The following is a 72,089-nucleotide window of genomic DNA, read 5'->3' as shown; positions in this document are numbered from 1 at the left end:
ATTTATTTTTTGTAAATGAACTCTGAAATGTTCAACTAATTATTTGGAGATGTAACATCACCAATGTTATATCAAACACACAGTTGAGCAATCAAAGCTTTGTGGTGAGTTGATATGATAAATTATATGTCCCTGTTAATGAAATTTAAAAAGCCCATGAACATCACAGGGTTAAAATAAATTTAAAAATGTAAAGGTTAAAATTCTGATGTATTAAGAGCAGATGAGGCAAAGTTCTGCTTGAAAAACTCCCCGCAGAAAACAACCCTCTTGGCTGCTTATCTCTTTTAGTCTTGATTCCATCATTAGCCAATTATGTATTCACAGATAACGAGAAGGTTTGCGAGCGGGTCTTCAGCTACCCACAACTGGTTAGGCACAGAGAGATGACAGCCTCTTAAAGACACACACACACACACACACACACACACACAGACAGACACACACACACACACAAAAGTAACAGGACATTATGAAAATACCGGTATTATTTTTTAAGACAACCCTAAGCCGATTTAACACTCCCTGGATATGGACATTTCGGACAGTGAACAATGTCGCGGTTCTGCCGCCTACATTACCCTCTTTAGATCAGGAATATAAAACATAGGAGCAAATTAAATGTTATATAAATTTGCCCGGCCTCAGCTGATTGGCTGATTCTGACAGGCATGGTTGGTGTTGTGAAATCTGAAATGCTTCACCCTTTGTGACCCTTGTCACATCATTTTGCACCCACTTATCCTCATATATGGTTCTGCATCTCACCATATATGAGGCAATAATGAGGTTTATGGACCAATGACACTCATCATTGTATTCCTTACCAACTGCCAATTTATTCATAGCCACCCTCCTCAGATTGTTACAGAATAAAAGTAGTAGGCAGTGGTGGTTCCCCTCCTTCAGCTTCACAGCACACAGCAATTGTGAACTGTGTGGGACTGATAGGATATTCTGTAACTCTAAAGATATTTTCCCACTGTGTGAAACTGTGTAATGACTGTACATTGGGTGTAAAATCAAAAAATCCTTAGCATCCAAGTGCGCAATCAGCTGAGTCACATCTTAGGTTGCTGTTAACTAAATGCTGATTGGCAGTTAACATAAAGCTTCCTGGTTGGCACCTGAGGATATTGTGTAATTCCTCTCTGTCATTACATGATCTTGATATGACTCAGAAGTGTTGATGTTAGTCAGATAGTTGTGCCCTTGCCACAGCTCAACGAGGTTCTCCTCCATGGACCAGCTCCAAATGCTGTGCAGCACAACCGCCAATCTCCTCATCGTTCTTGCTCATTTTCATCAGTGTGACATGTTTCTTTTGATTCTAGGGAGAGCTAGCAATAAAATTCCATAATAATAAAGAAAGGGGTTCTGGGTTCGATTCCTGGCCGGAATCTCCCCATGTTTGTGTGGGTTTTCCACCGGGCACTCCGGTTTCCTCTCACAGCAAAAGACATGCATGCCAGTTTAGGTGTACTTCTGCCATTGCCCTTCACCAAGGCTCCGCTCTCAGATCTGGAGTTGGTCCCCAGGTGCTGCACTGTGACTGTTCACTGATCCTGAGGAACCAGGATGGGTCAAATGGTGAGGACAAAAAACCCCACCGGGTTCAATAAAATGCGTCTTATCCTTTATTTGAATGAATTAATTCTGGAACTTTATCACTTCATTCGCTTGTGATAAGTGTGAATTGACCATGAATCTGACTAACTGAAGATAGATTTTAAAAAGAACAGTTTTTTGGTTCTAACATTTTTGTTACAGTTTGTTTCTTTTTCTGTTTTTCAGCTATGAATCAGACCTTCTGTAAGATAAGGCTTTTGGAAGAGAGTAAAAGGCATAAGAAAATTAATCGTGACTGATTTTCTGTTAAGTGATTACATGTCAGGTGGTCATACACAGGCCAGTTCTAACGTCACCCAAATCTGCACATACTCATCAATCACCAACCACCAAACCTAATGATTTTATCCAATTTGGAAATCTGCAATAGCAAAAAAAATATTATTTCTCATAAGCCTAAATAGCTTTAATATGCAACAGAAAAAAACATTTAAAAAAAAAATTTTAAACACAGAAATAATAGGCTAGTTTCAAACCAAATGGTATTTTTTATTATTCAATATTTATTTTTGAAAATCTGACACATTTATCCTGGAGCTGCAGTCTCTCTGTGTGGAAGATGATCTAGCCATAGTCAGACCCATCGGCGTCACAGCGGCCACAGGAAGATCGTCATCCCAGAGAAATATCTCAGGTGGACATACTGACCTTGCAAGTAATGACACTTGACTGCCATGGCCGTCTCTGGTAATGAGTTAAATCAATCCGAATGGATTGTTACCACAATGCGATATTGTTTTGTGGCACGCACCAAACAATTGACACTGACCTTTGACATTCATTTCCTCTGCATTGCAGAAGCCTGCTTTGTGGCAAGGAAGTCCTTGCACAGGATAGCATGATGTGTTTTGGGTCTCCATTGTTCCAGCTCACACACTTCTGGTGGTGAATTGTTGTTCATCATGCAGTCATATTTGGTAGCACTGGATAGTCACAGATTTTGTGTCCTCTTTTGTACAATATTTTAGAATTTTATATCATATTTTAGACTTTTTAATAGTCATTCAAGTTCATTGTATTCGTCCTGTTCCATGTATCACTAGTATTTATTGCACGTATATGTTTGAGCCGCTTGCATTTCTGAACAGATTGACAGCTGGAAAATCAGCTTTATTTAGTCGTTCTGAGAAAACCACCCAAAATGTTCATAATATGCAACAAAATAATACCATTGGTTAAGTTCCATTAGTTGCCACTCCTGTAGTTGTTCCTTTTATGTTTTGCGTGTTATCGGACTGAAATGAGTGAATGAGGCAGTAATGTACTCTATCTTGTGCAAAGAGGTAGTAATAGCATTGCAATGAAGCTTTCACCACACTCAGAGTGAGTAGATTGAGTCCGTCAGCAGACTTCAGCCCAACATGATGCTACAGCTCTATACAGATAGACACAGACATTGACAACAGTGCCTCTGTGGGCACATTACCATCCACTGTCTATGTTCAGTTTCCCAAAACTACTGTTCACTGCTGGAACACTTGCTAATGGTTTGCTCATATTAATCAATGTTTTTATATGGCATTAAGATTAATAAGGATTAATCAAAACGATGCAATGATGTCTGTCACACTCTATTGAACTGAGCACTATGATTCATATGGGAAAAGACATATCTCACATGACTCCCACATCAATGGCAGATGAGGGAGCTGAATCCTGATGGACTATCATGGAGTATAATTACCTTTTTACAGATTTAAAAATACCTATTCCCTTCTGGCCACTGTAATTTCACAGGATGTCATAGAAACACGGTTTCAGTCAGATCAGTTTCAGAGAGACATTGACAGGGAACAAAGCCAATAAACCCAGATTGAGTTTCTAAATGGCCCAAGAGGAACAGTAACCCCAAACAAGGTCTAAACTTCTGTACCCTCACAAGCTAACTTGTCTATCCAGCTTACATATATTATTAGTTATGTGTGTAAATATTGGGTAAACAACAGGCAGCATTACTACCTCTCAAACTAGATACCTATGTTAGCTAAAATAACCCACTCCTCAACAACTCATCTCCTGAATTTGGATTACTGGTAGTTGCATGTTTTCCAGTCATGGAAATGTAAATAGATGTCCCTTTATCAGTGTTGCTAAGGAAATATAACTCTCCATAACTTAGTTTGAATTCTCACATGATAGTCTACAGAACAGGGTTTGAATAATTACATATTCAGTAAACTGCTGTATTGTAGAATTTTGTTGTGCTCTTCAAGTCACGTATTATTCCTATAAAAAACTATTTTCATTTTTGTTTGCTAAAGAGACCCAGCTGAGATTTTTGTTTATATACTGTACTTTTTCTTTTACCAAGTGCTTTCAAAGACCAAAATCTTGTCTCTCTTGACATTTAAGTTTGTAAGGTAAAACTTCTCCCAAAGCAAACCAAAAACCTGTGTGTTTAAATCCGTAAAATACTGGGAAGGAAATTAAATGTATGATAAAGCAGGAAGCAAGATGAGACAATGAGATAAAAGAATAAGCAAAGCTCACATTTTTGCACAGGTTTTACTGGTTGACATTGATGTTTACATAGACATACAATTATCCAAACTCAGACTGTGGCCCTGTTGTTGGTATTACTGAGGGCATATAAGCTGAAAAGAAAATGAATGCACAGTGCAAGTAGTGTGGCATGCAGTGTTGTTTGTGACCTTGTTGTTGTTATTATGACTAATACCCCAACCAACCGTAGCCAAGTTCTGTCCAGACACCTTTCACTGTTCTAGTCACACAAGCTGCATGCTGCACATCCCATGCCAGAAGGCACTGAAGAGGATACAATTTTTAAAGAGTCCAGTTAATCAAAATGAATAAAGTTAGCTACAGCACCTGAGGAAATAAAATAACCCACACAGGGTCACCCGCATATGTGTGTGCACATTTCTCTCCATATATGTGTGTGTATGTGTATGTGTGTGTGTATATCTGTGTGCACATTTCTCTCAGTGTATGTGTGTGTGTGTGTGTGTGTGTGTATCAATGTGCACATTTCTCTCAGTTTATGTGTGTGCGTATGCATGTCACACGCACATACACACACATACACAGAGAGAAATGTGCACACAGATATGCACACACACATTTACACACATACACACACACATGTTCGTGCAAACATACACACACTCACACACATGTGCGCACACACACACACACATATTTTCAATGTAAATTTTTTTAAAGAATAAAATCTAATTTTAACACTTTCTTTCCTGATAAATAGCACATCAAACTATGTATATGATTTAGTAGCTATGTTTAGGTACATATTTGTGAGCTACGAGTTATTGAGTGTTGATAACAGCACAAATATTTTAAGAAGTGTGACGTTTTTATGTTTTAATGTACCAATAATATCAGAATTTAGAGGTCAGATAATGTTTACCTGTCCCATTTTCCAAGCAGTAAAATATGAATACTTTGCTAAAGGGTAAGCACCACGTAACAACATCCCCCAAAGATTTAGACCAATTATTTTTATTCTCGAGGTTTTTCATTAAATTAAGCTTAAATTCTTGGCTTTAAATTTTACGAATTAATCACTGCTGATGGGAACACCCTGAGTCATCCTGGAAAATTACTTCTTTGCTCCGTGACATCACAGGTGGAACACAGCTCTGCTTTAATAATAATGGGACAATAATGGCACAGCCCAATGTGGTTCATTCATTACACATACCATTCCCCTTGTTCTGGGTTATAAGCGCCCTTACACACTGGCTGCTTCCAGCTTGGATCAAGATTTCTAACTTTGAATCCAACTAAACTGAAGTTGGATTGGCTAGCTAACACGTAACTGACAGCACTAGACAACATAACAAAAATGTTAAATTTGGTCTATGCAACATATCTAATTTACTACAATTTCTTTGTTTTTCATTAAAATGGGGTGGTCTCTTCCAATAAAACATTTTCCTTCGCAGCCGGGAGACAAGATCGAACAATGCTTATTTGGCAGTGTCTCACTTCATTCACCTTCAACGTCACAGAATATGACAGATAATCATTCCAATGATTGGTGAAAAAGGGAGGCGGGGCGAAATTATTAAGTGATTAGATCTTTTATGGCTTATTTCTTGCCTTTATTTTAATAAAATGTGTTTTATTTTTAACATTGTGAACCTTCTTCCATTTGGCTGTTGTATTTGATTTTTAAAAATAATATATAGCGCTTACCCTTTAACCACAGAAGGCCAGTGTTAGAAAAAACACAACAAACAAAAAAATAAATTATAAAATTAAATGAAACATTTAATTTAGTATTTCAATTAAATGTTCAAACTATTTGGAGAGCTCACATTCATCCATTATTGTTGTGAACATCTATCTAAAGTAGTCATGAAGTATTTGGTTCACAAAGACAGAAAGCCGAGGCATGCCAGTAACACTAACATTATTGGATTGAGCACTGATGGTGGGGTATAATAGTTACATAAGCTTTTGTGTTTCCAAAGCAGCCAGATTCCAATTACTTTCAGCCACTGTTTTCAGATTCATGCCCAAGCAACTGGCAGAAAAAGTGAAGAAAATGTTGTTGAAATTTTAATCTTATTTCCCGAAACAAAGATGTGCTTTAATGGCTCAGCTATCGCCTCTCCTACTGTTTGTCCTGACACTAGTCGATACTGTGCGAGTCCAACTTCACTTATTTAAAAAGATCCAAAATGGCTTCACACTGAGGGCTTAAAGCAGTTTGTTGACACAAATCCTTTCTGTGCTGCCATAAGAGGGCAGACACTGGCGCAGGAGATGAATGGCAATTGACAAAAAAAAGAAAAACATGTTCTGTACCCTCATGATAGTGTTAGTGCAGAAACAGCACCAAGAGAATGGATATCTCTTTCAGAAAGGAAAACATTTTTTACATTTTGCATCTCATTGTATCTGACTTAAATATGCTTTTCATACATAAATGTATAATCCTGCACTGTCCTGTGGAAATCCAACTGATGTGGAAAGTAGATTAAAATTCAGGCAAATATTAAATATGCAAATGAAAAAATAATATTGCTAATGGAATCAGCATTCACTGAGCACATCTGTACTCCCATAGGAGGACCAGTCATTATGAAGCATATATATGAGATGTAAATTATTTAACTTTGAAATAGAGAAGGGATTAAGCAATTGGGCTTTTTTATAAGCTCTAATTGCTCTGCTTGACAAAGAAAAAAAGTACATATTATCACCATCACCATTAAAGATTTTACATAAGCAATGTAGTTTATTATAACACTTATCTATGTATTACAATAGTATTTATGACTATTGCCTTACATGGTCTGAAAAATGCATGTATTGAAAACAACACAGGAAAGGCATAATTTTGTGAGAGCTTGCTTTTGAAGAGCAGAAGCAATTTCAAGCCATTGCTTCCTGCTAATTTTTTGTATGTTTGGAGCCCAGTGACCTTTTCATAGCTGACACAAGGAATGCCAATACAAATCGACATATTAGTCTGTACATGAAGAAAGCAATTCGATTCCAAATAATTCACACATGCCCCCTGCCAGTGTCTTTATCTGTTTTTGTTACCCCAGCCCCCGCTGCACGCCATGCAGGCCAAGTTTGAGTGGATTGTTCACAAAAGCGAGGATGCCATCTCCGGACTTCCCGCTTCAGGTTAGCGGCAGGAGTTTGCCGGCCCCCTCCTAAACACAAGCCATTTGTAAAGGGTTTCTCTCATTTTTCCTTTGGTTCCTCACCGCCTGGGGCTATTGACTGCCCACGAACTCAGGCACTCCAGCTGTAACAGATCTGAGCACGGGAAAGAGCAGAGTGCTGTTGGGAGGATGGCACAGCGCTTGTTTTAAAGGGCAGAAGCAATACAATCATGGCTTCTCCGACCTCTTTTATTGCTCTGCCTCAGAGGCCAAAGGGAAGATCATAGGACTGCGGGTCCAATGGAATCCTTTCTCCCAGACTCTGAACGTGGGACATCTTACGTTAGGAGTGTCCAATCTTATCAGAAAAGGGTGCAGATTTTTTGTTTTAGTTAAGCACTAAAATACCTGATTCTACTTATCAAAATCTTGATTGAAGACCAGGATTAGTATGGGGTAGGATTGGACACCCCTACTTTTCTCAATGCAGAGAGCAATGAGGCAGGGTGGGCAGCTGGTTCATTCTCCACAGGAGACATGCTATTCCTCAGCTTAGTCTCGTGGATTATACACAGCTCTAATTACAACTACATGCTCTAAAGCATGTTAGGTAAGATTCTGATTTAATCAGTTTCAGGTACAATTTAGGGTGTGGCAGGTTTGAATCCAGCTCCATCTACTACTAAGTATTCCCCCATCGGTTCCCCCATCAGTAAGATAACCCAAGGGAACAAGCAGCAGAAGACTCCTAAATGTCATGCATGTATAAAAATATTAGATGATGGATAGGAATTATTATTATCAGAAATAATACCTACAATTTAAATCTCAATTTAAATAAAATTCATTCAGTCAAACCACAGGAATCAACCAATAGATCAAATCCAGCTCTACATTAGGTTTATGATTAAATAAGGTCATTAAATAAGCAAGCAATACTTTATCGGACAGTTAGAAAAATGGATAGAAGTCATACAGCCAATGTACACTGACTCTTAATAATTGAGAGAGAGAGAAAGAGAGAGAATCCTTATTGACACCTCCAGTATCAGCATGACAAGAACGGGAAAGAAGACAAAGTAGAAAGCTAAGGTGCAACAAACAAAGAACAAAGGAGGAACCAACAAAAACAGAAGAAGAAAAAGGCTCCTTCTCTCCGAGAGAAAAATTCCAGCTATAAATGATCACAGCTAACCCCTCAGCTGTCAAAAATATTTCAACCAGCAGGACTGAGGATGTTGACCCTGATGAAATGATGTGAAGTTGAAGTGAGGTTGGGTTTATTTAAAAAAGTACTGGTTTTGTAACAGAGCTAAGTACCACAATATTATTATGAAAAGCTTTTTAAGGAGACCAAACATGAATGAGTTAGGAGGTAACCAACAAACCTTTAATAAACATAACTGAGTTACTGATCTCAACAATAAAGATAATGCCTGTAAACAACATTTGTTAAGTATGCTCAGTTATGAAATCAGGCAAAAAATATCACGGCCATGTTACAAGGCCAGTTATACAATGCAGACCTCCACTATGCTCTGCTGAAACTTTTAATCCAAAAGGCAATAATATCCTTGTGATTTGGAGTGGTAATAAAGCCCCCCCAGGAGAGGAGATATAAGGAAACTCAAGATTTGTGTAATATTTCATAACCAAGGAATTCCCTCAGATTATTATGAAGGGGAGTGAGAAGCTTTATGGTCTGGTAAAGCAGAGAAGGCCACTTTGTGACAATGTAAAATGGATTATGAACAAATTAGAGTGAGAGCACTTATTATGTACCACCCTGAGGGGGGGGGGGGGGGATAGTATCAACCACCTGAAACGCTAACATATTTATTCACGAAGAATGAATGCTGTTACCTATTAAAATGAGCACGCTGGTTGCATGCGCAATAGCAAATAGTTCCAACTTAAAATAATATGTTTTCTTTTTTATTTTAGAAATTTAAAGAAGTCATACAAAAACGTGGGTCAATCAAAAACACTGACTGAAAAAATGTACAAATCTCCCGAATGTGACACACACACACACATATATTCAATGCCCTTGTCATTTTCTTTCCTGAGATTTAATTAATAATTGATACTTTCAGATGCATGCAATGCCATTTGTATTATGCTGGCTTTACACGCTGTATGACATTACTGCTACAGAGCCTTTTTCCAATTATTCTCAATTGATTTTTATTGTTTACAATTTGTAAATGTTAGGTTATTCAGAATTCTGCATATATGTGTAATGTTTTTAAAACAGTATTTTGTGATGGTCTAATTTAAAAAAAACATAGCAATAAATCTGCATATTGCTAGATGCACATTCCCATCACATTGCAAAATTGTACTTTTGTACACAACCAATAAACATTAAAAATGATTCATTTCCTCTTTCATGCTTTTACTGAGTAACCATTAGATTTGGCTAAATGTTGGTTTTTAATTTGTTTACTTGCAGTCTCATTAAAATTTCATACAGATGCAAAGAACATAATGCCCTTCTGAGTGTTTGTCGTTCTGAAAGAATAAACTTATTCATTTTCCTGATTGCAATTTTGGAACTATGTTTGCAATAAATGACCAGTTGCAGATATTTTTCCCATAATAAAGAGAACAAAACTAACATAAGTAAAGCCATTTCAACTGTTTTTCATAAAAATAAACTGTATGAGTGGAGCAGAAGAGCAGAACAAAAGTAAAGAGCATTTATAAACTGGCTATAAAAGCACACCATGATGTTCCCAGTGCCATGATACACACTCGACAAAGCATTAACCCAATACATCACTCCAATTCAGATGAGAAAAAAATCATTTCTGTATCTTTGAGCAGATAAAATTCTCCCCTTATAATAACCCGGCACGACGGTTATAAATCCTAAAAATAGGATTTATTTCTGCAGACACAGTCCGGCACTTACAGACAGCAAGCCTGAACTGGAGAAAACAGGGGCAGCCCCTGCTTTTTACAAGAAAATAGTATTTTACCAGTAAGTTACATAATTCTATATCGGATTGTTACATGGTTAATACATAAGCATATAGTAAGTAAATGATTGGTTGTGTCTAATCATACAGCATCAATGCTGAATGAGTGCACAATGACCTATTAGCCTTCAACGTTACAAAAACAAATCAGGAATAATTATTTAGTCTTTATCAAGCAGTTGCTTTCAAAGACCCAGGCAGCATGATGTCATAGTCGGTTCCTTCCTGGTAAGATGGCAAGGGGAGGATAAGGGAAAGGCCAGGCTCACCAGTTTGGACTTCTAGAAATGTATAAGAGACAGAGAGACAGAAAACACACACAGACATGTACATGGAACATTTCTAACTTCTTGTATTCCTTGAGAGGTTTGGTGCCTGGAGACGGAGGGGCACTGCTGCAAGGCCTAAGAATTTAGTGTTGCACAGACTTCTAGTTTATGGTAGAGAACACTCTCCTCCCTTCAGTATGTAAGTTTTATTGTGCATGAAGTAATGATGCAAAGACACACAGCTGGTCAGCCAATTGTCCATTGCATTTTTCCTCCCCTAAAATCGGGGACTATGTACAAAAAGGGTTGTAATTCCTACATGGATGACCCGATATGGATGTAAATATCCTCAAATTAAAGCTAACAGTCTGTACTTGAACCTCATATTCATTCTTTAATTTAAAATTCAGTAGGCTGACATATACAGCCAAAACAACAAAATGGTGTTACTGTCCAAATAATTAACTGATAAAGCGCTTTGTGACCAAAACATTGTATGGTTAACTCAATAAATTCTTGGGAGCTTTTCATTTTTGTGTGCAGATATGTTTTCCTTTTTGGAGTTTACCTTTTTATTCTGCACTTAACCCCAACTTGAGTTAATATATCGGTGCATATTATCTTAGCTCTGTTGTTTATTTACTTTAACATACAATCAAGGATCAAGGTTTACCTGCTTAACCAATCGATCCCCCTAAAACATGTACAGAACTGTGGGAACCGAACAGGTAATCTCCCAAAGGGAAGGTTAAATCTGATACTCTCATTCTCGTGGTAGACTGGTCAGATTAAAAACCTGTCATTGGTCCTGAGAGCTATTTCTTCTGTGCAAAGTAAACAACTCCAGAACACTTTAATGGCTTGTCTGTTCTGGCTTGTCTATCCTGTACCTGTGCTACCTGAGGGGCAACCTTCCTCCGAATGTTTCCAGAAATGAGGTACGTCGGTATAGGTGGTGGCATGACCTAAACCGAAAATGAAAACCTGTGCACCTGGCTTCTCAAGGCAGGCGGATGGAGTCATCCAATCTAACCGCTGTGGCCTTTTGTCCTCGACTTTGAGCGGTGAAGTGTGTCACTTTTTCCTAGTTCTGACGCATCACCTGCTGATCCCAGTCACTCCCAAACTGGTGATGATGCACCACTCTAAAAACGCATGTCACTTATTGGATAAAATGCCTTAAAAAGCATAGCGCCTCAATGCTGACCTCACTCGCTGATGATGATGGTTTTCAGAGACGAAGACAGCTTGAAATGCTGAGATTAGGCTTTTTGCCTGCTCAAGGTCTTCTGTATCCTGTAATGAAAGGCAGGCATCTCTGAGGGTGACGTGCTTCAGTAAAACCACTAATTACCAAAGGCCATTTCAGACGTGTTCAACTGCCCGAGACATGACCAAACACGTTCTAAGCAATCAGATCATGATGAACGATCATGGAATTGTGAGCTCGTCAAATCGTTTTTTGTGATCGTTTTTTTTTTTTCTTTCATACTGTCATTAAAATGTTGGTATCATCTTTCTAGCAAATACAATGGATAGCATCGTGCCCGCAGTAAAAAAAAAAAAAAAGAAGCAGTACTTGTATAACTGCATTGAAAGTAAGTCTTGGTAAGTATAGTTTGTAAGTATAGTCTTCGCTATAGTTAATTTGATCAAGACCATTTTTGTTTCCACTTTGTGTCACAAATTGAAACGTTTCATTGCCTGAAGACAGCTTGAAATGCATCACATATCCTGCAGGTGTACCCATTCTGTTTTGTTTTCTTTTTTTGTGTGTGTGTTTTATTCAATTGTATTAAATTGCTCCTTAAAAATAACAAATGTTGCTCTCTTACCCACTTTTATTTGGTCTGCTTCTTATACAAGTATACGAGTGTCCCTGAATGCTGCTGTGATGTTTTTAAAAGGGAAAAAAGTGACATTTGCATTAATTAAACCTGTTGGCAGTGTGTACTTTTTCCTCTTTAACAATGTTTGAGATGTAATTTACTCCACATCAAATGTAATTAGTCCCTGTGCAGCCTTGAGCAGCATCTGAAGGTTGATTATTATTTTATCATTAAAGTACCAGTGTCATAACACAGTGCTCATGCAAAGCATGTCAATGGTTTGGGAGACTATATAATTTCCATGGCTGCTCTGGCTCCTCCTGTTATCAAAGCTTGCTTCATGTTGATTCAAAAATGTTTCTTGTTGTTACTTCCAGTGTGTCAAAGCGTGACCCATTCACCGTCTTCACCTCTGGTCTGACATTCAAGATACATGCATCTTTGGGGATAGACCAGAATGCCACGTAAGGGAGACTTAATAATGATCCTTCCATCAGATCAATTGCTCAAACTATTTCTGTGCATTTTTAAATGGGAATTCACCTTTTTATTTAGCTAATAATGCACAAGGAATGCAGATTCAATGTAATAAGCCAAAGGAAAAATCTTGGCAATAGTGGGATGAGAGATTAACATTTTAGAGATTCACAGAATTTTAGCAGGTATGTATGGCAGGAGAGAACAGAAATACTCAGGTGGTGAGCAGGGATAGATGTACATCCCTAAAATGAATGCACACTATTAAGGACAGGGCCATGGATTGAAGCTTTTATTCTTGAGTTGAGTCATGAAACAGGGAAGATGGTAAAATGCACTATGTTTTGCATATGAATGCACTCACAGCCAAAACTGATAGGCATCCCATGAAACATTGAATATAAGCTCATCATTTGGATATAATTCAATTGAAACATTTTCTTGGATATTTTAATTACAAGACAACAAAGGCAAGAGGGATTTTACATTTGCTAAGGCTCCCATCTGTTCCAATTATTATTAGGATTCTGTTGGGCCTCGTCCATGAGTCATAGAATAAATGGTGGTTTGTTATGTCCTGTTAATTATGAATGATAAGTGATGAATGTTTGTATAGTGTATGCCAAAGTCCACATAATGCACTGTCTCAGGAGAGGGTGAAGGACATATTGAAGTGGGATTTTCTCAAAGCTCAGTGCAATCAAGGAGTGTCATTTAAACAAGATTGTGTATGTAACCGAGAAAGGTTTCCAGAAGACATAAGGATTATGTCAGTAAAGAAAGACTGACATCGATATGGTGATTCATGTTGCATTAAAAAGTATTGAAATGCATCAAGCTTTGTCTTGCTTTTGTAATGCCATAATTATTATTTGCCTTTAGAGGGGACTGTTTTCAATACAAATGGTAAATGGACTGCATTTATATAGCGCTTTTATCCAAAGCACTTTACAATTGATGCCTCTCATTCACCGATTCACACACACACACTCACACACCAACAGTGAAAGGGTTGCCTTGCCATGCAAGGTACCAATCAGTTCGTTGGGAGCAATTAGGGGTTAGGTGTCTTGCTCAGGGGCACTTCGACAGGCCCAGGGTGAGGGATCGAACCGGCAACCCTCCAACTACAAGACAACCGCTCTTATCTCCTGACCTATATCGCCCCCAATACAGACTGAATCAGGATTGGTGCAGTTTTCCCAGTGAGCTTACTGCTTAGTTCCCAAGTGCATCCCTGCGATGGGCTTTTCCTTGAAGGACAGCTACAGTACAATGTACTCACAAACTTGTTGATCGATGAAGGACAGTGTGGTAACAGGAAGTAGCTTTATATAAAATACAAATGTATTGAGTGTTTAACTCTAAAGCATGGATCCTCAATCTTATCCAGAAAGGGCCGGTGTGGGTGCTGGCATTCCCAAGTAGTAACACACCTGATTCTATTAATCAATGTCCTTAGCAAAGACTAGCAGTTTATTAGTAGAATCAGGTATGTTACTACTTGGTTTGAATGAAAGACTGCACCCACGCAAACCCTTTCTGGATAAGACTTGGGTACACTTGCCATAAAGTTATATGTACAAATATTGACTACAGGTACTGTACATCTAAAATGATGTAAACAGTAAATACCGTTTCTTCAGTACAGAGTTACCTCATTTGCATTTTTAGTTATGTATGTTAATCTAATGTTTTCTGCTTGGGACTATTACCCATGGTGTAGGTGATTGGGTGTCTTGTACATTTTTTTTGGTGGAGGTGAGTCTCATCCACCCGACAAATGCAATTCTTTATCATCATTATCACTTTAAATGCCCATATTATTCATTAACTTTAAACTAGAATTCTGTTCAAACTGTATTTCCCAATGCGGCCCAATGTCACACGTACCTAAGTGTTGCCCAGTTTCCATGGAAACTAGTTATTGCTTACCAAGAAAATAAATAGATTCTCCAAGGACAAGCGTAGACATCGACAGGCTCCATTCTTTTACTCCTTACAACGATTTCTGTAGGAAAACAAAGCGAACGGAGTTGTGATTTAGAGAGTCAATTCAAAGCAAACACCTCTTTTATTTGGCAGGAATAAAACCTATAAAACCACAGTGTCCGATTCAGCAGGCAGTGGCCTTACCTACTGTGTTTCTACAGCTCCTTGGGTTTTCACACATTCCATTTTCTATGGCTGCATTTTCTCGGGTTGACTACATACCAAAGTCACAATGGCATGCATATCTTCCTCTATGCAACCTGGTCTTGAAAAGATTCACATTTTTCTAACTCAAGTTTTTCATGGCCCTGCTGACTGTGATATGGCGAAGGGTACTTTGCACAAAACCATCTGCTGTATATTAATGTATTTATAAATATTGGGAGCTGACAGAGCTTTGTACATGCCATCACAATATAGATTGGCTTAAACACACGTCATACTGTTCTTTTTGTTTTCTTTCATACTACTCCACCTTACGTGACAACGTGGCAGGGTAGGGGCAACTCATTGTTCCAGCTTGTCGCCACCAGATAAGTATTTTCTAAACGTACATTCCTGTTTTAAAAATAGCTCTGTTTTTACTGTGAAGTATCCAGATTGACGAACAACAAGATGAATATGCATTAGAGACGCTTCAAAGGAGAAGCCACATCACACGTTAGATTGTGAAACAAGTATTGCTGTTTGTTACTTTGTAATCTTGAAGAAGTGTTTTCCTTTCTACACTATACTATTTCAGCTAATGATGGTGAGTATGACGTTTTTTTGAGTGTGAGTTTTTCTGGACTCATTAAGTGAGAGAGAGAACTGCCCTGTCTATAGCATTTAGAACCCAGCTAACACAAAACTTTCTCATGATGACCACAATAGGAAAAATGAAATGCCTCAGGCATTGTCCTTGTTGATCCTAATAATTTTTGTTCAGCATTGCGCTGCACACCTGAATGAAACCCACAATATGCTTTATTCATCACTCAGCACTTGAGATAATAAGCACTGAGTGATAAAACATTTATTTGCCTTATATTCTACGGGCAGATGTTTAAAGTGGGTGTGTCTATACTGACACTATTCTTAATTAGCATGATTCTAGTGGGTGGAGAGTAGGCATGCCTGACATACATTGCTTCCTTCTGGCACAAGTGGGTGTGGTTTTGTTGCTGGCAACACGCCCACTTCTGATTTTGGAAGCAAGAGAATGTTGTGATGCTCCAAAAATCTAACCCCTGGAAAATGTAACACTTTTTTTTACAGAAGGATGATATGAGAGTTAGTTTTCTAACAGTAGGAATTAGATCATTTTCTAAGAATTTTTAACTGATGGCATTTGAAAGAGAATGTGAAATGGTACCAGGACTGCATAAATATCTCCCCAATCAAATTCTTACTGCAGTGATTGTAATTCCAATTAACGGACAAATCAATTTAGGGATTAATGGACTGAAAAATGTTTTCCAGTTTGCCATTGTATTACTGTAATTGTACAGTACGCGTTTACTGAGTCATTGGACAGTTAGCATTGTTTGATGCATCTCCACTTAGACAAGGCACATTTACTTTACATTTATTTCTCATCCCTTATTTAGTTTTACAAAGACCTCAGTCTTTGTTCAGAATATCTATTTTATCTTACTCTGCAGGTTGAGAATGTTCAAATGCTTGACAAGTAATCCAGAAATATGTAATGTAAACAAGAGGCCACTTTTATCTTTCACAGAGGAATCTAGCTTGCAATAATATGATTTTCTAGCATTCCTTTGTTTTTTCAGTCAAAATTTAACAAACAACTAAAAATAATCATTTGAAAAAAGGAAAATACATTATTTGTGGAAATTTTACTATTTTGATGGAAAAACAATGCACGGTTGCTTGATGCAGCATGAAAAAGAACACATCATTTTACATTGCATGGGTACATGACATAATCACAAGTCTGACATTATCACAAGTCTGAAAGCGTGACATTAACCTACTGTGTTATTCTCCTTATTGTTAGTTACTTGTGGCATGCAGTCCTTATTCAAATGCTGAATGCTGAGTTTCCCCAGCTGCTAAGGTGATGTTTTCTCTGCTACATTTAGTGTGACTGATGGCAGCCACTGGCAGTTTCCACATTTTCATTGTTCCAAAATATATTTCAACACACTTCAACAATGCCTTGAATTGATATTTTGCCTATTAAAACCCAGTATTTCACCTCATCACTCTAATGTTGCTCATTAGATTGATGCGGTCTCAGCACAAATTTCCGTTGATAGTTATTGCTTCCCGCTAGTTAGATAAACACTTGACGGTTGATTTAAAGCAATTCAGTCATATCAGTGGCAGTAAAAAGCTCATTGCATTTCACAGTGCAGACATGAGGCTTTTGCAGAATTAAACTCCTATTGGCATAACTTCGTAAAACAAAGAAAAAAGGGAATTGAAGGGAGAACTGCATTCAAGTCCTGTGTCCTTCATTTTTACTTTTCTTGCTGATAACCACCACTTGTTACTGAATTTGTTCTGAGTAAAATATGCAGCCGAACCGGACATGGTCAAATTAGGAAACGCATACCTCAACAGCTTTACAATGATTTGCATTTTCTTTTTTCAGAAAGTGTAGCGATACAAGGATTCATTGAGGCTCAGTGAATAAAAGTTTATTTTTTATTTATTATTTTTTTACCACAAGTGAAGGCTGAGCTATATAGTCGGGAAATCACTCGTTCAGATCTGAGCCATATCAAGACAAGCAGTCCACAGTGGTGGGAAACATTTGGCATCATCAAGTCAAGGGTAATGTAAGATGTGATGTAAGTCCCCCAGGGTTACGTCTTTTCCCATCCATGAGCACCTCTCAGGGACTCCAACACAATAATATGTCCAGTGCTAATTTTACTCTAACAGTGTTAATTCAACTCTAACAGTGTTAAATTTACTCTAAAAGATAACATTTGGTTCCACTCTGGTCCACGTCTGGGGCTAGATTTTCTGCAGCATGGTGTGTGGTGAATCCATAGTAATGACACTGCAGCAGAGCAAAATATTTGATCCAGGAGAAAAATGTGGTTGTTTTAAAAAGTTTTATTTATTATTTTATTTATTTATTTTTAAATGGTCAGATTAACTCTAACTCTCTATGCCTGCATTAAAATAATTATAATACATTGCTGGGCATCTAAATAAACAGCTTTTCCCATGGTTCTGTCTCCACAGAATACACTTTTTTTTTTCTTCTGACTTATGCTGTGTACTTTTTCCATTCCCAAGCCTACTTTCACAAAATAAATAAATAAATTTTAAAAAGTCCACTCGAGATCAAATCATTACCAGATAAGCACAAAACATCATAAAATCCTTGATCAACACTCTAAATGAAAGTGCTCCAAGCGAACGTGATGAAATGTTAATGATGCAATGATAATCAACACCTTACCATAAAGAGGCACTTATGCACTTCAAAAATAAACCCTAGGTGGGTAATGTTCTGATATGATGTATGACTTTAATCTAAGGGCAGTGTAGTAGCATGCCATTTAAGCTACATAAGTGCATTCGCAGCGGCAGAGGCAACATTTAGCAAGTGTGTGGATGAGGAAAGATACATGTACATGTATCTTCAGTGAATAACAAGCTGCAAATCATTCTCCACAAGTCAAGCTATTTCAAAAGGATATCATGACTCATACATATTAAGCATGTAAGGCATCCTGACTGTCTCTTCATTATAGGTGGTAAATCGTTTGTTGTAACATTATTTCTGGGGTAATTGTAGGGATAATTCATGTGGAGAAATGTTTAGCCTCTCCCTGCACTTTGGCTTCTGAATATAGCTTGTGTATCACTTCCACATCTCAAATCCCTTTCTGTTTTAATAACACCGCTGACACGAATTCCAACTGAATATTTAATACTCACGTTATGGCAGTCAGATTTCCCCTCCGCGGAGTTCTAGTGCTTTGGAATAAGGACCTCTTGCATTTTTCACATCACATTCCCCCATTGATTTAACTTCTTTTTAATCTCAGCGGCAGTCTGGCATATCCCGACATCAAATGGGTATTTACCAGCCCTACGGCACAGCAGCCATTTATGTGCCCTTTTGACGGGTGGCATGACTAGCTGAAGATCACCTGTCAAGTCATGGCAGCACTGTGCTCAGGCTAAGGGCTGTGGCCTCATTACCATCCGTGTTCTGTGTTCCATCAATTAAATCTGAAAGAGGCACTTTATGAAAAAATAGCTCTATTTATTTATTTACTTATTTATTTATGTATTTATTTATTTTTAATCTTCAAACTATGAAAAAATGTGAATCCCCTTGGCAGGCCATAGGGTAAAATGGATCTCAGGGACATTTAACTGCCACCTATGTGTGTGTGCACGCGTGTGTGCATGTGTGACAGAACAACATACTGGATGGGCTGTTGCTCACTGTATTAAAAGTAAATTCATCCAGTGTTTGCAGCTGTTGACTACCATATGCAACATCAGACCAGTCAGCTTACATTTACTTATATCTAGAATTTTGGTGACTGAACTGCTCATAAAAGAAACCAAAAGTTAATTTATGTTAATTGATGCTGTCAAAACTGAACAGCATTGATTACAAAAATCACAGGCCACCCACTTACCAGGCTAAATTTACCAAATACCACATTTCTGAAAACAAAAAATGAATGACAAAAATGTATATTGTCACATGCTTTATTGCTGCTACAAATATAAATTTCCTTTCAGTGTTATTAAAACATATTTAAAGTCACTTCAAGTTTTAGGTAGAATGCAATAATGCTCTTACAAAAAATAACTTTATATTTGACTGAGAGTAAACACATTGTTATGCTGTTTAGAAATGACAGGCTCAATGGCCATCCTGGACGTGGATGTTATTGCCTGTCTGCTGGGCACTGGGATTCACAGAGATTGATTCGGGGTCATGGCTCTGGGGTGGCTGGAGACAGAAGCTGGGATTATTTCAGACTCTGAGCCATACTTGCTCAAACATGACTTCTTCCGTTGTGCCGTTATTAATCTTGCCTTTCCTCTATTGCTCATCAGAACAGATTACCAGGCCCTGGAAAAAGCCAGGCCTCGCTGTTGTGATTTACCTTGCATAGTACGGTCAGACCCTCAGTTGAAACAAGGCAAATTAAGCTCTACTTCCCAGTAGTGAGCCTGAGGTCCAGCTGTTGATTTCCCACAGCATCTGTTCAGTCAAAGGGCATCATTGAGCAATTCCATGTAGGGCAATTGATGCCAGTCAATCAGCACAACAGAACCCAATCATCAACAACCAATTGGATAAGCAGACTATTACAACCTCACACTTGAGAGTATACATTAATCATTGCGCTTGGGATAAATACATTTTCTGAAAAATACATTTTTCTAAAAACTGTTTTCAATTATGAATTTATTTTTTGTAGACAATTTTTTTAATAGACTGTTTAATTGGTGGACTCATCTGATTTAATTGAACTCAAATTACAGATATTGACTGTTTCCGCTTAAATTGTTATTAATTGTCCATTCATAATTAACAATTAACAATAATGAATAATAACCATTGGTATGCACTTATTGTATGTCGCTTTGGATAAAAGTCTACCAAATAAATGTTATGTAATGTAATGTAATGTAATAGGAGGAGGAAACCCTTGATCCGTCTCTGAGGTAGATAACTCAAAAGGTAAACACACAGAAAGAAAACCACTCCTTCACATCCCTTATTTTACTTAAGTCTCCCTTATGTAGAAACAATTTGGCAGTGATGACTGTTGGTACAGTGGAGATGCATAAGGGGGAATTGTTAAAAAAAAAACACTATTAAAGACATCCTTGCCCCAGTATTACTGAAATAAATAGACTGAAGTCATTAAAGTTAGATTCCTTGAATACCGCCTGGGGAAGCCAGACATCAGTTTTATTTTACCCATGTAACAAGGTATCATTCATCTGGTGCCTTTTGTGAATTTCCAAATGAAACTCTCCCTGTTCAATACAGATATGTGTTGTCAGATCCAGAACAATCACAAAGATGTGCTTTGCATAATTTGCCTTCATTAACATTTTTAATTTCACAATATGGGAAAATATTTGGCCCAAATGCTCAGATTTTTCCCTGACTTTGAAATATCTCAAGATTAATTAGAGTTTATTTATGCTGGACTAAATGGATAATTAGTGCAACAGTAGAGTCCATGTTAGCAACTATCCTCGAATTATGCCTATGTGTATAAGGCCAGCTATACATTCCTAAAAGTGTTCCTAAAAGAGTGTGATTATGATTTACAGTATTCCTCCTCCATATATCCGACAGGGTGGCAGTTCTTTGACTTTCTTTCTTAATTTCTCTTTTTTCTCCATAAGTAAATAGCTGGTGTCAGATTTGATAGGTACAGGAGTACGGTTTTCACTATTTGACAAAATATCATCTGGTATTCTTGTGTCTGTATGACTGATTTGATTGACACAATTGAAACTCCGTATCTATTACATGTGAGGTCACTGCTATCCACTAACATATCTAACTATTGAACTTTATTTTTTTCATAGCTTTTTTTTCTATCTGTGTTCGTGACTAAATTAGTGATATTTTCTATGGTACTTGTATCTGAAGGGAAACTTAAAAATGTATTGAAATGTAAAAAATAAATAAATAAATAAAAAACACTGTGAAAAGCCTGACAAAATAGTGGGGATAAACCATATGTTTGATTAAGAGGGCAAAGTCTTAAAGAGGGACTGCTCAATAAAGTATATTTAAAGCATGTACATTATCTACAGTACTATTAGCCTGCCTAATATCATATATCACACCAAAGCCTCATAGCACATCACTATTGTGGTTTTTTTTAAGCGCAGTTGTGAAATGTGAAGGCTTACTCTGTCCTTTGGGGAAGCAATAACGCCTGTCTGACCCTGCAGCTGAGCAGAGCTGCGCTTCTGGGATCAGGGCACTGAGACACTCACACAGCCTCCCACTGATGGCAGGAGGTTTGAGTGTCCAATTATAATGTTCCCCCGCAAAGTGTCACACTGGACAGGAAAAGAATATATGGTGGCCCTCTATTATAAGGAGCAGACACAGTATACTGGAGCTGTATTCCTGTACAACAGGTGGCGGCTGAAACTCATTGAAAAACTGAATTAAAACCTTTGTTGCGTATGATATTGGGGAGAGAGTGTGCTGATTGCATTCTGAATCTGTGGCATGATGGAATAACAAAACATGCTACAGTGTCTTGGTAACTCAGCTTCTCTGGAAAACATCACAGCCATAATCGTATGTTTGATGGTAAGGAAATGGCAGCAGAATTTACAGCAAAAATGCACTCCTATATTGGATATGTCTGTGATCCCAGTGCAATAAGATCTATTTAAAACAGGACCTATTGAACACAGGAGTGCTTCCATAAAGTGTTAAAGAATATGTTTTGCTTCCACATTCTGTGATATTATCATTTTGCTAAAGTATTCTATCTATTGTGGATCCTTATTACCCAGAATAAGTAGGCCAATTGTTACAAAGGAAATTTTTAAATGGAGCACAATGAAACTACACATAACCAAGAAGACAATTAAGTGTGATCACAGCATGGTGCTGGACGTGAAGGTCTGCTAAGTGCTACAATGGCATCACTGTCTTTAACTGGTCCCACTGACTATAGAATCAGTCAGCAGCCAGTTTACAGTTTACAGTGACAGATACCAGCTGGCTCTAATTGGAACTATCCTCCCCTTTCTTAACCCTTGTGTTCAGTTTGGGTCAAATTGACCTGTTTTAAGCTTTTATTGAATGAGGGATGGTTTATTTTATAACCATTGGCTAAACCTGTATAAATTTGGTTCATGTTTTGTGTTTCTATTTGCTGTTCATCCTCTATATTTGTTTTATGTCTTTTTACCTATGAGGTTTCTTTAAAAATTTGATAAGGTAAATATGACAAATATTTCAGAACGTCAGTTCGAAACAATACATATCAATAATGCTTGAAAAGAAATGAAATCTTGTTTCATTTAAATTTTTCACAGATAAATAGGCCTGTCATGATCTCACTATTTTAATACCAATACAATACACCAATACTTCACGTCAAAACACTGTCGATACCGATATTACCATTATCAAACTCCCATCTAAACTGTTCATCGGTCTCCACCTGTTTTCTTTCATTTTACTTGATTAACGTTGTGCCAACTTATGGAATGGAGCAATCTTTTGTAAAGTAAACACACAGTGTATTTATTTTCATCATGTAGGGGGATTAAACAATAAATTTAATTTATAAAAAACGGTTGGAAAATGTAGTTGAAAGCGTTCATTCAATGACTGTGATGGTCGTGCATTAGTGTGATATGCAAGGAGAAACAAGAGAGCAACTCTTCCTCAGGTGACTGAGAATGTTAATGCAGGGCGTGATCAGACTGTCAGCAAGAACAGTCCATTGACATCTACATAGAGAGGGATATTATAGTAGGGTTGCAGGGAATAAACCCCTAATTACTAAGACGAATGCACATTTCAGAGTTAATTTGTGCAAAAACCATAGGCACTCCTCAACAGAGATGTGTAACCAAGTGATGTGGTCAGAAGAGTCATCCTTCACTATGTTCACCATATAAGTGGGCGAGTGTAGGTTTGACGTACACAAAGAACGATACAGGCCTGAATGCTTGACCCCTACAGTGAGGGGATCCAGTGGCGCTTTTGTGATGTAGGGGACAATTTCCTGGCATGGTTTGGGTCCAGTTGCCCCCTTAGAGGGAAGGGTCACTGCAAATCAATACAAAATTATTCTGAGTGATCACCTTTATACTACGATTATTTTATTTTATTTCTGTGTTGCTTTAAAATCCCAATAATGTCCCAAGTATATTTATGCCAGGCTAACAGTTTCACAGATGCTAATAAGTAAACAGAACACAAATTAAAGATAAAACATATGCATAGCATGTGGTCACATGAAAGTGAGGACAACAGGTATCTTTTGTGCCTGTGGTTTAAAATGCAGTAGATATTATTGGCACATTTTCTAATTTTACTGCGCTATTTCAGCAAATGCCCTTACATATCGGCTCTTGTCCCATTGAGTTAGGTTCTATTTTCTAAAAGACTTTTCAGCTCAAGTGTTCCTGGGGTGTTTTTATTGTGCCCTAATGATGAGAGTACAAGACACTTAGGAGCCAAGATAGGGCAAGCCTCTCATATGGCTTCTTTGCAGGAGAGAGAAAGTGAAGAGATTTGTTGATGGATCTGAGAACTAGCTATACAGGTCCCCTGTAAAGCAGTCACATAAAGAGGTGGTAGAGGACATGCAATGGCAATTCCATTCTCAGTCATTGCTGTAACAAAGGCAGGGCAGCAGTGTTGCTCAGGAACTCAATATAATTATGGCAGACAATATAGAGCAAGGTGCTGCACAGCCCAGCACAGCATGTGGACTCCAGCTTGGTATTTTGGCTAGAAGTCAATTGATACAATGAATCACTAGGTCACATAAAAACAGCACATAACTGCTATCCAGCCAGAGGGTGGCCTCAGGGTTGTGGTGCTTATTCTGTCCAAACATTGCATTATACAATTTGTAAAACAAATACAAATACAGTGAAATGTATTACTTTTATTCCTATTTAATTCTATATTTAAATCTTCCAAATTAATCATGTGCCCTTTTAAAATGCATTTTGTTTTTTAACTTCATTACTGGTTGTCTTGGAAAGATTTCAGTCCTGTTTAGGGCGCCACACAGATCTATTCATTTTTTATGATTACCTTCTAAATGCTCATCATAATGGCATTTCTGCCCTCTGTGCACAATTCATTTTCCCCACAGAATGTAATCATACAATGAGTTATTGTCAACTGTTTTTGCCAGACTTTTTCTTGACATGTGCTGAAGGACGGTGGGTGGTGTGGTTAATGTGTGTTTGTCTGTGTGTGTGGGTGTGTGTGTGTGTGAGAGAGAAAGAGATAGAGCGAGAGAGAGAGATGAATGTCTGTGTGTACATATGTGTATGTGTGTGCATGTGTGAGAGTGTGGGAGAGACAGAGAGAGAGAATGCATGGATGTGTGTTTATAACTGTGTGTGTGCATATGTGAGTGTGTGTGTGAGAGAGAGAGAGACAGAGAGAGATGGATGTCTGTGCATACATATATGTGAGAGTGTGCATGTGTGGAAGAGAGAGAGAAAGAGAGAGAGACAGAATGCATGGATGTGTGTTTATAATTTTGTGTGTGTGTGTGCATGTGTGCATTGCATGTGTGAGTGTGAGACAGTATGCGTGTGTATGTGTGTGAGAGAGAGAGAGAAAGAGTATACATGATGTGTGGGTATGTGTGTGTGTGTGTGTGTGTGTGTGTGTGCGTGTGCGCTTGTGTGTGTGTCTTACAGTTGCTTTTTTTTTTATTTTTTTTTTATTTTTTTACCAGAATTGGGAAAATACTACCTCCCAACAGAGGGCAGCACTACATATACTACCTTCTAATCCACTGCACGCCATCATCTCAAGCTGACTGAGGCTAGGCCAAGTGCCACATCATACTTCCCTTGTTTTGTGCCTTAAAAAGGGGGACAAAATGTATTGGCACATTTGGAATCCCTGTGCTTGGTCTGTTATTTCTGGTGATTAATTAGAGAATTTTGGAAGCAGCTTCATGTAAACCCAACGATTACAAGGCTTGACAATACTGCTGGTCTTTATGCTAATATGAAGAAATAAATGACAGCGGGTTATTGTACTGCGTTCACACAATAATTAACGGATGCAATCCATTAGTGCTTGGTTCTTGGTTGTTTTGTTCTACAGCTGAATAGGATAAATATCAATTTCATTTGCCACTGCTTTCAGTTTCCTGCAAGAGTAATACTTGCATACTATTCAGTCATGCACCAGAGACAAGATGTTGAAATCAACACTTTCAAAACACACGCTTTTCTGAATTTCTATTTTACTGTGTCTTATATTACTTAAAACAAAATACAATGAAATGAAAACAGTGTATAGTAATTATAAAATAGTTAGGCCTGTGCTATTTTTCATGAGATCCTTGCATTTGGACAATTTATTATACCAAAATTATTTAGAAGTAAAAGTATTTTTACTGTCAGATTCAATTGGCACATCAGCAACAAATGAAATTTGAGACTGATATTACATAGAACTTCTGAAAAGCAATTGAATTGTAATCACACCTTATACTAAACATAAAGTCGTTAGCAAAACCCAGTTTGTGTCAGAAAAACAGCCTCCAGACCTTTTGGAGTATAAAAAAGCTAATAACATCCCCATGCCTCCGGAGGTGAGGATAAGTGAAAATCATATTGTGGCCTTTGGTACTACTTTCAGGTTGGTAATTGGATGGTGGCTTTAAAACATTTGAATATTTCATAAATGACATTTGTTCTGAAATAAGTTTTCCAGGATTAATTACCCCCCTAAAAGGGTATCAGGTGCCTCTTTTTAGAGATGTTCACATAAGTCTTACCAAGCGGGGGGGTTCTTATCTATCAGTAAGTTTTAATAATACATTAATTAGATGGTTATTAGATACAATTGTGCCATTTTCAATTTGTTTTCAGAAAACTTATTACCTTCTTGGTAATGGTAGTGGTGCTATTTTGTGGTAGTAGTGTCATTACATCAAAGCTTCAATGTGGGCAGTTATTTTATTCAAGTATCAATATATTGACATGACACAATGCACACAATGTGATTTCGGCTGGTAGGATACGTTGGATCAGCATCACTATTGCTCCTGGAGCAACATTCCTATTCACCAATCATTGTCCTCTGATGTCATCAGTGTGTGTTGAACAGCCTCCCCTTGAGCCATTTTAAAAATTTCTCCAGAATGCCCTGCTTTTCTGTCATGCCACATTTGTTTTTAAATTCCAAATTATTTACAAGAAGTAATATATTTGTTTTATCAAAACAAATGAAAAATCTGCTATAATATATGGATTTATAAATATATCTATTGGCATGTCAGGAGTTATGCACCCAGTTCTTGCATAAGAGGTATGGCAGCCATGTCTCCTTGGGACAGCTATTGGAGAAGGGCTCCACACAGACTACGCAAACACAATCATCTTCATTGGAAGATGACTCAATGCCTTCTCTTTTTCTTAGGTTTTCTTTTCTTGGCCGGGGACTCAATGTTGATTTCATTTTCAGCTTTATCTTGCTGTGCTTACAGCGTTTTCTTTATCTTTTGTTTAGCTCCAGCCTTTTTCTTCTCTATTCTCTCTGTTATTGGTGTATCAGTAAGGGCTGCACTTTTTAACATCCTTCTCTTCTGCACATTCATGTGTGGACTAGCCTTTGTAAAGGGCCTCAACTACTCTGTAGTAACCCCTCCTCAGAGCTGGTGTGTGGCTCTGAAGGGCGAGGCTCAATAGTGTTAGCATGTGATGGGGGGCGACAGGTACTCTTGTTCTCTGTGTCTGTGCTGCTTACTTGGAGATGGATTTGTTCATCTGGCAATGGCAGGGCACTCTGATCAGTAGCTGGGATGGGGACTGGACAAGGGCAATCAGTAGCTGAGGAGGGGACAACATCTGAGTCATCAAACACCTCACGGGGATAAGGGGATAGGTCCCACTTGCCCGGAAACCTGCCTGAATATTAACTGGGGTGGACGCAATTCTGGGAATGTCATAAATTGTCATCGTTTTCCCTGGATTTTTTAAAATTCAGGTAGCTGATGCTGTGTTGAATGGCCCATACACTGAGCCATCAAGAGGCAGCAAGAGATGGGAGCAATAAGGGGGGACATGCAATGTTATAGCATCACAACACCATTGTCCTTGCTGTAGTTTAACCCATCCACTGCTAAGGGAGAGCTATGGTTATCCAAGAGTAGGAGGCACGGCCTGTGTTTGCTACATCTTATGTGCAAGTGCTTGAGGAATTCCAAAAAGTGTTCTTCCTTCATCAGCCACTTGCATTTGCCCCTCCTTTGTTACCTGTGAGTGCATGAATCAGGAAACGGTCCTAGAAATGGACCAGAGGAAAGATGAAGAATGGGGAAATACTGCTTCTGGTGGTACATACTGCACAAGAGAGGGTGACAAGGCTTACCCTCTCAACTGAAGCGAGAGACCCCACTTGTCTGTAGCTTTTCTGGGCAACCAACTTGTTTGATTTGTGAACAGTTGTTATACTGGTCTCATCCATATTCCATATGGACTGGGGTTCAAAATGGTACCGCCTCAACACCTCCTCCAAGTTGTTGGAAAACATCCCAACATTCTCTTTATTGAAGCTGCTGACGCATGCCAGACTTGTCGGTTCTGGTGCACAAATAGAGTGATTTGGGTACCTTGCCAAAAAAGCAGAAAACCAATCAGTACCTGCTATCACCTTGTCAGCCCAATTGCTGCGCACTGGAACATAATTGGATATGTCCAATTATGCAGACCTTAATGGGGAAGAGGTGGAAGTAGATGTCGGAGGCATGCGTTATATAATCTACCAGTTGCTTCTCTTGGTCACTACTGAAAACCATCCTGCTCCTGATGTAGCCTACTGGCAAGGATGGAAACAAGTTTACTGCCATGTATCTCTGTCTCTTCTCACAATATTGGACTGATGCATGGTAATTAAGTTGGAAGTCTCTCCCTGTACTCCTTATGCTTTTGTGCTCAAGTTTTACTTGTCTGACTGCCCAGAGCAGAACATCAGCTGTCAAGAAGTAAAGGAGCGCGTATTTCACAACGTGCATGCATATGCTTACAAAATGAATGTGACAACCATCCCCAGTAGAGCATTTTTGCTACCATTGAATCTAACAACCGCCCATTGTAGCCTAGCAAAACAAAAAAAAACTATACTGCTGTATAGCTCTTGCTTCACACTTTTCAATATTTAAAATGATAAACATTAATAGGCTGAAAACGTACTTTTTGATATGAAAAACATTGTTTTTAAATCTCTTACCTCAACAATCTCTGGCTTTAAGAGAAAACGAACACATGGGTGAACTCTGACCCTGAGGCTGAAAATCTTGCCACTGACAGTGTTAATTAGTGCCCTCTAGGATGCAAGATATAGGCAGTGTGACGCTCAGTTTGAGTGACAAGTAACCCTGTTCTCTCCTACCTCAATAAAGTTTTCTTCTGGCAAAATGTTTTTCCTATAATATAATTTGTGCTTTTTTCTGTCATATTACTTTTATGTCTACATAATAACCTTGTTAATGGTAAGAAAACATTTGTTTTATTTGTATTTCATGTATATTAGTATACAAAATCGGTTGACAACAGGTTTAAACAATCATGTCCTTTATCAAATTTCATCCATACTTTTGTTAGACTGTGCATAGGTGAATTGTACTGGAAAAGATTAGAGAGCATTATTATTTAAATTGAATAGAGAAACTTGCATTTAAGGTTTAAAATGCCTTTTTAATGCTACATACTCTGTTCAATCTAGTGCATAGATCTCAAGAGGAGGATGTTTGTACATGCGCTTGCCAACATTCCCTTCTGAGGATAGAGGATTCAAGTCACTTCTAAACAATCTTAATTTACCTAAATGATGTGCAAACTTGTAACTTTAGAAGGTAAAATCACCAGGATTCTTTGGTCTACCATCAGAACTATGCGTATAATATCTGTGATATTACAAACCCTTGTAATCTCTTATCAGTACACTCTCAAAAGAGATGTGTTAAAAACAGGATATAATCATTCAGTCATTTTTAACACACTTTCATGTCTGGTTAAGGACAACACATTTTGTGTTAATTTCAATGCAGTCTGTGTAAAAAAAAAATTAAAAAAGGCCCCTTTAATTATATATATTGTGGTCTACAAAAGTCGTAACATTGACAGAAAATGTGTTGAAAGTAACACAAAAGTAGTTGCACTAAAGGTGTGTTGGATATTAACACATCTTTTGGAGAGTGTAATCTCTCTGTTTTAACCCCTCGCTGGCCAACCCACTGATGTGTGCTGCACCTTGTTCAGAATTGCTGCTGCCTGCCTGGTTTTAAATCTGGCTAAATTTGCACATGCCATGCCACTTTGAACACCCTTCACTGGCCATCTGCATTTAATCCCAAATCTCTGGCCCTGGCATACCAAGCTGTGAGCGGGACTGCCCCTTCCTATCTTCAGACAGTGATTACTCTGTACACTCCAAACAGGCCTGTCTGTTCACCAGCTGGCCGTCCCACCTCTTTAAGCTATTGGCAGCTGTCCCATGTGTCCCCGGCTCTTCCCTGCCCTCATCCCCCAGTGGAGGAACGACCTTCCCCAATCAATCAGGACAGCGGATTCACTGGCTGGGACATTGATTTTGAACTCAGTGAACTGTGCTACTGAACCTGGAAGGCTCCACCGAGATCACAAAAGAACCCCCATCACATTATTACTAAAAAAAAGAATAAGGACCCCCACGACTGGGCTAGTGTTATGCCTGTTTCCCTCATTTGCCAAAGTTTATGCCAAGATGCTGGTTGCTCGTATCGTACCCTATGTTTAGGAGTTAAATCATGGTGACTAGTCAAGTCATGATCTTGTTTGTTACAGGTTCACTAAACCTCCAAAGGGCATCTGAGTACTTACTCAATATCATTTTTAGCAGTGAATGCAGAATTCACAGTATATTTCAGTAACCTAATGTAAAGTAAAGCTAGTTAATCTAAGATGAATAAAAGTAAGAGGTAAACCAGGTAACCATCTGAGTTTTAATGAAAATGAATTCCTGGAAAACAGGAAATTAAATTCCGGGTTGTGTGTGCTTAGGTTATTATAATCTGTGGAATTACTTGATATAAACATTTGGACAGTTAACAGAGGTCATAAATGTAGTAGCCTATGTTGTAATTATATAACAGATGTAGTAGCCTATATGAGTTCATGAAAACATGCTAATAACACTCAGAAACAAACTTGTTTGTTCTTGAAGCTGTTTTATTTTAATTACTGGTATATATCTTTATTACTGCTATCCTCAAGCTATTATCCAAGTACCCTATCCCAGGTGTATTATGAATACACAATATTTCCTTGTGTCAATGACACATGGAAATAAGCTGGTAATTTTTCATTTCATGACATTGGTTAAGTTTACATGAATAATGACAGCAACTGTGCTACTTTTAATCCAAAAGCAATCCTTACAAGATCAACAAACACATCAGCACACCCGCATGTCCCTTGTGAACACATGAACACAAATGGAAATGGCAATGTAATGTAATAACTCTGACTCTGCCCCTTAAAAGTGGTTATGCATTTTTATTGGTATGGCAGGAATGCCACTTGCCAAATTGACTGGACGGGACTGGGCCCCACACAACACCATGTGGCTCTAATGAGTTAGACTTTTGACTTTTTTCAGGGTTTGCTTTGGAAGCGATTGTAATTACCATACTCATAACGTATTACCATGAACATGACCCTCCGACTGCAAGAAATCACATAGAATTCTGCTACAAATTCACACACACAATAAATGAGCAATATGGAATTTCGCATGTCAAATATACTTTATGTTCAGATATAGAACTTTGAATTGTACATTGAAAAGGCATGATTCACAAAGTGCTGCATTAAACACCAGCAAATCTTCTGAACTCTTTTGTGTCTTTAAGAATGTCATGACCAAACCGAAATCAAAAAACATCACAGTGTCTTGTATGTGGCTGCTGCTTCACCAGAATCACCACGATGCAGGAGTCAATGCTGGCCAGTCAATGTGAAAAGGGTACATTTCAAACACAGCCCACCCCTCAAACTGACGTTGTTTACTGGAAAGCTGGGCAGCTGTGGGTGGACAGTAGCTGTTTGTCAGCTTGAAGGCTTAAACTGAAATCGAAACGGACTTCTTATTGAGCAGCGGGGGCACCCATAGGGCTTTTTATTCATGCTCAGATGTGCAAAAAAGGTGTAAACGTGAAGAGAGCATCAAAGAGCCTTGCGCTCAGTGGCATTTTGCCTCAGATGCGAAATGACTAGGGAATAGCACAGTGCACAGTGCCCTGTCACAGGACAGAAGAGGAGCAGACAAGACGTTGTTCATGTTTTCATGGGTCAATTACCTGCGGGAATGGAAGTAAAATCTGGACTTTGGGCTTTTAGAAACCAAACGCAGAGGCACTGGTCCCAGTCCCGGAAATCATCAGCTGCATGTCACATTTCAGGATGGCTGTGCTTAATGACACATACATGCATAAATATTTGTTGTGTAAAAGAAAACTACGGTGGTCCACAAGGACAATTGTGCTCCAAAATCAGAAGTGCAAACATAAATGGAAACACGTTGCAAATTGCAAAATGCTCATTTCAAAGCATATACAAAAAAAGTCAAAGCTAACGTAACAGCAGAAATGTGTTGCAAGAGAATAAAGCAACCACAAAGAGCAATATTTGTTATTGTGGTAGCATCACCTCACAGTAGCTAGAGTTTCTCTTGGCACTAGAGTACATTCCATTGTGCGGTTCCCCCTAGTGGCATGGAGCACTTCCGTTTTATCAGTGAGTTTTGCAACAGCTATGTTGTATTTGTTTTCGTTTTTGTATGCGTTTTTGAATTCACGTCATTTGCATGTTTCCTTTTACATTTTTGCTTTTGCTTATGGGGTGTGATTGTCCTTATGGGCTATCATAGTAAACAGTTGACCAAGCTTTCTCAAAAACCTATTATGCTTAATTTAACTTTAATGTGTATTTTCATGACTCTCTTGAGATATCAAAAACAGTCTGAAAATGTACTCTTATTTTTCAAAGCTGAGTGAAGTGTTAACTGAGACATTAATTCAATGCAGATCAATCAACAGCATGAAATAATAAAGAATAATAAAATGGGAATTAATTCTGCAGCGATCCACTAGTGGGGCTGCCTAACTGCTCCGCTAATGGTGAATTCATCATTAGTTTAGTGCAGCGATTAGCGCGGCTGCTTCTCTCCCTGGAGTCCAAAATTTGAGCCTCGCCAGGTACTAGATTGTTACATTGGAGTCAGAGGTGGGATTGTGGAGGCGGAGCTAGGATGGACAGGGCGGGGCCTCACGGGGGCTGCAGCAGTGAAACCACACCCTGGGGAAGAGAGGGAGTAGGGTAGCGATCCGCAAGTGGGGCTCTGCTAATGGTGAATTCATCGTTAGCGCAGTGGTTAACGAAGCTGCCTCTCAGCCTGGAGACCCGAGCTCAACCCTTTCCAGATCCTCGGTCTTTACAATACATTACATTATCCAATATGTGTCAGAATATGCAATGTCAGTCATATGGAATAATGAGGAGACTGAAATGTTTATGTTTATTACAGACTTTAGAAGCAATTGGTAATAATGCAGACGTTGTACTTTAAAGATGGTTTTGAATTCCCCAAGTGAATAAGCAGTAGCTGTTCTGTTTTTTCTGCCTCTCAAAAAAACCCTACAGTGGGTACTATAAACATTTTACATGCACAGCAGTGGTTTAAATTGCATTGGTATGTGTGTATGACTGCACTGGGGGCCTGATTGATCACCCTTCAGCTTTCTGGTAGACAATCTTTGGTAGACACATGCTTAACATTTTCTTAAAGTAATAATCTCTAAGATTTTCATTAAAATAAATGTTTGTTAAGTCACTATCTATCACCGAATTAGGTAACACAATGGTGATTGAGCCTATTATTATATTAATTTATATTATTATTACTATTATTATTATTATTATTTATGATTAAAGAACTGGGTGTCTGTGGTGACGTTCCTGGGAAAAAATCACAAGCTGCGCACAGTTAGTGACGTGTTTTCCATCAGTGGTTGGTCTGCCAGAGAGGGTAGGCGGAGCTAACGCAATAGGCTCGCTCTTCAACTCAACTCAGCGTACTGTTTTTTTTCCGGTGTCTGCTAGCGTTACAATAACGGAGGGGGGGGGGGGGAGGTGTTATGGAACCCTAAAAAGTTTTTGTGTAGCATGAGAGGTCATATTATTTGTTGATGTAGATGTCGTATTACATTTGATGACAATGTAACGTTATTAAATTACATAGCTATTTGCACAGCTAACACTAGCTATCAGACCATGTCAAGAAAGGCAACATTAGTTTAGACAACGTTGCCCACAGTAGCCATCTCTCATATCAGGTAATGTTGCGTTAGCTAGCTAGCTAATGTAATTAACATAATCTAATGTCAGCTAACAATTAGAAAAAATGCTAGCTAAGGCTACCGACCGGTACCGACCTCGCAAACCGTCTCTCAAATGCAACGCTACCTTGTTGCAACGTTGCAATGTAGCTAACTAAAGGCCAGTTCAGATCAATGATTAGCAACGAGACTGGATGCAACTTGCAAAATTCCAAGACGCCTGATTGTAAACGTTCTAAAACTGCACTTGGCGATTTGACAAGGTGGGTCTTTTGAGACCCCAGGCAATGGTTTCAGACACTCTGCAACTAATCAGCTCACACCGCTGCTATTTTCTCTGCAACATACTAAAACTGTTTTGTCTCGTTGCAAATCATTGATCTGAATTGGCCTTAACGTTACCATTATTTACATTGCCATCAAGTTCATCAATATATTATAATGATCGGAATAAAGCCGTCTCTACACAGAGCATTAACCCCGGGGTAAAAGTGGAGCAGAGCCGGGTCTAATTTCTGTGTAAAGATGCAAAGCCAGAGAAAACGAAATTTAAAAATGCGGCAGTATGGATTAGCGTTGTTATTATTTTATTACGCTTCCTCATATGTTCCTTCAGCCTTGATGCCCTTTTTTGATGAAATCTCCTTTGTTTTTGTTTTATTCTTCTTGTTCTGATTGCTAATTTAACACCCAGCTCAGCTTTATTCTCGAACAGTTTAGCCAGCGAAACCAGAAACACCAGGAGTAACATTTTGCAAGGCAGTTGTTTCAAAAATATCACACTACAATCATTCACAAGAAAGACAATGTTTATTGTGCACAAGATAATAATTGCACGAGTCACAGCGAATCCCGCGGATTCTTCTCTGCAGTGTAAAGATGTTCATACCAGGCAAAAGGTGGATAAAGAACGTCTGCGGAAATTGATCATCGCTAATTCTACCCCAGGTCTGCTACAGCATTTTAACCTGGCTCGGCAGTGTAAAGACAGATTAAGTTAGCCTAATGTTAGACAATGAATGAGTATGTACATAACATTACTTTTATAACAACCATTTTTTATTCAGTAAATAGTAAGTGTTATAGTTACCGTGGCCCAGATGCCAAATGACTGACGTCACACAGGCGACACTGTTTGGAAGTTGGGAAGTGAGGTCCAAAAACACATCTGCAATTACCGCTTCTCGCCATTGGTACCGCCAAAGAGAACGAAACAGATATCTTCCAGATTGTAACTTTAATGTACCTGTATATTGATTTAGTATCCATACTTTATTCAGAATTAACGACTCGAGAATTTATGACTCTCATCTAAAACTATGCTCATAGCTATCATGCTTAATTCAAGTTTCTATTTAAAAAAATCTAAATATTCTTTACATCATTGAATACACATTTCTAACGTATCATGGAATTGCATTATTTCCTTTGACAAGACATTTTCCCAAATACTTAGAGGATAGAATATATATTACAACTTTTTGTGTAACAACTTTTACAACAACTTCTACCTTTTTTTAAACACAATAGGGACAGAGGTATTGGCTTCAGCCACACCAGCCATCCACCCATCAAATCCATTATCTATACTCCCTTATCCTGGTCAGGGTCACGGGGGGTGCTTGAGCCTATCCCAGCTTGCATTGGGTGAGAGGCAGGTTGCCAATCTATTGCAGGACACACACACCATTGGGCCACACCATCTTGTATCCAATCTTGAGGTTACTGAGGCTGGCAGACCAGTTGGGGGTGCATGGTTGGTCAAAACATTGTTGCTCAGGAAGGGAATAATTCTCTCAATGGATTGACAGCATCTCATAAAGCAACAGGGACCTCCTCAGTAAGTCATTGTGGGGGAATGTTACGAATGTTTATTTATTTGAATACAGCATAAATAAAAAATAATAGGGTAGTTATTGCAGGGAACCAGAGGTTTTTCATTGTGTTTCCTCTGATTATGTGCAGCAGCTTTCCGGTCATCTAAAAATAAGTCCGTTTTGAAAGTCAGCATTTGTTCCCCCATACTGCACTGGTTATGGATAAATTAGGCATTTCAGGACTTGGAGCGTTTTATATGTTAACCACGCTTCTCCTGCTAGCACAGAAGTGGAATTAATTATTAAAGTGTCACTTCACTTAAATGATAAAGTGCTTTGTTGCAGTTTTGAAAGTATGTAGCCGGAAAAAGCAAGAAACAAGTTGGACAAACAAGTTTTGTATTCCCTAGTGCAAGAATGCTTGAACATTATTACGTGACATATCCCCCTCTCTAAGATATGATTCAGGAATCAATATTTATAGCATAAGAGGTTAGCTGTTTTCCAGTTAAGCAGAACGTCTATACAAGCTATTGCACACTAAAACAATGGGAGGGCTTTTGGTTCACCTAGATTTCCTTGAGTAAAGTATGTATCATATGATTCAGCAGAATGTGCATTTGTACAAATAACATTGTCCTGAAGAATATGGACATGGACATGAATATGGGACTGTTTGAGAGAACATTATTTTGAATCTTCAGCATCCTACCTACTTGACCTGCCAAGTGGTGAGTACATTTTGTCAGAACAGAAACCATTTTGAAAAGCAGAGACTGCATGACAACATAGGTCAACTAAGAGTGCCTTGATATTTTTTGATCCAGAATTATCATAATACTGCCAATGAATAACAATAAATTTGAGAGCCACTTGAGTCACTGTCTGTGACCAACTGTGTACTGTCACAGACTCCAAAGTACAGTGGAACAATAAATGTTGAATATAATGCAATAGTTATTACTGTAACCCACTTCAAAGAATGGAGAACATAGCTTCAGATATTCAATGTTCATGAGGTAAAGAACTATGAAAGCATTTTTCATAGTTCTATTTTATGAATACACAGAAAACTATTCAGTTTTAAATCAACTGTTACTGAATACATAAGATCACTATTGGACCAAATGTACTATTTTAGAGTTTAATTAACATTAGACATTTTACTGTGTACATTTTTTGTCATCAGGTGAATATTTCAACAGTCCCTTTTGTATTTTCAATCAATTTATTGTTTTTTGCATTGTTGAAGCTAGCTTGCTTTTGAATACAACGTGTTTAATTTGTGTGAGCTAGTACAGCCATTATTTTTTTTTTGTAATTTGGCCTAGCTTTGAAATCAATACCTTTAATGAAAGGCCTAGATTTTGCAAGTTTGAATTAATGACTTATAGATACTGCTTTGTATGTGTGAGTAACTTGCCATATGTGTATGTTGAAAATGTGTTTTTCTTCAGATATAATTTCTTTTTGTACTGTGTTTGTCATGAGTAAGCAATAATAGCAATGCATGTACATGTAAGCTATGAGAGAGACATGCATTCTCATAAATACCTGCAAACAGAAAGATTCTGGCTGAAAGAAACACATAGGCAGGGATTCAGTTTTTTTTTTTTTTCTTTACCATGAATGACAAATAAATTAAAGAGTTTGTCATGTTTTTAAATGGAAGTGCGTTTAATGTGGTACATTGTGTAAACAACAGACCGACTACTTGTTTGTATGTCAGTAGAGGATCAAGAATTAATTTATTAACATTAATTTAGAAATGGGCTTTTTCCACTGTGTCGGTCATGAGTAAATGATAATAGTAATGCATATAAATGTAGGCTATGAGATAGACATGCATTCTCATACATACTTGCAAACAAGTAGATTATACAGTTGTAAAAGCAAAGGTTGCTTTTGCCACTTGTTAGCAAGGAAGCACTTGTTTGCTAACAAGTGTTATTTTAAGGCTATTTTGAGTCCGAGAGGGATGAACCCATGGCTGTCACTCGTTCAAAGGCCCCATAGGCAAACACTACAACCCCCCCGTGCGCCACCAGAGAAGTAGCCGCCAAGACGTAGCCATCGGGGTCGCTAAGTTTTTCTTTCAAAAGCATGTGCACTTCTATATATGTCCATTTTGTCTGCGTATCCAGAGTTTTCATTGGCTGACGTAGATAAATGTCCAATGGGGAGATGTATTTCTTGTGGGCCTGGCGCATTCGTGATGATGTGATTGGCTGGAAGAAGAAGAAGAAGAAGAAGAAGAAGAAGAAGAAGAAGAAGAAGGTAAAAAGGCAAAAATTCTGCGTTTTAGGCTTTATTGTGTGGACGTGAGAAGTTGTTTCTGACAAGGTCAGAAAGCACAGGAACTACTGTTTTTAAAGGCTGGGAGTCTGTGGTCATTGTGGTTATTTCTGTGGGGAACCCTAAGAAGTGCCAAACTCTCAGTGCTGTAAAAGTATAGGGCATGCCCCACCAAGCCAGTTTTTATTTATTTTATATATAGAGTCCCCAGTTTCACAGCACCAAAATGTTTGTGACAAATGGCTTCAGAGGTGTTTCTGATGACACGCGTGTTCAATAAGAGATCTTTCAGTATCTAGTCTTGATTCTAGGCTTACTTGGCACCACACACACACACACACACACACACAGACCATGTGGAACCCACTGCGCTTTTATCATGTTATCTCATGTGTCTTCACATTTCATTCGCATGTTCATGAATATTCATCAGGAGAAATGACTCAGACAGAATTCCCCTTTACCCAGGCTTCTGTGAGATGTCCTGAGGACTTGCATGGGGTGGCTTATCCTCAGATGTGAGAGCTTTTTATATCTGCCTCACTGAATCAAATGGTGCCTTCATAAATCATTCATAAAGGGTCTTTCATTGAATTTGCATTATTATAATGATGACTTGTTTATTTATTTTCTTTTTTCATTTCAGAAAAAATACTTTCCCCTGAAATGAGACCGTGAGGATTTTCATAAAGCACGCTGCTATGGTGAAACTGAAAAAAGTAATACTCTCAATATTGGAGTGTCACAATCCACACACATTTAAATACTTGCTTAACAGATCCCACAATGTCTGCAGGACACACTTAATCAGTAGGTTACCAGAATCTTTATCACATTGGTGGGCCCAAGCAGTTTTAACCAAATCTGCAGAAACGTACCAAAAGCTCTTGCTCATGTGATCACGTCTGCCGCACTGTACTATGGTCAATGTTAATTAAACTCCAATAGTGTGTATTTAAAGAGGGCATGTGTTAAACACTACATACATTGAAGTAATGCTGAAAGGTTTACTATGCATTTCCCTATTTTGGATTTGATTTTCACCAGCTGTTTCCTTCCTTGTATCCCCCAGGGCATTGTATCTGTCTAATATCAGCCTTCCATCAGCTGGACACTACCTTGTTAGTATGACCCAATCGGTTCAGTGTTGCTTCTGACAGTTATTATCCTGACAGGTCAACACCAGAGGCCAACTGGCGGCTGTGTTAGATAATACATACCTTTTTTACATACCAGAGATTAAAACTGAATTACAAATTACACAGCACTGAACACCTGAGTGGCAAATTGAATATTGTCTATTCTAAAAGTTAACATTCTGCAAACTATCTGAGTAACATCCAAGGATTTAATCTTGTGATATTAATGAAGTCCACTGAGGAAGGCAGAGTGGGATGAAAGTCTTTAATTATCCTATGTGCTCTTGTCTGCTTTTTTTAGGTATTGAGTGTTACACAGCCTTTAGCACCAATAATCAATCCTACTGTTTTTGTATTTGCTTAGCAGACTTCATTACTCAGAACGACTCCCAATAACCCTGATCTTCACATCCTGTGATGTATTTGTGCATTTTGACTTTTTTCTGGGATGACTGGGGAAAGATAAAAAAGTAGTGTTACACTTGGAGTAAGAACCCGACTCCGCTTCTCTAACCAGCATCCTGCCTTCTTTCCTGACTTTCAATTAATTGTTGTTCGTGATTTGAACATAATAACAAATCAGTATTCTATTTGAAATCCGTGTGTGGTTATTCATCACAGTCGGTGGATTCAGATTTTAATTAAATAATAAGCCTACTGGGACATTTTCACAATGCTTTTTGTGCTTACTAACCAAACATGAATATATTTAAGATTACTCCCTGATAGCTTGGTTACAACAACATCCTCTTCCTTATATTCACACGTCTACATGCTCAGCTTGTGCATTCAGAGATGCCTTCGGTTCCTTGTTTTAAAAGCACTGGCTAATTCAAAAGCCAGGGGGGTAGGAGTGAGTTTGACATTGGGTGGCACACATTTGCTCCCTGGCCCCGACCCCCGCCCACAGTAAATATTATAGTTAGTGGTAAAGTTAATTGATTCCAACAGAGCCAGCTATGGGTATTAAGGATGCAGACAGATGCTAGCTTCATCCATTCTCACCTGCAAGAGCTGGCTTTGTTGTTGATTTATTGCTCTGTATGTATATGAAATATCTCCTAGTTATAAGGCTAATAGTAGAAAACCCCAAGAGGGAACAAGAATGAAAGTATCATGTTTAATGAACTTCATTGAACTGTATTTACCAGTGAATTAAATACATCACAAACATTTTATTTTCAGACACATAGCTAAACGCATCCATAATAAATGTGCAATAAATGTATCTTACACAGAGTGTGGGGTTCAGATGAGGCATGCCAACTGAACAAGGTTGAAGAAGTGCTACTCTTTACCTCAACACCACCTCCCCTCCACTTCTGTACCCATCCAAACCCTCTACTGGCACATATGGAATTCATCAAATCTATCAAAACGTATTTATTTGCATTATCTGAGAATATGACATTGAGAAAGACAAAAAAGATGAGAGATTGTTTGTCTTTGTCTTCAAGACAAAATTCTTTTCAGTTATGTGCATGCATATGAGAACGTTCCAAAAACATAACACTTAGTTACAAAAGTATATGAATTCCTCTTTCTCCCTATCCAACTTCCACTGTCAAAAACAAATAAAGAAAAATATTTGTTCACAAAAAACTCAGCTACAATTTTTGTCTTAAGATGAGAATCGCTGGTGGATAGTGGATGGGTCAGGAATAAATGGATTAATGGTAGGAATTTAATGGGTAACGGCAAAGAACACTGGACTTACTTTATCCCGATTGTTCTGGTGTGATGCTACAAGCACTCCCCTTGGAGACCCAGTCAAGTTGTTTCCAGAAAGGAGGTAATGAACACCTTTTTAAGTGCATGGCATGGCACCACTGGGAACTGAACCCACTGCCGTCCCTAATCAGAGATGCTCTACGCAAAAAGATACAAGTGCTACACTGACAGTAAACGGTTTAACAAACTCACCTGGATGATGCTGTATAATGGACATTAACAGTTAATGTCTCTGGAGTTCTTATAAATAGGGTAATGATAAGTCATTTACACTCTAGATTACTAAATTTCTTAACTTATTACAGTAAAGCACTTCTATGTGTGAAGGATGATGGTAATAGTGGGATGGAAATTCGGAGATTGCTTTATTTAACTGGAAATTACACTAGGCAACCTGTACATGTATAGGCCTGCACCACTATTGTGTCGCTCTTACGTTATTGCAGTTGTGATTTCTTCCCACCTCATATGGTAACAGCATCATCCTTCCAGTTCAAACCACTGAAAGCCAGTAACTGAATTTCAATCCTGTAATTGAAGTTCATGGGTACAGCATACATACCAACGAACAAAACTGACACATCTTTCATTCCTTTCTCCTTTTCTCTTCATATCACAATTTCTTTCTGCCATCATCTCCCAAAGTGACTGCAAGTATTTGAATGAATTCTGTGACACACTGTGTGTGTGTGTGTGTGTGTATGTGAGAGAGAGAGTGTGTGTGCGTGTGTGTGTGTGTGAGAGAGAGTGTGCATGTGTGTGTGTGTGTGTTTCATAGCTCAGTGGATTTTCCTGATCTAATTAGAAAGCAATTTGCTTACACCACTCTGCACTTTCCCACTCTCTTTCTTATTACATTAGATAATTCTTAGCATGGTCTTCAGTTCACAATTTATATCATAAAATGGCTTGAAAGTATTTCTGTTACTTGGCCTGATATTCTGCTTGTCTGACGACACACGCTTAAGCTGCAATACACCCACCAGTGCTCATGAATATTAGGCTAACGTGTCGTGTGTAGGTGTGTCCAACATACGGATTCTTTGTTTTGCTCAGATAGGTGTGTTTTTGTGGTGGTGTTAATATTCGCAGCTCTTATGTGATATTTATGAGAATGACATCATGTTCTTATGATCTAGTACCCTGCAGATTTATGAGGTTTTTCAGGCAGGATGTTGAGGTCTCACAATGTTAGGTCATCCTTCTGTAAACACAAAAAGAGTGGTTGTAATTATCCATCAGGCAATGACACAGATAAGTGAAATGCCATTTATTGCTGTACAGTGGTTTTAAGAATGTATTGGCGGTGCTGGTTTTCTAATTAAATATTAAACCAAACAAATGGGTCTGAAATGGAATATGGAAAGCAATTGTCTCATTTGGAAATCATTGGAGATGCACTACCACCAGTCCAGAGGGGACTTGCAGCCTTCGTTTCAGAAAGGACACACCTCTTGGTTTTGTGGTGTCGCATTTCTGAAAATGTATCCCGACAGGAATTGGCAGCATTTCATGTAGAAAATGAGAACGGAGCTGGCCCCATCCCCAAACCGTCCCGCCTGTTTTAGAAATGAGGCGAACGCTCCTGTTTCATACGCACCAGTGACGCAAGGCCTCAGTGGATTTTGTTTGGAACAGCGTTTGACGCTCTGCAATTGCATTTTTGGTGACGGATTGCGATTTTGTGGTTTAATATTTCTTTATGCTTCACTATGTCATAATCGTTTTACTGATGGGAATCTGAGGCTAGGTCAGTAGGGCTGCATCGGATGCACAGATCTGAGCTTTGGCCTGCCAGAAGAGGCAGCTATGGCCCTGTAACTCAATCTCCTCTTCACATCAAGTATTTATTCATCTAAAGACATATTAATTAATGCAATGTTGTTGTCATGGTTTCTGTTTCTGTACAGACTGTACATCTTGACTTTTATGTATTTTAGCAATCCTTCTGTTTCTGATCATACAATTAGTGTGGATCATACAATGATGTACTCAAAATGATACAGTGTATCAGTATCTTGCACGTACATTTATATGCATGATAGAAAACAAGGTCTTCACATGATTTTACACTACTTGAAGGTGCAAACAGTGACAAAAAACTTCTTCCTGCGGAAGAGGGACGCTGTTACTCCAAGCAGTATGAAAATGAATATTTATAAAGTCCACAAGCATCATTTTATCACTTTTACGGGTGTTGGTATTCTTGTAAAATTCTAAAGAAAAAAAATCTTGCAGATTCTACCACCAGCTCCGTCAAACCCATAAAATATTCATGACTTTTCTCGGGCCTAAGCTGATCTGTAAATAATGTCTGACACACTATTAATCCATCCATCCATAATATTACTGTCTTGAATGAATATTATCAATATGCTTCATCAACAGATTAAAAGACCCTTTCTAAATATATTGCTTGCAGTAAAAAAAAAAATATGTGAAGAGTATGTTTAAAGTTAGCCACAGAGCAATGTTTTAATTTAATTAGAGCTGTTCAACCAGTTATTTGTTATTTAGTGTTCCTGTGGTACAATGTGACAGTTTCATAACAAAATGCTACAGCATACACCTGTTTATTCCATTGTAAATACCATCATGTGATTTGTCACTGAATGAAAAAATGTCACATATTGTATGAACTGCAAAGTCTGCCGTGTCATCAGGCCTATTAAACATCTGAAGGTTTAGTAGTATACGTTGGAGCCAGCAGTGCATTTTTGAAATGTGTGAAATTGTTATTTAAAATGGTGTGGCAGGTTAAGGGAACTGCAACCTGAACTGCAGATGTCCTGGAATAACTGAAACAGTTTGACCTGTTCCTCAATTCCGTCCAAAAGAAAAAAATGTTGAAAGAATTCCAGGAGAAAGTATGGGCACACATACACGTTAAACCCTAAGTAAAGAGGTTTTTTTTAATGGAATATTTATAAACATTTGGCAGCCACATTTCTTGGTTAGGTTTTATGTTCTCATCAAATTGCTTTTTGGTGTCTAAGCACATTCTGGGCATAAGTATATTGCTGTTTTGCTATCAAAGAAAACCTCAGCTCCCCCTTTTCACCTTCCTTCTTGAAGAGTTCTCACAGTTTTGTCATAAAGAGAATATATTTATGTGCTCAAAGGGTCCCAGGTTCCCATCAGGTATCATCATACATAACATAACATAACATAATGTAACGTAACGTAACATAATGTAATATAACACAATGACGATAATCTGACAAATCGTCTGGTCTCCCCCACCTCTGCGGTCCAGCCCCTCTTTCGTCATTGCCTCCACCCTGCCCACATCTGTCACCGCCTGCTGCTCCCCATCACTGCCACCCGGCCCCACCCATCATCTGAGCCGCATCATAAACTCTGTAAAACTGACTGACATGTTGGTCACCAGTCGGCACCCTGAGCCAACCAGAGGAGGATGAGTTTCCCCCTTGAGCCTGGTTCCTTCCGAGGTTTCTTCCCATCTGCCACAGGGAGTTTCTCCTTGCCACTGTTGCCTTAGGCTTGCTCCTGTGGGGGTTTAGGCCAGGGTTGTCTGTAAAGCGTATATTGACAACTGTAAAATATGCTATCCAAATAAAATTTGATTGAATTTGATTGATTTGACGAGAACAGGCCATTCAGCCCGACACAATGCTCGCCATCTTCCTAACTAAATTGTACCTAGTGCTCTGATTACATACAGGCTGGATAGTATCTAATACCATATCAAGCCTGGTCTTGAAAACCCTCAGAGTTTCATCCTCTTCGACATGACCTGGCAGGCTATTCCACTCATTGACTAATCTCTGCTTGAAAAAATGCTGTTAATGCTTCATTCTGCAAATAGAACTTCTTTGCAAACTGTAACCTGGACTTTCTGTTTTTGTGGTTAACTAGTGGTTTCCATCTCGTGTAGCCTAGTTTTGTTTGTGAAGTCTTTTGTGGACAGTAGTCACTGAAACATCCACACCTGCCTCCTGAAGAGATTTTCCGATCTGTCAGACAGGCGATTATGAATTTGTCTTCATTATGCTGAGAATTCTTAAGTCATCAACTATGGAGGTCTTCCTTGGCCTTCTAGGCCCTTTGTGATTACTGAGCCAGTGCTCTCTTTTTTCTTAATAATGCTCCAAACAGTTCGGTTTTGGAGAGTTGGCGGTTTTGCCTATGTCTTTGAGGTTTTTAGCACATTTCTCTGGCTCTTGACTTTCATTAGCAGAAATCTGGTCCTCGTGTTGACAAAATGCCACAACAGACACAATCAAAAGCCTAGAATCAAGACTAGATACTGAAATCTCACTCATACCTGCAAAAAAGAAGCAATTGAACACACCTGAATAATCAGAAACACTTGTGAAGCCGCTTGTCCCAAACATTATGGTGTCCTGAAATAGGGAGGACTATATATGTATAATTAGGTGAAACCAAAAAAGTATGAGAAGTTTTATAAACCTTTAATAAAATCTGAAAATCAACACTTTAAGCACACGTGATTGTGAAAATTGCTGAGTACAGAACCAAATCAAGAAAAAAATGTCTTTGTCTCAAACATTGTGGAACTCACTGTATGAGTGCACATGCAAAGTCACATGCAATACACACACACACATATATACAGTATATATATATGTATATATAGTAGCCATAAAGACTCATTAGATTATTCATTAAGAATACTAATTGTACTAATTGTCATTACCTCTTACCTGCCCTCACTGATTTGTTACACTTTTTCATGTCATGCAGGCCGATTGATGTGAATTCTGTTCACATGCTGCTATTTTTCTCCCTCCTTTAATAATTTAGTTTCCTTGAGGCCACTGTGAGATGGGCTTGAGGCCACCAGTATGTCAAAAAATGTTGGTAGGCAGTTCCATCCCATAATATTTACCAGCAAGAACAATAGAAAAGATCTTACCATGTAAGGTTAACAAAAGCAGAAATTGAATATTGAGAAGTTGAACTGATTCCAAGAGGACAATGTTGTTGTGAGGCACTTGCCAAAAATCTATGTAGAGAGAAATTTCAAGGGGTAATACATTTAGACACATTGTAATGATGCGATCCAAATAATCTAAAGGTTGGTTGGAGTATATGAATCAAGCATACTACATTTGGTAGTCAAACCCATGTATGATCAAAGGTCACCATGGAAACAATATATAAGAATGTAGAACAATGAATTTTACATGTCTTCATGTTCAGTGAAACGTATGAGGATAATTTAGAGGAAATCATGAAGCCAGTCTGTGTGAAATTTAAGTCAGCACAGCAAAAATGAACAAGTATTTTGGTATAGGCATGATTCTCTTGGATGATATCATGTACTTTCATGGTGCAAGAAACCATATCCAAATATGTGCTCAGGATAGTGATTCCATTCAGGCAGCAGTTTTATTGTTGTCCTACCAAAACATATTGACTATATCATTACGTATTTTATACTGTCAATATAAATTACATAAAATATCATATAATCATTTTTATATCCATGATATTGTATAATGCTTCGTGAATAAGATTTTTTTTTAAAGGTATAATTACTACTGTCTTCCAGTTGGTGCAGGTATCACTTAGAGTACAAGGCCCTCGAGAAGTATGGTAATGGTAGAGTGAAAGTGAAGTTATTTTTGTTTCACAGTTAAGGCATTTGGATTTGCAGTCAAAAGATGAATATGAGACAAAAGGACAGACATTCGTCTTTTATTTCATTGAAAATATCACTATTTTGAATGAAATAGTTTGTTATTTATATACATGTGTTTTACCATTTTAAAGCAACAGTTGTTTTTGAGCCCCCCATTTTTAGCTGTGAAAAGTTAATGGATGAACTTCAAAGCAATAAAGTCTATTTGGTTGCATAGCTTTAAAACGCAGTAACTGCATCATGTCTATGACCCTTTGACATCACCAAACATTTGGTATCTTCTTGTCTATACTTCTGTCTCATAGTCATCAGTTCATCCCAGATCCATCCCAAATTAAGTATATTGCAAGAATAACAAATTTTGCTGTATTGTTACCATACTTTTGGTGGGCACTGCATCTATCTGCTTCATTGATCGCATTATTGGATTAAAGATTATCTGAGTATCTCAGTAAATATAGTGCTTTTTGAATCTATCATAACAATAGAATCAAAGATAAAGTTAATCTAGTCATACTACCATGGGTACAATTTCAACCTACAAGTTGGGAGGCCAATTTGAAATTACATTTTTATAGTTTTTTTTAATTTAATTTAATTTTTTTACACCAGCTGTTTCAAATGTTCAGTGACAGCATTTGCCGTGAGTGCTCTAAAATGATCTCAGCTCATGTTTTTTTGTGAGGCTTTTACAGGGGTGGATGTTGATCCCTGTCCATGTGTGGTAAATGTTGAGAGGAAACAATTTTAAAGCAATATGAACTACCTCAGTTGAGATTTAAATGGCATCTCATGTTCCTGACATGAACGGTGAACACGTCATGCACATTTCTGAAGAGAAGAAGGCTTTTACCACAGCCATATCGCATGATCAATTTACATATCAAACACCACTTTTCTCTCTCTCTCCCTCCTGTGAAGATGATAACATTGCAGAAACCCAGAGAAGTTACTTTTGCAGGCCTGAAATAAATGACCGTGTACTGCATGTTAGTCCGTTACGGAAGGCCTTCGGCTGCGTTCTTCCTAGCGTTCTTCAGGGTCAATTCCAAAGCATCCCAGTTGTCTTTGGGAATCCACAGCAGGTTTTATTTTTGTAGCTGGTGTTCGTGATCGTTCCTTTCGGTCGTCCGTGACTCGTCGGCTCCTCTGTTTGGTGAATTTATTTGATGTTGCCCTCACTATATTGTCATTTATTGATTGTTCCTTTGACGGCTCAGCAGGATTAGATGTACTTGTTTGCACTGCCAAATGCAATGATTTTCCTCCCGTTTCCTTGTGTTATTTATCCCTCTCAAAATACTGAAATACCTCTATATAAGGACTGTGAGTGTGATAATGACGCAGGCGGCTGTTATTAATATTTAGCCCTTCAATCTGTTACTGTGTGCGTGCCTGTGTCTGTGTGTGAGTGTGTGTGAAGATTGCCACAAATGGGTATTGATCGATCAGGAAGCCTGTGTTTCTCTCACGGTCTGTGTGACAGGTAAAGATGTAATTAAGCACTGAGCCCCTAACACCACCTGATTGATCTCATTTGCACATCCCCATACTGCTGGCCTTGTTCAGTCCCATTCTGTGGGCAGTAAGAACTCTGCACCACACACTGTCAGTTGTTCCAGTTGTTCCATTTTAATCAGGCCTCTCTGTGACTCTGCTGTGTTTTAGTAAGAACTTGTCTTTGCTCTCCAAAAGTGACTTCTCCAATGACTTTGTGATTTGTTGTCTTGTTTACTGTATCCTGTGAGATGTTCATTTCTGTGATATTGATTCATTTATGGATAGTCCCTTTAGTAGTGAACATGGTTGTTATTGTTTTGTAGCAAGACATGGGTTGTGTGGAAACATTGGGCAGAAAGCCAATGCTGTATAAAAAAGACACTTTTTTCATTAACAATCTGTTCTAAAGACTTTGCCCTTTCTTTCAGACATCAGAAAGCATGTAATGCCCTCCCCCCCCCCCCCCCCCCCCCCCCCAACTATCACCTTCAAAATCAAAGTCCCATCTGACTCCTAAGTGTCGCACCTCGTTATGTGAAGATGGACACCTCATCTGTCAGTGTCAGACAACCAGCACTAAAAGGATCGGTCCACACAGGAACAATGTGGTATATAATGAACCCGTTTATCCAAGTCCTTTACCACCAGATTTGGTCATATATGGCCTGATTGGTTGCCCACACGCTACAGATGGTGACTACTTTCCACTGAAGTTTATTTAGCTGTCTCTGTCTGTGCAACAGCATCAGTCTCTGACAGGACAATCTGACTGATTAAAGGCTGTGTACAGGTTCAATCTGACTTTAAATCTGTTGTTGTGATTTTCAATCTATTATTACACAAACATGAAGATTTCGATTGAGTCATTCTGGGAATGAGCCAGGGTACATGCAGCCTTAATGTACTATTACATACTATTTTTGTGGGCTGTGGACCTGGAAACTGGTGAGAAAGACGCTGCATATCCAATTCATTCAGAGGCTTGTTTTCTCTTCCTCTTGGTGGGTGTCCTGGATTTACATAATTTGTACTTGGCATTAATTTTGTATGAGTTTCCTTTATTTCATTAGTCACCAATAGCTATAAAATACCTGAGCTATAATATATTTCTGTTTTAAAGCAAGACACAAAGAAAAAAGTACACACACACACACGCACACACACACACACGTACACACACACACACACACTCAGTGGCCACTTCATTAGGCACGCCAGCTCATTAACTCAAACGGCTGGCTCTTTTAAACATGGAATCATGCATCTGCACCTCAACATATAAAGCATGCAGACATGGGTAAGAGGTTTAGTTGTTGTACCATCAAACATGAGAATGGGTGACCTAACTGTGATCTAAGCAACGTTGACCGTGGTGTGATTGTCGGTGACAGACGTGACTCCTGAATCTCAGAAACAGCTGTCCTCCTGGGATTTTTTCGCTCACTCCGGTCTCTACAGTTTACTGAGAATGGTGCGATAAACCAAAAACATCCAGTATAAGCAGCAGTCCTGTGGGCGAAAGCACCTTAGTGAAGCAAGTCACAGGAGAACGGGCGGACTTGTTCATGCTAACAGAAAGGATCAAATAAAAGCTGTTTACAACAGCAGTGTGCAGAAGGACATCTCTGACGACCAAGCTGGGTTCCAGTCCTGTCAGCGGCAAACAAGAAAATGAGAACCCCCCTCCACCCCACTTATCACCTTCAAGATCAGAGCCCAATCGGCTTTAGTGGGCACCTTATCACAAAAACTGGATGATTGTCACAGTCTACGTTTTTTCAAATGGGTACTTCAAGCAGGATAATTTCTGGATCTCAATACAATACAGCACCTTTGAGATGATGTGGAATGGGTGGTTTGTAGCATGTGTTGCTGACCATGAGCTCCATAATGTTTGAGACAATTTTAGAGTTATAATCAAACAATATACATATGAATAAAGTGCAGATTGTAAGCTTTAATTAAAATATATTTTTTATATATTTTGGTCTCACTATGAGGATATTACAGCACTGTTTATACATAGTCCCCCCATTTGAAGGTACCATTATGTTAAGGAAAAATTGCTCAACAGATGTTTCTGATTAGTCAGGTGTGTTCAATTGCTTCCTGAGTGCAGGCATAAGACAGCTTTCAGTATCCGGTCATGATTCTCAACTTTTTATTACCTTTGATGTCTGTTATTGGCGTTTGTCAACATGAGGGCCAAAGATGTGCTAATGAAAGTCAAGGAAGCTTTTTTGAGGCTGAGAAATAAGAAAAATAGCCAGAGGCATAGGCCAAACCTTAGACTTGCCAAAATCCACAGTTTGAAACAACATTGAGAAGAGAGAACACGTAAACTCGGTAATCCATTTTTCCATAGATTGCGTTGTTGCCGTTCTCGTTGTTAGTGTTAATCAGTTTAACCATCAGGGTCCAAGTTGAACTTTGCGGTTGTTCCCTGCTCTTGGACCGGTACTTCTCTCTAGGGGTTTCGTCATACTTGTTCCTGGTTATGGTTATACACTTTGTTGTACGTCGCCTGTAATGTAATGTAATGTAATCCCAAAGGGCCAGGTAGGCAAGGACGACATCTACAGTGGATGAGCGAGTAGTTGTAACCATAATGAGGAAAACCCCCCCAAACACCTGTCCAACAGATCAGAAACACTTTTCAGAATACAGGCATGCATGTGCCAGGCTACTGTCCACAGAAGACTTCACAAACAGAACTACAGAGGCTATCCTGCAACTACTGGTTAGCCACAAAAACAGGACGGACATGTATTTCATATGCTAAAGAGAAAACTTAAGGAAACTAGTCCCCAAAAAAAGTAGGGCTGAAGATGACTGCAGTGCAGGCCTGGCAGAGCATTGCTAGAGAAGATACTCAGCACCTAGTGATGTCTATGGGTCACAGACTTCTAGAAGTCATTGCATGCAAAGGATATGTGACAAAGTAAAAAACAGGATCGCTTTCATTTACATAACATTAATATGTCCCAATTACTGTGGTGCCCTGAAAGGGGGAGCTATGTATCTTATGTACTTAAATATCTACATGGTGAAACCAAAGTGTATAAAACTACTCTTAAATAAGAGCGGAGAATGGGCAATTTATCCACAAATCTAAAATTGTGGAGTACAGAGCCAAATAAAATATATATATATATATATGTCTTTGTCTTAAATATTACAGAGCTCAGGGTATATACTATAAACACCCACTTTCCTGTTTTCATGTGATCCTAAATTTATCTGTGTTGACTGTAGTCTTCCACTCTCAGAGGAATCTGTTGGGTCCCTGGGTCAACACGCACCACGTCTGAAGCTGCGTGGGCCTGGAGAACTCTCCTCCATACTGATAGTAGCCTGGCTTACTGCAAATTTAATAGGTTTCATGATGACATTCTCCACTGTCTCCCTGCAGGTTTTATTTATACATCATCCTGATGGGTTCTGTGTTCTGCATTATTTAGGATTAGTGATGGGAATGAGGGGACATTCTAATTTACTTCACACATTTGTGACATGCAAGATGTACAGTCTTTCTTATTTAATTCATTTTGTCATCAGGATATACTGAATTTCTCTAAATATATATTTTTAGGTGAAAGCTAATTGAAAGACATATTGTAGGTGTTTAGGTTATGTACGTGGGTGAAGGGGTTACCTCAATACTCAATACAGACAGGATTTTTGGTATTATATTTTTATACAATATACTAAAATATAATTAGCAATTAATGTATCATTACACACACACATATATATACATTTTTTTTTCTTTCTTGATAAAATACAGATCAAAATAGTGTACTCATGCTATGTACCAAAAAAAACATTATTGTTGTTGATTATGGGGCACTTGTGAAGCATGCATCAGACACTAGTGCCTAAAACACTAAGTGCCTAAAACACAATATTTTAATTAACTATATTTTTAAACTATTTTAATCTATTTCACTGCTTCTGCTGAGAACACCGCAAGCCTGAAAATATTGTATTTGGGCCTTCTTGTTCAGCTTATGAGACAACCCAGTGACAGAAGTCAACCCTGTGGTGTTTATAATTGCTGCAATCCTTTCTTTTCAAGCTTAAATGCTTTGGTGTAAGGATCACTGTACATCTTCATCACGTCCCCTCTCTTAGAACTCCCTGTTCAAAGACAAGCTCGTGCCTAAGCAGCAGTTAAAAATAGTACTCTTCAGAGACCAGATTCATGAATAAAAATAAATGAATTTTAAAAAAGCATCATAACGGCTGATTAACATGGGAGGAAAACAACGGCAAAGCCGCCCATCGTGCGTCTTTGTGAAGCTGTTGTCCTGTGCAACCTGCGCACAGCAGATTGTCTCAAATCACCACAAAACGTAATGCGTACAGCTTGCTGGGTATACCTGTGATAACAGACTTAAAATGGGCGCCAGATTTTGAAATTGTCATTTTTTTTCCGAAAGGTCAATCAGATCTGTGCAGCGTATAGGTCACTGAGCTAGTAGTTATGCTATGATGCTAGTTAGTTAAGAAACTCCTGCCAGTGGTTTTTGTTGAACACAACTCTTTCCATATCTTTGTTGTTTACCCACAGCTCCATTTTATTTCTTTCTTGCCCGCTCATCCAGAGCCACTAATCTCCCAATAAGCACACATACGTTGCCGTGACGTCAGCATGAGGGACGACATCCTATTTTGAGCGTTTGCTCACTGGCCCTACATCCCCGCTTCGTTACTGTTCACAACATCGAACAGCGATGTCCCAGGGACGTGAAGCCAGCAAGCGAAAGCTTTAAACAGTAAGCAGTCGAACAGTGACATAGTGGGGACATAAGGCCAGAATACAAGTGCTCAAAATACTCAAAATGTCATCCTGATGAATTTGATTACATCAACGTATGCGTGCTTACTGGGCTGCTGTGGGTCCCCTGGCTGTCTATCACTCCAGCACCAGCAGCCCACCCCAGGACCTCTGTCCCACCCCAGCTCCTCTGCCCGACCCCAGCACCACTTCCCCACCCCAGCACCACCAGCTCACCCCAGCGCCTCCGCCCCACCCCAGCACCACCACCCCACCCCAGGACCCCCATCCCACCCCGCCACATCTGCCCTACCCCAGGACCTCCACCCCACCCCAGCACCACCACCTCACCCCAGGACTGCCATTCCCACCCCAGCACCACCACCCCACCCCAGGACCCCCGTCCCACTCCAGCTCCTCCGCCCCACCCCAGCACCACCAGCCCACCCCAACACCACCACCTCGCCCCAGGACCCCCATCCCACCCCAGCACCTTCGCCCCACCCCTGCAATACCACCCCACCCCAGCACCATCTCCCCACCCCAAAGCTACCTCTCTACCCCAGGACCCCCATCCCACCCCAGCACCTCCACCCCACCCCAGGGGGAGTGGGCCTTATTTCAGTGATTATTTATATTGTTCATACTGTTATAACAGTTTGCCATGTAGACTTGTGTCTCCTTAATCAAATGAAGCACAAATGGATAGACCAGGGATACTCAAATCTGGCCAGTAGTACTGCTAGTTTTCTTTTCTTCTTAATAGATAATTAATAGATTAATGCGACTGATTGGCCAGAGATTTAACCAATCGAGTATCCCAGCTTTATACCAGTCCTGATTAGAGGAGAAGAATGAAAACCAGCAGTACTACTAGCCTCGAGGGCCGGATATGGGTTTCTCTGGGATAGACCACATAGATAAACTGTATGTGAATACAAGGAGAAAAAATGAGAATACCTGAAGCATTAAACCCTGTCACCTTACACCACCACTCTTAATGATAACTGATGTTATAAATTGGGCATAGGCATAGCTTTATTGCTCCACGATCTCTGTGGCATTTCACTGTCTGGATAAGCACACACACACACATACACACATATACACACACACGCACACACAATCATATACAAACATTAATAGTCACACATACGTACAGAGATGCGCGTGTGTGCCGACACACATACACGCATACACACACATTAATATTCATGCATACATGCGCAGGGAAGCGTGCACAGACACACACACACAAGCACACATGTTCAATTGAATGCACACTGGAGCACAGAGTGACTGACCACCGTTTGACGTCAGTAGCTTCGGACAGTACAGGGATTAACCTCTTCTCTTTTGTTTGTACTGTGAGATTAAGCGCATCCAGGAGCGTAGAGGGAAGCTTGGATTCCTGCATGTGATTCTTCATTTGTCACTCTCACCCTTTAGCCAGGCTTTCCAGAACCGTCAGTCCAGACGTTCTGTTTCAAATTTCATAATCCTGGACTTTGCATGTGCAGACACGTCCTTAGTCACGGAAGAGTGGGGCAGTGTAAATGAATCCATTGATCCTTTGCGTGAGTCAGTCACAAGCCAATTTAGAATCAGATTTATGTAATGTCAAGTGTGGTCTTTGATGCTCGTGAATGAAATAATTAAAAGGGTCGTGAAGCACAAGAAAAGGGAAATAAATTATTGTCCTGGATGGATGGGAATGCACCTCCACAGTATTGAATAGGTGGTTTCTTATTTTTATTTATGTATTTACTTATCTATTTGGAGATTTATAAACCTGTAAATATATATTTTTTTTAACTTTATTAATAAAGCACAGTACTGCTTAGAGTAAAACCAAGTCTCTTTTAAACAAGTGGCTAAATTAAGGACTAATTAGGTTTTGTTGGGTGCCAGGAATTATACACACACTCATCCATCAGCTGTTGTTATTTCTGCATGCTGAGGCCAGATGACTAAAAATCTGTAACGAACAGAATAGAGCATCCACAGTTCTCCTGAACATTCAGTTCACCCTTCAGATCAAAGAATATGCTAAATATGACTGAGTTGCCTCTGCTGCAAGATTAGGGAATACACTCTCTTTGTACTTAAAAGATTTATTTTTAACGTAGATTTATTCACAACACATGAGAAATCCTGCGCGAATGCATTCGTTAAATCTCACCACACCTCTCGCGCTGAGGTACCCCCGATGCATATACATGAGGGCTGGCGTTCCTGTTTGTGTTAAGAGGCGCCCTGTTGTGCTTCCCTCAGCCTGTCATGCCTCTCCTGCATTGACACCCTGTGCCACACCACCCACACTGTGCCTTTCTCAGCAGCACTCTGAGCCCAAACAGAAACAGCAAGATATTAACATTAACCCTCTATACTGTATACATGCACTCTCTCCACTGTCTTTCACACGTATGTCAGTTTGATAGTTTTGTATGGAGAAAAAAAAAAACATTATGGATGATAGAAGGCTCTCATCTTTGAAATTAATCAAGAAGTGAAAAGACAAAGCATTTTATGTTTTATTGATGTCTTCTTGGAGGAAACTTCATATGAATATCTTGTGACGTTTAGAAATGGCCAGGTGAGGCAATGCTTTCAGTAAATGTGTTGTCTGTTTTGTGCACTTTGAATGGTGTCATGTGTTGCACTTTGTGCACCTTGAGTGCACTTTGAATGGTATCACTTGTTGCTGCCAAAAAGTTTGGTTCTAAGGAATATTTCAGTTCTTAGTTTTGACTTGTTCAATTGTGGCTTCTGGTATTGTGTTTAACTACTGAAGTATCAGATCCCTCTGGAATCAGAAAGTCATTATGAAAGAGTGGAGGAAAGAGTATAAACACAGCTTTACTTGCTCATTAAATTATCTGTAAAATAATCGGCAATTATTCTTTCCAAAACAACTTCACAGCTTTAATTAAAAGTACAATTAAAGGGTTGGTCTCAATGAAATACAAGCTCTCTGACAGTCCTGAAAATACTGCTTTCATCTCTTCTCCACAGATTGCAGCTGCATATGTAAACAAGGTATTAATCACATATTTACATTTGGCACATAAAAAAGTGTGATAATCATGCTTTTAGGTTCACCACTGGGGAATATTTGATCTGAATATTTTCAAATTATTATCATTGTGTAGCTCTCAACTAGAAAAGTGCCAAGACCAAGAGATGAACTGCGTGTTGTAACTTTTTATTTTGTTCATTATCGAAAAACATTTGGCAATATGTTTGGACAAAAAGGTTGAAAACTGAATTTTATGCTGTGTCTTTAGCCTGCCAGTCAATTAAAAAAGCTTACCAGCTTTCCAGTTAACAAGTACACCAGAGGACTTGATACCAAATCTTCTCCATTGTGAAAAAACCTGAATATCCTTTTTGTCACATTCTGAACCTTGATAGGTATCTACCAAATACAAAGCAAGAAAAAAAAATCTGATCTGATTGAGTATGATTTGTCTTGATTAAGAGCTGCAAAAAAAAAAACAATGAAAATCTGTGATCTGATTCTACCTCCTAGGCTGAGGACAAGTCAGAGTTCATTGAAATAAGTAAAGGCTGAGCTGGGGTCTTTTTGTTCCATTTTGGTTGGTAGTGAGCAATTCTGTAGTTCTGCAGAGGTTATTATTAGGCAGTTCATGCCAACATGGGGAGTCAATGAAGACAAAAGGCGACATGGAGGCTTGTGACATACAGTCACTGAAGGGAGGAACAGATGAGCTGGTCACCTGGCAGAGAGTTTGTACCGGGGTGTTAGGTCTGATGATGGATGGAATGTAGGAAGGATCCATATCCTTGACAGTCCGATGGGATGGCGCAGAGGTCCTGAATTTGATGTGAGCCGCAGTGGGAAACCAAGGGCGTATTTTGAGAGATGGAAGCATCAGCAACTTAGTGGCGAAATTCTTTGTTCAATGTGACTCCTACCACCGACTAGGAGCCCGGCTAACAGGAAATGCTAAGCAAACTAAGATGGTCTTCATACATGCTACATATTACATGCTTATAGATGTTTTATACATAGCAAAGAGGGGCAGATAAGGTGACAGTTTTTTTTTTTTTTTTTAATCACCCTGATATTTTCAATTTTGATTCTAATTTAAGATGAGATTGCCAAGAATGCTCTACTGGATTCATCACATTCTCATGTAGACATAACCAAAACAACATTTTTTTTTTTTTTTACATTTATCATTTTCTATTCCAGTGCAGTCAGTTCCCCTGCAGCATGCGACGTGTCTAATTCTGTCTGCAGTTACTAAACCTGGAAGAATTTGGAACTGCCTCTGTCAATCTTCTGCATGACTGTGGGGTTCATCATTGCTCAGGCCAATGACAGATGGAAAGACATTGCAGAAGACATCACAGTCATGCCTGGGTGAGAGTCAAGGACACACCAAGTGACATGTGTGTCTGCTATCATCCACCCAATGGCAAATGGCTATAGATGCTTAGAAACAGTTTTTAAATGTATTATGAAATGAATTATGAAAATCCTGGATGTTAATCCAGAAAAAATAAAAAATAAAAATCACATTTGCTTACTTCTCATTTTTTTAGGAGACAGTGCATGTACAGGAAGTTTTCCAAATGCCTAATCATATATTAAACAGACTTCCCCTACTCAAATATTAATACAGAGAGATTTACGCATGAATCTTTCATTGGATATCTTCATCCTAGTTTTAGCATGCTTAAGGAGTTTATGTGTTATCCTGTTATCCACTCTTCTACACTGCCCCCAGCCCCAACCACTTTCCGTTGTTTCTCCTTCTTTCAAAGTTAATTTTGAATGGTGCTTAACTGACGAGGGTTCATTCCTCAGCACATTGTGCTAATTCCCAGTGAGGGAGCCTGTTGGTGGATCTGCACACACTTGCATCACTGTGAATGTAGAGGTGTGAAGACGTCAAGGGAAGGGCTGTAAGCGTAAACACATATGCTGCTTGTCAGCACACACACCATAGAAAACCACAAACCAGCAGATCCACCCGTGTGTGTATACGTTTATCAGTGAGCGTTTTGCAATTAGTAATGGGAGAGCTGTCAGTAGTTAAGATGCGCATAAGGATTCCGAGTTCCCGGAAAGGCTCTCAAGGATCATGGGATGCACTGGGATACTCTGGAATTCACAGCATGAGGGACTTCGATCAAATGCATGGGGGAGGGAAGCAGGATTTAATGTGGTCCAGGCAAACGCTTTTGTGTCCCCAGTTATTCTGAGGCTGTTTGTGATTTATCCCCCCCCCCCCCATTTTGCCATCTTCCTCTGAATTATTAAGCCCTTTAATTGATCTGAGCTTGTGAAAGCGACGAGCCGATGCCTATTTGCACGGCAGAAGCCGGGGGAAGACGGGGGCGCGGGATTCTGCGCCGGACCCGCGGCGTGGGCCGCGCTTTTTTCCGCCACCCGCGCCGGAGCGGCTAATCAGAGACGGGGCCTCAGCACGCCCACTCCCCCGACAGGGTCGCGCCGCGCGGACGCCGCATCCCCTCGTTCATCATCCTCCCTCCGCTGCCAGGCAGATCCTCATTAAAGTCGGCCCCCCGCTGGGCTCTGGGCCCCGCCGCGGAGCTCCGCCGGTCCGCAGCTGACCCCTCCGCCTCGCCGAGAAAAAAACATCCAACAAAGTTGTTTCACGCGAAAATGAATGCGAATCAAATGCAGGCATCCTGTTCATTCATTAGTTTTGCGGGAAAAACACAGCATCCGTGCCCTCTGGACCTTATATATTTTTATATGTGAAGGTGTGACATGCAGATTCTGCTTTTTTTTCCACAGAAACAGCAATAGCACTTTTTTTCCTCCCACTGCAATCAGACTTTTGCTTTGTTGGATCCTATTTATCATGGTAGCATATGTTTATATTGGTGGGTGCTAAAAAGGGAACTTATCCTCCAGCAATCCGGTTGTCTTATTTATTTTATAATGACTGTGAACTTTAATTAAATCTACGAAAAAACCATTAACTTCCATATTCGTTGGCAGATTGATGGTTTGGTTAAGTGTGATTGAAATGCAGAATTCCTCATTTTGAACCCAAAATTGAATGTATCCTACCCTTATAGCTTCATTGGTTTGGATATGACTGCCAGATAAATCAGCAATACCAGTAATCACTATAATCTGGTAAGCAAATAAGCAATGGGTTGGAAAGAGAATATACAAAAAGGACTGGAAGAGTGTGGAAGGTATCGTAAGCAAGGCCAGCTGGCTGGGGAGATGACTCGGTCGTTCACCCTGCAGTTAAACTGCCAGGTATAAAGAGTTTAATCAAGGTACGTTGCACCAGGGCCAGTCTGAGCACAGTGCATTGACTTCATTTTGTTCGGGCTGGGGTATTCAAAATGCCTGCAGCATCCACCCCTGCCTGGGCTGCTCTTATTGGGGACTTATTAGATTGCTTTTTTATTAGGGAAGCCAGTGTAGACGGCGCTTGTGAGAATCATAGATATATTACCTTTCAGGTTTTATTCAGTGTTTACTTTTTTATCTGCCCTCTCCCCCCCCCCTCCGCACCCCCCCCCCCCCCCCCAGCTCCTCCTGCGGTGTCATTTGGAGGGGGGGTCGTTTCACCGTGACCGAATCCGGGCACGCCTCTCTGAAGACCCGCCACGTGCTGCTCGCACGCGTGACACTTCAGGGCGTCAGCGCTGCGCACACGCGTGGAGCTCGTGCGCTCCGCCATCTTGTCCATCTGGAGAAGAGTCACAGAGCCATGCCTTCAATCAGGACAGGAATGCGAAGCCATCCCACACCATCAGACGCATACTGGCAGGTTTAAATTCTGTGAAATGAAGAGCAGCTCCAGCAGCTGATCTTCAGAGACGCAAAGCCCACGACACGGAAATGGACAATGTTCCCAGCCTGTTAATATTTTGTTCCTGACCACAGGTGCAAGTTAAATATATAAAAGAAAATATTTATATAAAAAGGGGACAGTATATGCTTCCAGGAGGGAGACTACATTCTGAACAATTAATAGGAAATATTTAACAAATATGGAATATGTAAGGAGCACTAAATTACCACTCTGCTTTTCTATAATATCATACATAAAGTAACAATTATCAAGGATGTCAAAAATGCACAAAACAAGTTCATAGCATAATATACCATGTATCCAATGGAGGATAGAAATTTTACATTTTCATCTGATTTTATGAGAATAACAAACTCTTAGGGGAATAAAGACCTCACAATATTGTTAAAATTTATTTTTGATAAGATTTTGGAGAAGGTCTATGGTAGGACCATGGGGTGTGATCATTTCTATGAATATTCTAATAGCAGTCAACATACAGGGGTGTGTCTTGGTAGCATGTAATATCATGCACATCGCATTAATTTCTCTGACACTTCCAGAGAGATGTACATTCATTGCATCTAGATGTGCAACAGTGCCAGACATGGTTAACAACATTCACAGACCCCAGAAAGTGATATGCATTTTCTGCCCGCCTCCCTCTCCTTCAAAAAGAAAAAAAAATGGCTTGTCCATCATAGTGACAGCAAGGTGAATAAAGATTTGTAGCAATCCATCAGTCGGGAACTGCTAATGTAATCCCATTAGAACTGCAGCCAGCCGCGTGCTTGTCGTTGTGTAGAAAAACAGAGAGATAGTTTGATAGTCCCATACTTAGTAAGCTAAACTTAAAAAAAGTCCAGAACAGATGCAAAGAAGAGGATGAGTTATTTTAAGCAGATTAAGTACATTTATCACACAAATAATCAGGAGAATTGCACTTTGGTATAAATGCTAAACACGTTTTGCAGGCCGTAGAAAGTTTTTAAATGACTTCTTTGATTAGAGAATGTAGAATGGAGAACAAAGAACTGAATTTAACTTGCTTGAAAAAGTGTGACTCAGGCAAATCATTTAGTGTGGAAAGGTGTGTGAAGTGGTTTGACCAATTAATCTCAGCCAGCAGTGTCAATCATTCAATGAAAACTCATTGTTTTTGGTATCAGTCTCTTATTTGTGGTTGCCATATCTCAATGTGGACTATTCCCAAATGTATACTTTATTGAAATATGGTGCCAAATCAATCCAAAGGGTTTGACTGAATTGCATATGCCCTTAAACAGTCTAAGTGCATTCAACTGAATCAAGCCCTCTGTGTAAAAAAAAAAAAAAAAAAAAAAAAACCTCAGCAAGACAGATAAATGCAAGCATGTTACACACCAGCAAAACTCACATAATTTTCTGCAATATATTTTAAAGGTTTGAGTTTCTGTCACAGTTTTGGTTACTGATCACCAGAGGCCGCCTACTTACCTGCCCTAGTCCCCATTTTAGTTTAATTGATTTAATCATTGAGTTAATTGATTAATCATGCTCATCTGTTGGCAGGTGTATTTAAGTTCCCTGTTTCTCCTGTTTTATTGCTTGGTCTTCGTGCTCTCTGCATGTCAGTCCTAGCTGCTAGTCACCCCGTGACTAGTTTTGAGTGCCATCCTTTTTGTGTTGCTTCGTTTGTTGTTTTGTGTTGCTGTATTTTTTGGTTTGTTTAAATGATTGAAGTAACAAACTTTTTTACTTACCACTGCCTCACTGTTTATCCGTGCACCGGGGTCCTGTTCCTTTGTTTGAACGTCATAGTTTTTGTCTGTGTCTGTCCTACACTATGCCTGACATCCAACATCTCATCCAAAATTATGTGCATCAATATGGAGTTGGTCCACCCTTTGCTGCTATAACAACCTCCACTCTTCTGGGAAGACTTTATAGCAGATGCCGATGCATTGCTGCAGAAATTTACTTCCATTCACCCAGAAGAGCATTAGTGAGGTTGGGCACTGATTGGGTGATTAGACCTGGCTCGCGGTTGGCCTTCCAATTGATTCAAAAGGTGTTGGATGGGGTTGAGTTTCGGACTCTGTGCAGGCCAGTCAAATTCTTCCACACCAATCTCAACAAAACTATTTCTATATGGATCTCGCAGTGTTCCCAGGGGCACCATCTTCCTGAAACAGGAAAGGGCCTTCCCCAAACGGTTGCCACAAAGTTGGAAGCACAGTATTGCCTAGAATGTCATTGCCTTCACTGGAACTAAGCCCAAACCATAAAAAACAGCCCCAGACCAAGGGGTGTCCATATTCTTTGGTCATATATCTAGTATTCTATTACTTTCAGTAATGCACCATTAGTTGTTGCTCATTTTCTTTGTTTCTTTGTTTTTATATGTGTTTTATTTTATCAGAAACTGCATACATAGCTCATATGTTTAATCAAGAGTTAAATCTCCTGTCCAGTGTGATATTTAGGCTATTAAAATTCAACAACAACACCGGAATCCCTTTTGGTTTTTTGGTTTCCCCTTTAATGTCTATACTGACTTCTGTATTCAGAATATTATTTTGTACTTATTATTTTTATTGTGCCAAGAATCATTATGCCACATAATGAATGAATGCTACTCTTTTTGAAATGTGTATTGATTGTCATTGATAATGAAATGTTTACTTACTGGGGCCTATTCTATGTGAATGCAACATATTGTTTGTTCAAACCAAGGCCCACACAAGCCCACGTATTTGAAACAAAACAAGAGGGATGAAAATAAAGTTGCCAATTTCTCTCAAAAGCTCTGCCTGCATGTGCTGTGTGATTTGTTTTTCATAAAACTGCTAAATTGTGATTTCTTTGTAAAGTGCAATTTGTGAAATGCAGTTTCTTTTTCAAATGCTCTAAAATGCAAATGATCTCATGAGCTTGAATATCAGCTTGAATATCACATTCTTCATGAAAAATAAACCTTTGATCATCACATCAAATATGCTAGCCAAGTATGTGTCTTCTTTAATTCATGATTTTTGTCACTTGCGTTGTGTTTGCTTTTCTGGTGAAATGGTGTAAGACTTGGCTAAATATAAACAATTAATTTACAGGATGCCCATTTTTTCTCCCTCTCTTTCTCACATTCCACTTGCTAAATTTGTTACAGCTGGCTGTGTGACGTCCTGGTGTTATTGCCGTCAATTCCTGTCGCAATGTACGTTTTCCTCATTAATAGTTTCATACGGTTAATACAGACGGATCGTTTTTTAATTATCTCGAAAAACTACACTGTTGTGATTAACTGTGAATCTGCATACCTGGTGACACTTTGTTTTACCCTGTTTATTTATTTACTTTACAGGGCTACTGTTTCAAGGAACATAGCTCAGTTCAGGTCAGGTCAAACTACATGGATATCTTTTTATTTGTTAATTTTTTTGCCAGCTATCAAAGATGTCAACAATCAAAGATAAAAACATCTCAGTGATAACAGAATGATTAACACATCATATACATTTTTTTTTTTTTTTTTTAAATCAAGTGTATTATTTAGTGGGAGTGACATGTATTTCCGCTTTGCTGGAAATAACTTATATGTGGTGTTAATCCAGGAAGGAATAATTGAAGACTACCAATGCAACATTGTAGTCTGAATAATTGACTGAATTCATTTTTAACGAACATGGGAAACATTTAATCAAAACCCACGTTTCTATCAAATATCTACATCAGATAGATGTTGCAGTGGATGCCACTCCTCACAATTTTTACTGTTTTATTGTGTCCTAAAATTGAGAAATGGGTCAGATTTTTAAACAATCCTCTCCCTTTTTTTCAAAGATGGATTTGCCAGTTGTCCACTCTCCCAGTATATTCAATTGTTTTTAACCTTATAGGCCATACTGTCCAACAGGATAGATGACACCACTAAGATGCAATCTCATTACTCATCATCATCAGCATTTTATAGCACTTATTATTTGGATACAGTTTATTGTTTTATTTTCAAATAATAATTGGTGGGTCTAATAACGTATCCTGTGAACCAATGAACTGAACCAATCTGAGGCCTTTATATTTGTGTACCACAAACTATTTTCTAACATTGACTGGGAGAATGTTTGACTTATGAAAGACATTTTGTTCACTGGAATGAGGACAGTGTTTTTTTCCCGGAAGGATGGTGTGTATGTAAAAGAGAACACCATGGTGACTTTATAAAACATTAAGTATGAGAAACCTCAAGAGATAACCTACTTTTCAAACCAAATGAAGCACATGAAATGTCATGTTAAAATTCTAAAGTTAATTGTTCCATATTTTAATTCAACACTTAACTCAACACTTTTACACCACACCATGTCGATGAGATTATATTTGATTAACAGTTGCCTAGCAACAGTGCACCACAGCCATCTGTTGACTTTTCAGTCAGAGGGACACATTGGAAAAGAGGGGGAATCCCAACTCTTCCTGGAAACAAAAGAAAAACAACTCCAATAATATTAGTTGTTTCACACTTTGCAGCATATATGAAGATGTGCATATGCTATATTATTAAATTATTAAAGTAAATGTAGAAATGAAAATGTGGGTCTGGGATATTCTTTAATTCAGGAATCCAAATCACAATGTGAATATAGCACCCCGATTAATTTACTCCTGTATTTATATACAAAAATAAGGAATTATACAGCATACAGACCATAAATACAACAGCTGTCTATTCATAACAGTAAAATATCAATACATCTCATGGCATTGCTGTTATGAATAATTAACTTTTATTTAGACGATGTGATCTTACAATTGAGTGCTTATGTTTTGTTCAAGCTCTTACTACAGCCACGTGGCTCAGTCATTCTTTCTCACTTGTTAGATGTACAGACAAAAAAGTGGTTTATCTTTATCTTGCATCTCAAAGGTCTAATAAGGGATATCGATAAGGCAAACATCAAAGCTCACTGCAGGATCTCTTGCATATGAAGGGCAGTATATCACCCAAATCCCACATGACAATCTAATCGGCCTTATCTACATTAACTACCTAATGGAAACCCAATGGCTTCTCCATCACTTCCTGTAAAGGGTGGCAATGGCAAAATCCTGATGTATGTGCATGGTATATAATTATGGATGAAACAAAAGACTGTCAGAGCAAATGTAGCAAGAAGAAAAAGTGAGTGATAAGTTGGCTGCTCAATATCCTTCATCCTAGTGATTCTGAAACGTTTCAAGCCTTCGACCCAAGCCTTCGAATGGGTGTTTCACATGAAGAAAATATTTGAATCAAGGGTGTTTAACTTTTTTTTACGTCTGACCAACGGAAAGAGCAGAAGGAGAATCACACAACATCTGTTCACTGACTAGAGCGCCGAGGCTCATAGACTGATTCTTTACATATTCAGATCAATGGCTACTCTGCAATGTCTTCGCTCAGCGTATTAGTTTTCCAGCATTTAACTGGATGTTGTATGAAAATGCAAGTTTGCTCATAAATTGTATAACATGGACTTCCCAAATATTTAAACACCTGAATGTATGAGCATTCTCAGTTGTTTTTCTGTCAAAAACTTTTTTAATTTGCTTGTGCTGTCCTGGAGTTGTTTCCCTACAGGACCGCTGGTATGGTATGGTTTCTACGTTAACCTTCAGCTTCTTTCCGATTTGGCATCAGAGTCATCTGGACACTGGTCCTGTGACATAATTTGTGTTGACATTTTTTATGGATCTTGACATGTTTAATCTCTAAGGAACAAGAAGATTTCATATTGATCCTTGCCTCTTTGCATTTAGTTGCCTTTTGTTAATATTAAATCTTGTAGTGACCCTAGCATGGTTAACTCTTAGATCTGGGTTCAATCAACATTTGTCATTAAGTTTTGCTAAATAAGGTATTTTTTTTCCTTTTCAATGGCTGCTTAGCGTGTTGAACCATCTTGTATTTGATTTGATGAGTTGTTTATAGATTTCAGCTGTCTACTGACTCAAAGAAAATACATTTCTGATGAAATTCAATAGTGTTATTCCCCATGATCAATTTTTGCATTGTGAAGTTTAGTATTGATTACTATATGTTCCTGTCATGAAGATGCAGCCAGAGAAAGTGACTTGTGTCATCTTGAATAATTGAATAAGGACATCTGTCAAATAAAAATCAACAAATTCGTAAGAAAAAAGTATTCAGAATCTAAAAGTTTTAAAAGGAATTTTTGTTTCTTTCTTCTATTTATTTCATGATAAAACTTGCATTTAGCAGGTAAGGGGCAGCATCTGCTTCCGCACACCTGGACCGTTGTAATTACAGCCCAGTCGAGTTTCAGAAAAGGCCTGAAGAAAGCAAAGATGGCCGCCTGGGACCGGGAGGCTCACTCAAAGCCTCCGAGAGGACTGCTTTCCTGAGTGCATCCTGATGAATGATTTACCAAAACACAGACATATGCAGTATTCATGCTGGCCAATTTCCCTTTTTGTTAGCTCTACCCTTCTGAGTGTACTGAGACGCTGCACGTCGAAGGAGAGGCCAGTGTTCATGCACTGAGGCTTCATGAGCAAGCTGTTTTGTGCTCACAGCCTTCCAGATTTTATATCAGATTGTCAAGAAATGTATTATTTGGACTGCAGGGATTTTTGGTCTGAAAATACAATGAATAAATGACTCCTCAATAGAATAACTCAGTACATTCTTCTAGTAGTACTTTTGTTTACAGCACTAGTGGAATGTCTCAGTATCAACAGTGTGCGAAAATATTGTTGTCCTGTGTACTACAGTGATTTGGCTATCACTGAGGCACAGGAAGCGGGGGTTGTTTGGACCTGTTTTTTTCTGAATTTAAATACAAATGTTTAAATTGAAATAGCTGAGTAAAACCCCAGATTTTAAATTGTATTTTGCCCACAAACATTTTGTTTTTCAATAAGTGTTTTTCATCACAAATTCAGGGGACTTTAAAATGAATGTTTAATTACATATATTAAAATGTCTTACGCGTGAATTTGTGTAAAAGATGTTAAACGATGCAAAACCCACAATATATGGTGCAGTCAAAACAAAAAACTGTGTTCCATTGTATATTTATCAAAACATACAATATATGTCCAGCCCACTTTTTAAAATAACATTATTTGAAATCACAAAACTGGTTAAAGCAAATTACAAGTAAGAATCGTGTGGCTATGAAGCAAAATGTCATTCATTCCTTTGAATTTTTTTATATCCCTCCAAACCACTTCACAGAAACACAATATGTTTAAATAAATAGCACGACTTAAGTCAATTTAGGTCAAATATCAGTTGGTCCTTAATAAGAGCTGTGCTTTCATTATGCGGCATTGTAGTATCACTTCCAATTGCGGTGGAAACAAACACCATCCTTCTCAGGATTTACATGGAGAGTGGTACCAAATGATTGGCATAAAGAAACAGACATTTTGCTGTATAAAATATTTTATTTCTTTTTGATTATTTAGATTTTTGCCAGCAATTAAATGCCCATAGGTAACCAAACATAATGTCTTGGTGTGGGAAGAAACCCACATGAAAATGGGAAGAACATACAAGCTCCACATTGCTCTGACCGGGACTTGAACCCAGACCCTCCATCTTCTTGTGAGGTGACAGTGCTGACCACTGCATCACTGTGCCATATCATCAAATGTTACATCAATGTTTCATACCATTCCAGCAAAATAGCGCAAGATTGAAAATTGAGGTGAACGGGACTGTTGCATCAATGTTTTTTATATTGTTTATCAGCTTCATGCCACTGCTTTTCAGCCATTTTGTAAGAATATGGTACAACCTTTTCACACTGTGCAAAGTTATGAAAATGTGTTTGCCTTGTTTTGTTTGGGCTGTAAACCTGACCCTGGAATGTTTTCCTGTGGAAAAAGGTATAAGTGTGATTTGAATCTGTTTACAATATATTTACAGTTATAAAGCTGTGGTTTGAAGATGGTAACATTGTTGCAAAGTTTGAAAAAAATTTCTATATTCCACTGTACTGCTCAAGGTTTCTTCCTGCTAACAGTCAGGGAGTTTTTCCTTGCCGCTGTTGCCCTAGGCTTACTCTTTGGAGGCCGGTTCCCTGTAAAGCTGCTTTGTGACAAAGCTCCTTTGCTAAAAGCACTATACAAATAAAAATTGATTGAAATTGATTGATTGACTGTACAGCAAAGCAAAGCTACTGAATGGGGTAGGTTAAGTTGGGTTTTGTGGCAGTGATATCTATTGACTTGCTTGTGTGTTTGATTCAAAGTGTGACTCAGCATTAGGAAAATTACTTCTTCAAAGAGTTTGAGTCACAACAAATATTTCTCTTATCAAAATTAACCTAAGACAATTGGAAGTTCATAACTAAAATTAATATTCTTAAGACATCACCTCAAATAAAATGTCTGTTACCAGGTTTTATGTAGAATGGGCCTTAATCTCTCCAGTGTTGCCCCCACAGTAATAGGGCTGCCAACATAACTCACACTCCCCTCCCAAGAGGAGATAGCTTGGGGCGGTTCATTCTGCTTGGGCAGATCAATGTTTTTTACTAAATGTAATTTCATCAAACAAATGAATCTGTTTGGTACAGCACCACCGTCCCTTACTACTGCTGATATCATTTATGCTGGTGTTTGCCTGGATAAGAGCAATAATACCCAGGAAATGTTGCTGGTTCTGTTTTGGTGACACGAAGGTGAGCCACCGGGCACCTTTCTGAAACTTCCATTTTCACTGCAGATCCCTTTTATCTTTTCAGAGGACATTACATATTCATTGGTTAAACGTCTCAGGTTTTTCCTTCCCTTTCATCTAGCAGCTCTGTATATGTTCCGTGCCTTATTTTGAACCCGTAAAAAAATAGTCTCACAAAAATGCAAGAAAGAATTTTTTTTCATAAATTGTCTCATTTGTGCATAGAACATAAGTGGAAATAGTAGGATTAAGCATCAACAACAGCAACATACAAAATAACCAATAAAAAGAACCAAATCAAATCAAGTAAACTAGTGGAATGTACTCAATGAGTATAAAAGTGTGAAATGACAAATAAACTTTGGACTTTGGTCATTCAGTCTTTGAGCATGATATTTCTGCAAAAACAAATGTTTCCCAAAAGTCATTTGTTGTGGTTTCCAACCTGGAAAACTGTAGAATTCAGGACCATAGGAGACAAAATGGAAATAGACATTCAAATTAGACAGAGCTCTACAGTGAATCAGATGATTGAAGATGAAATTTTGTAATCCATACATTTAACACATGTACTGCTGGGTTTTTTTTTAGTTTTTTTTTTACAAAGTGGCACTAACAGGGCCTACAAAGGGTACGTACAGAGCTGATAAGAATCCAGCCATTTCTCAATACTGTGTGTCATTTTTAATATTTAAGAATACATTATTGAATGCAAATTGGAAAAGGCAATTGATTCCTGAACAGCAATGGTTTGCATGATTAATTCCCTTTCACTGTCAACTCAATAGACATGTCTAGATTTGGGTGGACTTTATTTAGGTCAAGATTCATTATAACAACGCAGCATAAACTCATTATTGCCATTTTCTTGTTTTCCTATATGATACTATGAAATTGTTTGCAACTTCAACCAATAAAAAAACTTTGTTTTAAAAAAAATTGTAGTACATTTACATACGTAAATCCAGTTAAAAACTAAGGACTGAGATTTAGAAGTACTGTTTAGATTAGTGCTGTTAGATTGGAATGAATAGAGACCTCATATATTGCCATGTATATTTTCTATCAGTAATATTCTCTATATAATAGGCACTTTATAGAGTGACAATAACAAAGGCAGATATTTCTACATTTGCTTTATTTATTTATTTATTTTATTTTTCATATATTTCTTTGCACACCAGCATGGAAATTCATCCATTGATTATTTGTATAGCATCACAGAAAAGGCAAGATTGTGAAATTACTAGTGGCAGAACAGACCTTTAGTGGTGACTTTTCTGTAAAGTACAGGTCCTGAAAATCCCACTGACTAAGACTTCACCTCAAAATAAATATTTTTTTGGTTATAATTCAGTTGCTGCTATCACCGTAGAGCTGATTCCATAGTGGAGGACACTTTAACCAATCCTGAATTCTATTATTTACTTGACTCATTGATTTGACTTCCAGTGGGTAGATGTATTTTTCAGTGGTGGCAAACCTTACGGGAATATCCTTTTTTGGTTCTTGCTTCTTTGTGTGAATTAAAAAAATTTAAAAAACATACTCCATAGCCAAAAAAGGCAATAGGTTTGCAAAAAAAGAGGCAAAAATGCTGTTTTAACATGGCATTTTTAATGAAGCAGCCCTCTTGTGTAGCATAGCAAGCTATTCTTTACAGAAGATATTGGTAGTTATTCACTTCATGATAAGGTAGTCATACAACCTTTGACCATTATTTGATCATTATCTTGAACATTTTCTGTCTTTTTGCATGATTAACACGTGTGGTAATTTAACTAATGATCTCATTAGGAGCTTGATCCTTTTTTGCTAAACTGCATGTAATATTGTAACCTCTAACATTTATAAGGGATCACTGTAGTTATGTTTAAGTTAAAATCTGATTTCCAACATCTTTGATATAATCAAAATTACTTAATGTGCAGTGTGTAACAGTAACAGCAGCAGATAGAATAAAACAATGACCTGCCAATGAGCGCACATTAATAAAATTGGCACGCTTGTTAATCACAGGTGGAAAAATACTGGTTTAAGACAATTATCAGTTTAAAGGTGGGCCCACGTCCTCAGTCGCCTCTGTTTGAAGCCAGAGGATCAGGAATCATGTGTGTTTAATCATGCTTCATGCTGGTATGCTAATGGCCATGGTTATGGGATTTTGTGGAGGCTGGTGATGGCCGCTGACTTAGGTATTGTTTCCCTTGCTGCTTGAGGGTCATTACTTTTGCTCTGCTCGTGCGTAAGGCTGGGATCACACACAGACAGGCTAGCATGTCCGAGAGGAGCTTCCACAGTAGCCAAGTCTAATGACTTCTTCGGACCACCTTCAGGAAATCCCTCACCCCCCCCCCCCCATCCTCATCCCCATCCCCATCCTCATCCCCAGCCCTGCCCCTGTCCCCGTCCCCTGACATAGCCATAAGGTTTTCTCTTCCTCAGCTTCCAGCCCTTCAGCTAAAGGTGTATACTTCTATGGAAGATACAGTCAGCTGAGGTCTTAGTGTGTAAGACTCTTTCACCTGGAGCAAAAATTCTAAGAATAGTTTGCTTTGTGTCACGCAGCCCCATTTTAATGTTATGCTTACGCAGTATCCAATTTTTGAAAATTTCACTGCTTGTACATTTTCTTTAATTATTTTCTAATCTAAAAAGGACTCCGTGATTGCATGCCCCAGGCTGGTGGAACACAATGACAGTTACTCTTCGTAAATCGATGTCCAAGAGGTTGCAATGAGGAATTATGCACTGAACACCAATACACTGGCACTGAAAATTGTGCCATTTAGGTACCTATTTATTTTAACACAGGATTAGAGGACAAAACAAAATGAACTTCCTGACACAACATAAAAATGCTAATCAAAGTAAAGGGCATTGGACCTCTATTTAAGAAATATAATGTTATGATAAAATTCTAATTACAAAACTTTCTTTGATGAAAACCATCACACCATTTATTACTCATGTAAAATTGGTTTACAAAGCTTAATCACAGCCAAGTGAACTCTCTGTAACTTTAATTTTAAAGTTAAATGTGTTTGATCTAAGAGGAAGGAAAGTAGGACAGAATTGAGGAGGAAAAGCATAAGGAATCATGCCAGGACTGGAACTCCACTGGCTGGACAGGGATAAAGCAATTCCTCATGTCTTGGGAAGTTTTGTTGGAGGACAGTACAATAATAATCTAGTGCAATAATAGAACAAAAATGCATCCATATATTTCAGTCTTAAAGAGATCCCTCAATGTTCTTAAGTACATCAGGAATGTCAGAAATGGTGTAGTGTATGATGCACTCTTAACACTGTTACATTACCTAGGTTCCATTTTTAAAGCAGTTTTAAGCAGACATAATCAATAGATGCCTGTCACATATCATCAGCACTGTGCGTACCAATGGTTACAGAGATGCACCGACATATTGAACAACCGACTCACAAAAATAAACACTAACACAGATGCTTACTGTTGCTATAACATTACTCTTTGACTCTAACGTTATCTATAGCTAACATTACTATGATTGCTGTTCTACAGTGCCAAACTTCTGCGCTGTGTAATGGATGTGCAAATAAATCTGGGAAAAGGGGTAAAATGTCTTTTTACAAGATATAAATCCTGCTAGATTACTAGCGTCCATTTCATTAATCGATTTTAAGCAGACATTATCAATTTAGTCTTTTGGACATAATTAAATACGTGCCAGTAACATGCCTTTTGATTAAGCTATATGGGCCAGTTCAGTAATTTTGAAAATTTGACAAAATAAATATTTAACAACATAAAATACAGCAAACTCAACAAGTCCTAATCTGTTTAATTCCAATGTCTAATTTATTTTCTATTTTTTAT

Source organism: Anguilla anguilla, chromosome 4 (genome assembly GCF_013347855.1).
Source record: "Anguilla anguilla isolate fAngAng1 chromosome 4, fAngAng1.pri, whole genome shotgun sequence".
NCBI lineage: Eukaryota > Metazoa > Chordata > Actinopteri > Anguilliformes > Anguillidae > Anguilla > Anguilla anguilla.
Note: the sequence above shows the minus strand (reverse complement) of the source record.